The following is a 72,089-nucleotide window of genomic DNA, read 5'->3' as shown; positions in this document are numbered from 1 at the left end:
AAAGTTAGGATCTCAGCTCTCTATAGTTTTGCTTTTGCTCTGTTGTTTGGGGTCTCATTCCAGGCAGTGGAGAAGCCATCTTCTGCCACCAAAAATTTAGTTCACTCTGCTCATGCTTCCAAGCCAGCTTCAGAATTTACAAGGAGGATGGAGATGTCCCCTTTTGTTTTACTGGGATACTGAACCCAAAGTACCAGGAGCTGTGGTCCCAGTCCAGCACCTTGGATGTCAAAAAGGATAGGGAATTATATTAAATCAAATCCTTCTGACTTCAGGTAGGGCAGGACTTTGTCACTACCTGAGGGGTTCAGTGTGGGTGTTAAATACATAGACATTTGAGCAGGATTCCTCCTCTCTCCTGTCCTTGCAGCAAGCTTGCCCCAGGCCAGCCCTCTGTAGGATGCTGGAACACTCTGTGCCTCAGACAGGCTGGAAACAAGGCCATTGGTGCCTCTCTGCTGCTGTAGACACGTTGTGAAGATAAGTTAATTAATGTTTGTGAAGGAGACACATGATGAGGTGATGAATGCTACAGGAAAAAAAGTACTAGGGAATTAGCTCTTGAGAACAGGGCTTGGCTGGGATGCAGTAAATAAGGCCTGGAGCCACACGTTCAACAGCAAGGAAAAGCAAAATACTGAGCAGAGTGGTCCCAAAGCAGGGCTGGTGCTTCCTCAGCTCAGAACCAGGCAGCAGCCCAGTGGGAAAACCAAGCAGGAGCACTGAGGACCTGGCACAGGCAGCAGCACTGCCCCAGAGGGACCACTGCATCTCCTTGGAGTGCTTTTAATGCAGTTCTGCCTGCTCATGGCTCTGTGTGAGTGTGTGTGTGATGGAATTACCCAAGGAGAAGTAAAGCAAAGCGTGCTGAGATGAAGCTGCAACCTCCCACTCCCCATGAGCCAGGGGAGAGTGCCAGATGGTGCTGGAGGTCTGCAGCAAGATCTGGCACTGCGATTCTCTGTATTCCCATTCACATCAGGGCTGTCACACGGCCCTAAGCACTGTTGGAAACTTATACAAGAGAGGGTAATTTCAGCCTTCATCCTATAAGTAGTGTTTTGTTTGCTGAAGGGGCCGACTGGAGAAATGAATTCCAGCATAGGAATGTATTTCTGTGATGACAAGAGCTCACGGTGAATTAATCATGCCAGCAGCATGCTTTGCACTATTACCCAGCAGCCTTTGTCTAATTACCACAGCATTTTATTAGACTTGGAGTTCTCCCTTGGAAATACTGTTTGTATGAAGAAGGGGTGGGGTGGAGGGAAAGAAAATGTAGCTGATGCAGAGAGCCAGATGTCCAGATTTACCTCTCATAGAAATTTGGGAATCTATAATGGTCAAGGAAATATCATACAGGTGCCTCCGAGACTTATTTAGAAGATTAATGTGAAAACCACATTTCAAATCAGAGAGGGAAAGAAGTGAGAAATACTCTAATTTAAGTAATGAAAGAACACTGATTTGTTTCTATGTGAATCTCACATGCAGGGGGACACAGCTTCCCACTAGCACCTCAATGCCAGCTTGGAGTGGATGTTAAAGACACATAAATACCTTCTCTGCACAAGTGCTGGCTGGATTTAAATCCAATAAAGCCAGCTTTCAGTAGGAGCACTGAGAGGGCAATAACAAATGATTCTATTAACATTAATGCAGTCAGCTTGTGCTATTTATAATGTAAATATCATCTGAGTATAAAAATTGCCTCATTGGCAGAACAGAGGTAAAATTCCCATTCATCATGTTCTAAAATAGCCTAATCACACAATATGTACTCAGTAACTGTAAATGAACGATGTTCTTAACATAAAGATGATTAATATCGGGCAGATATCTGGGATGTGTTTTTCTGCCAATGGAAAACATAAATATTTTGGCCCAAACATAAAAACTCTGAGTGTATAAAGAAATGTTTACATTAATCCACCAAACAACTTCTTTTATTTCTTCAGGGACTAGGGTCTTTAAAATCTCAAAAAGGAAATATGATTGCATACTATTTATTTGACATTTGAAACATACTACAAAAGCCACACATACACTTATGTTTTCACACTGTTGTGGCAAACAACTCCAGGGACTTGAACTACACACCAGTGCCAGCATAAAGCCTGACCACTATCTCCAGTCCATATTGATGTTGTTTCGATAGGGGATACTCAGATGCTTTTATTATTCAGATGATGCTCTTACAATGTAGTCAGCAGAAGAGCAGCCAGAAGGTGAAGGAAAGACCTCTTCCTGGAGCAATTATGTGAAATAATTAAATATCTCCTTCCCAAAGGCTGCTTGAATGTAGGACTGTGCAGCAGAAGTAACCCCCAAAGCAGAGGTGCCCAACCTCTTGTCCCCACCACATTTTGCACAGGCAGTCTCCCAGTCACCACTATCCCACCTTTCCCATGGTGAATGTGTTTCCTCTGGGGACTTCATGCGCAGCCAGAAAGAGCCTGGTGCCCCTGTGCTGCTCAGAGTTTTAAGTCTCATCTCATTAACGGGAGGATTTTCAAACCAGCTATTTCCCCACCTGCCTTGTCTTCAAGATCCTACAAACCTAAGAAACTGTCTCAGAACCCCTCTGCTGAGCCAAACAGAAGACACAGGTGTTCACCCAACATACAGAAGTATGGTTTTAAAACCCTGGCTTCCCCAGTTCAACCTAAAACACTCATCCTTAAAAAATGCCTTATTCCATGGTCATTGGTGAGGGTGAACCTCCCCACCAGAGTACATGCTGCTCTGCTTTAGGGATCCCTGACACAGAACTTGTCCACCAGGAAATTGTGTGAGGTGTTCTTTACATCATGACTCAGACTACTGCATGAAAAACCAATTCCAACACATGTCATTGCAAGTAGGGCAGCTGATGTACCTACTTACCTTATCTCATCCCACCCCTGAATTTTTAAAATTCCTCTTTGAAAGCAGATGGCTTTCTTCATTCACCTGGAATTTATGCCAGAATTTATATCACACCTGGTTAGAAAGCAGTTTAAGTTTAATCATGACCAGTTTGCCATCACTTATTCTTGTGCCCATGCAGTCTGTGGTTGAATAACTCCATTCAGGAAGTCCCAGGAGAGATGAGAGCCCCATCAGGGATTCTTTATCTTCTGTTCTAACTCATTATTCTCTCAAGTAGGGAATAAAGTTTGACAGACACCATGACCATCACACATAACCAGATTGCTCACGCAAATCTCTTGGAGTTATTTAGATTTCAAATAATGCTCAGGAACAGTGGACAATTGTTCTGAAATTTATGCCAGAATAAAACAGCCCGTAATACCAATATACTGCTCTAGAGAGTGACACTTAATGGTGCTTGCTCTACAAACTACCATGCCTTGTAATTTTTCCTTCTGTGCCACTGAGTCTCCCACTAATTCAAAGGACTCAGCACACCTCAACAGGATAAGCAAGGCAGGCTGGTAATGATGTAAGTAAAAACAGCAGTGAGTGATGCCTCCTCTCCATTTTGAGCACACCCCTGCTCCCCTGCTCAGTTCTCAGAGGAGTTGAAAACCATTCACTACCAGGCACCATACCTGGTTTTCAAAAATGCAGGATGTCACATTCCCCTTGAACCAAGGGGGTTGTGCAGAGCCCAGACCCACTGCCCCCTTCAGACAGTACACTGATGTGCCTGGTGATGTTGCCACATACCTGAAGAGAGGACAGGACCCTGGAAGCATCTGAGCCTCCCTTTTCTGCATCAGCCCTCCAGAGATCTTCCAGGGAATGAATCATTGCCGATACTGAAGGGGAGTTTGTCATGGATCTGCTGCAATTTCCAACCCAGAGATTTTCAAAATCCACTTTATCATGAGGCTCACCATTATGGAAACAAAAAGTAGTTTCAGACTAGCTGTTTTTTTCATGCAATCATGACATCCAACACTTCAGATTGTGTACAGGAAGGTTGGCTGTGTTTTCTTTGTTTTCATTCTCAGTTTACATTACATTTTTTGTAACAAAAACATTCATAATTAAGAGCTTTATATATAATGTCCATATGCAAAGGACTCTACCTCACTATGTTTGACAAAGCTGCTGACAGTAGGCAATAAAAGGAGATTACAGTGTTACAAAGGACAGAACTGTCACTGCCAGCACTTTTCAGGAGTGTGCGAGTGCATAGCCAAAGCCTTACTCTTCAATAATCTCTCTGAAACAGATTGTTCCCTCTAACTTATTATGTAGCCTAGAAAAAATTAACTGTGTTGTTGATGTGACTTGTGGAGATACTAGAAGGATCCTCCTCTGCTGCCCAGGGATTCCTCCACACTTCATAGACATTTGTGCCAGTAATGCTTACTGCAGGGATGGGGGAGGAAAAAGAAGGGTTTGGATATTAGGAGACTCAGATAAACATATTCCTGGGTAGGCTTTTCTTATCACTGTAGTCTGACAAAATACATTTTATAAATGAGAGACAGAAGGGAGGGAGAAAGTCAGACCATGACCCCTATCACCCAACCCCCACAATGACAGACACAAGGGATATAATTTTCAAGAGAGCATGAATAAGTTTGGTACAAAAAATATAACTTTCAGTTTGGCTGAGTTTGTTGTTTGTAAGGACTGTCATAAACACTGCCTAACTTCCAACAGAAACAGCTTTCCTGTTAATATTTTGCTCCTGAGACACTTTTGCGCATGCCTCTGCCTCCTGATTTGAGGCGCTCTGATGTCTGTACTTTTGTCTCTGCTAAAAACTCTTAGCAATACTTCAGGTGTGTTTGTGGCTGAGGCTGGAGAAGCTCCCAGACACCCACTGCCTTGGCAGATGGGAAATTCACTTGCTATTTCACCTGCTAGGCCTGGCCCAGAGGCATTCTGGAGAACACCAGATGCTTTGAGCCTCTGCACAGCCCCACTGCAGAAGAGTTGCAAAGGAAACCCCCTTTTCCCATGTTTGGTTCCCTTATGAATGAAAATTACCTGAAAACCCATAGGTATATTGACTCTTTAGTAAAACTCTGCTTGATCCAGAACATGTCCCAAATTATCTCTCTGGGTCAAAATTGCACGGCAGTACACATCTTACCTCCAGTTCTTATTTAAGGGGGAGGTGAAACACACATCCTCAGTGTCTCAGCTGCACATCTAAAGCATCATACCCTCTGTCTCCTCTTTAGCTAGATGGGTGGCAGTCACTTGGTTTGCTACTCCTCACATAAACAGTAAAGAACATTTATCATGCAAACAAAATTGTATGTGCCGCTGCCCTGCTTTCCAAAGATGATCTTGTATGCACTGTGATTTATTCCATTTATCTTTAATTTGAAAAATTAGAGCTCAGTTGTGAAATTCATCTAAAAGAAAGAGGGAAAACACTGGGCTCTGCACTGAGGATATTGTATAATTGTAACCAAAGATGAAAATACTTGCTTCGGTTGGGTTGGTAAGGACAGCCAGATTTAGCTACAAGTCTTTCATGAAAAAGAAGGCCAATGCTCCTGTAAAATTCTCAGATAATTCTTTTTCTTCTCTCACTAGATAAACAAAAGAAAACATGAGAATTCAAAAAGTGCATCTAAATTCACAGTAAAATGAAATTCAGAATTGTTTCATTTTATAGCTAATTGCTAGAAAATAAGCTGAAGCAACAGTATCTGGAATAAAAATAAGTACTGAAATAGGCACTATGGAGTAAAGGCTACCTTTTTTCTTACTGCCTCAGAAATAGGATACTTTACAAGTTGGTTGTTGCCCTTCAAGGAAAATCAGGTTCCAGCATTGCCATTTCTTTGTGACTAAGCAAAAAAAAAACCCTCACAAGAACACCTGGTTAAGCAATCTGACTGTTTTCCAGCAGAGATAACACATGCTAATAGGGCAGCGCTCTCAGTGAAATGCTGAGAGTAGGTTGTATCCCCAGCTTTTATGAAAGACACCTTTCAATCACACAGATTACTTTCATGCTGCTTTGGCCATGGCAGTCAACAGAAAATCATGCCAAATGGATTGGAAGAGTAGAGTGACATAAATCCAGCCTGAGAAGTTATTTTTTGAGCTATTTGACTAGAAATGGAAGGTAGGACTGTAAAGATAACTGAGTTTAATATTTCAAAGTTGTAATTATAAATGATGAGTGCACCTGGAAAATGAAAAACTTTTTGAAGGAATCATCTCTCAGAGAAGGAAGAGAAGAGTGACCCAGCAAGAGCACAGGTCTCAGTGAGTTACCCAAAAATGAAAATAAGTGTAAGAAGATACATATAACAAATATCTAAAAGACACTGACAAAGAGAAAGGGAATTATTCTTTCCTATTTGTCTTTGTTCCTCCCATCTAAATTGCCTTTTTACATTGGCTTGCTTGCTGGGCTGTCTCCTTTCCTGGCCAATATGCCCAGGTGGCCAAGAAGGCCAATGGCATCCTGGCCTGGATCAGCAATAGTGTGGCCAGCAGCAGCAGGGCAGGGATTGTGCCCTTGGCTCTGGTGAGGTCACACCTCAAATCCTGTGTCCACTTCTGGGCCCCTCAGCTCTGGAAAGACATTGAGGGGCTGGAGCGAGTCCAGAGAAAGGCAATGGAGCTATGAAGGGTCTGGAGCACAGATCCCTGACCTTGTCATGCCATGAGGAACTGCTGAGGGAGCTGGGGCTGCTCAGCCTGCAGAGAAGGAAGCCCAAGGGTGACCTTATCACTCCCTACACCTCCCTGCAAGGAGGCTGTAGCCAGCTAGGGGTCGGTCTCTTCTCCAAGTAACAAGGAATAGGGCAAGAGGAAATGGACTTCAGTTGTGCCAGTGGAGGTTTAGATAGAATATTAGGTAAAAAGTATTTGAAAGAGTTGTCAAGCATTGGAACAGGCTGCCTAGGGACCATCCCCATTTAGAAGCTGTGCATCTGTGGCAGCTGGGGACATGGTTTAATGGTGGACTTGGTAGTTCTGGATAAATGGTTGCACTGGATGATCATATAGGTCTTTTCCAACCAAAATGATTGTATGATTCTAACTGTCTGCTTTTTTTTCTTTTACTGTTGCTTTTCCTCCTGATGCTATAAAAGCAAAACAGAAATACAAGATACTAAAATCATGCCAGAAATACAAATCTAGTAAATATAATAAAATATATATTTACTAGATAGAATCTAATAGAATGATAAAATCTAGAAGAGAAGTAGAAATACAAACATATAAATAATGTTGTATATAATATATATAACATTATGTAAATAATACAAAATATATACAGTCAGTATAAAAATAGATATATATGTGTAGTTTTGGTCATTAAATTCTAGATTAGAAATAATAAATTATTGAAATTAAGATATTATCAGAATCCAAATGAACCAGACTCACAGATATATAAAGCTACCCTTCCAATGGATATTTAAGAAGAATATCACTAAATAAATCAGAACTGTGAGGTGCCTGCAAGCAAAGGCCCATTTATCATGGCAGGACTTAGAAACCAGAATATCAGTGGCTGGCCCCCAACAGTTCAAAATAAATGAATATATAGAACTAATCCATATGCTTTCGTACAAATGTGAATCATTTGTACCTGAACAAATCAAGGCATTCCTGGGTTCCAACACAGGGAAATTTGTCCTTGTTCTCCACTACCCACACACACCAGTTTCTCATTTTAGTGTAAAATGAGAAATAGAGTATGATTCCATTTCACAAGAGCATTATTTTTCTTAGAATAAACTGAGACACACCAGAAAAAAACAAATAGCATAAAAACCAACAATCCTTCAAAACATATGTGATTTGTGGCAACTTCTCCACTCTCTGAAGAAGTAGTTGACATCCAGTATCAGAATTGCATAATAAACAGGCTTCATGCAAAGCTGGATCAGTTAGTCCTGCTCCAATCAGGAGCTACTACTCTGTTCCATTATTCCCTTTCTCCAGTTCATTTTCTGACTTTCATTCTGCCATTGTTCACTGACACCACAAATGGAACTGGGGAGGTGAGGAGCAGCAACACTCCTGCAGTGTCAACAAAGTGCAGTACCTGGGGATGGAAAAACCATGGAAGGGAACAAGTGGTCTCTACCAAAGGCGTTTGTATGGGGAGCATTTGTTGAGCTAGCATCACAGTGCAGATGCAATGCTTCTGGTAGGAAACTCTATGAGATGGCCAAAAACTCCAGAAGGTCCTTCAAGACACAGAAGTGTGGTGGTCATCCATACCTGGTCACTGCAACACAAACATAGCTGATGGTCTCATTCTCCTGATCTCCTGCAAGTGTGAAATTCACTACTCTGTAATAATGGGTGTTCCATGCAGAAAATGATGGGAAATAAAAATGCTAGAATGTTTAGTTTTATTTTACTTTTTACTTTGTAGGGACAATACCACTTTAAAACCAGGGGGGGAAGTCACAGCACAGGAGGAAAGACGTGGACAGTTAAAACTCTCCAAAACTGAATCCAGTGAGGGACATAATGCAATGGGCTTCTTCAACTGTATCACCAGAAAAAGAAAAGCAGGAGATATATGGGCCTGCTGAGGAATTGTACAGGAGACCTGGTGACAGAGGAAATGGGAAAAAACAAGCTTGATGCATTCTTTCCTTGGTCTTTATGGGTAAAACCAGCCTTCAGGAATCCCAGGTTCCCAGGGCCAGTGGGAAAATCCAGAGCAAGGAAGACCAGGTTAGGCATCATTTCAATCATTTCGGATACACTAGTCCATGGGACCTGGTGATGCACCCATCAGCGCTGAGGGCACCGGCAGTGTCATTGTAAGGTCAATCCTGATCATCTTTGGAAGGTCATGGCAATTGAGAAAGGATCCTGAGGACTAGAAGAAGACAAATGTGAGTACTGTCTTCAAGCAGGTTAAGAAGGAGGATTCAGAGAATTACAGGCTGGTCAGACACACCTTCATCTCTGGAAGGTGAAGAAACAAGCCAGTGTCCTTAATACCTTCTTTGCCTTGATCTTTTCCAGTAAAACCAGACCTCAGAAATATCTGGGACTGGATGTGGCTTTCTCCTTGAAGGGAAAAGGAACTATAAAAGACCTAATATTACACCACATAAATGGTCACTATTAGTATTCTTGTCTGAAGTAGAGATAAATATTTAAATCGAGGAAACAAAATGTTGTATATTGAATATTTCTAAAGATAACTTGAAAAAATATGAAAATGCATCATATCATACTGAATTTTCAAGATAGAGACAGAGTTCTACTCCACTCTACCCAGTCCCTTAGAATTTACACTGAGAGATATAGATAGATCTAGATCTAGATCTAGATCTAGATCTAGATATAGATATATTTAAAGGTAATACAATGTACATTGTGCACAAAAAAGCACAAAATTTGTGCTTTAGGGCATTCAATGAGCACTATGAAAAAGAAGTCCCTGGCCTTTACCTGAATTTAGTGTTACTAGTTCTGCTGAAAAATGGACACTTGATTTTTCCTGCAACCATTTTTTGTATTCTGTCAATTTTTGTTAAACTCTCCAAATTACAGCAGATTATCATCACTATCACACCCGTATTTCTTCTAAATGCTCATGCAGAAAAGGCAACCACATGTCTCTGATGCAGTAACAGCAATCCTGAGCAGGGCCAGCACGCTGCCTTTGCAGTCTGAGACCCTTTGTGTGGACTGAGATGACCCCCTGGGCAAGGTCAGCAGAATTTCAGCCACTTGCTTCCCAACCAGCTTAGCCAGTAAGAAGATTATGGATGCACTTGGAGAGTTTCTGAGTGCTTAACCCAATGAGAACCCTTCCGTGTTTTGCACTCCCAGGCCCATGAAGATGTGCAAGGCTGCAGAGTCTGTTCCATTCTTGATATGACCGTGCTTGGTGCTGAACTATTATCTGACAGAACAGCTGGTTAATAGGGAACAGTCCAGAATTTTTTGTGTATAAATCAACTCATAAATGATGAGCACTACTCTGTCACTTTCTAAATCCTTACATATTTCATCATCATTAATTGTAAAGAGGAAAAGCCAACTTAACGATGTATCAGTCAGCAAATATTTCACCTTAACTGCCCCTGCATTAAGAAACAACTATTGAATGCAAAGATGCTTTTTGACATACAAAAACAATGTTCAAAGCCTCATGCAATACTTATTTTCTTTATCTTTAGAGTAGGCAATATGAATTTTATTATATTTGGATGGGTGATAACACTGTGATCATTTCCATTGGATGACTGCAGTTTTATCTACCTGTTTATGAGGCTGACAGATGTAATGGAAAACTCTAACAGATTGACAAATCACACCTGCGTAATTTCCAAGGTGTTCCAGCTCTGCCACTCCTCCCTGTGCCCTTCCACTCCATGTGTCACTGTAGCACACTTCCACCCTGCTCTAACCTCCCACACAAATCCTTTGGACTGATGAGGAGTCCAGTGGAGCATCCAAGGTGTTTCCTTCAGCATCCTCGTGGGCTTCAGATGTGCCCATCAGCTTCAGCACTGCCTGTAAATGTCCATGCTTCTGCCAGTGAATATCCCACCTCCTGATGTTCACAGAATGATTTATTGCCACCTTCTCCTTTTTTTTTTTTTCCCTCAATTTCTTCTCTTCTTTTCACCACCCCCACCTACCTTTCTCAACCCAGTCGTTGCCCAAACAAACACCCGGTTATCCTGGTTTTGCTATGTTTATTTCTAAATGCCTGACATCACTACATGTGCAATCTCAGCATTAGATGTCATTAATGATATGGTTTCCTAGGCACAGCTACTCTTGCAAGGGCCCTCAATTCCCCAAAAGATCTTGAATTCCCCTTGAATTATCTGGTTCATACTAGTTTCAGCTGTCTTGTATGCTTTCTGAGACAAGCTTGTCTCACCTATGTCTTGGTTCCCCTATTCAGCTTCAAGTAAGCTCAAGCGCTGTCTTGTCCCATATAAAGCTCCTCCTGTTACAAGTTTTTCTCTGTTTTTGGTGTTTTTTTTTTTTTTTTTGGGTTCACAGCACATCCTGATCTCCCTTCCCAGTCACAAGTCATTAGCCTGAACATGTCCTTGGGACACTATCCTGCTTCCTGCAAAGGCACCATCCCAACAACATCCTTATCCTCTGCAACCCACAAGGCTTTCCTGGTGTTGGAGGGACACACAGCCTGAGCACACCACCAGTCTGGGCACAACAGCAGGGGCAGGACAAGGGACAGATACAATCCCCTATTGACTGGAGGCTGCACAAATTGTCTCTGGGACTTAGGTCTGCATGGATCTGTCACTGCTGGAGGTGGCTTTATCTATGTCAAGTTTTGTGCTTGAACAGATGTGCACACTGATGCTTTGTTTCAGGGAGGAAAAAAAATTTCTGGGTGACACAGCTTTGCTGAGAATTGACCAAACCTGGGTTTGGCTAAAAAGAGGAGTAAGAAAACCAAAGCATTTTGTCGCATTACTTGACAACTGATGGGGGAAATGCAATTTTCCTTTCTAAGTATCTATTTTCTATTGGCAGATATTTTGCTCAGAGGTGATAAACCATTTATTGTTAAAATTTTAGTAGAAATACAAGTTTTGGGAGACTTATCCAAAAGACTTATCTCTCTTATAAGAGACTTGAGACTCTTATCCCTGCAGCTGGTTAGTTCCTCTCTCAGGCACTGGCTGCATAGTCAAGGCAAGTAATTTTGTGAACACAAAAATAGGATGTTATAATCAGGACACCTGATGAAAGGGTAAAGGAAAACACAGAAGAAAACTGGGCTTCCTTTGAAAACGAACAATTAAAAATAGGGCATGATATTTTACTGCAAAAGCACAGAAGAACAGGACTTTATTTTTATTCCCATAATTTATAAAACATTTTATGAAGACAGCTGGCCAGTGTGAAAGGAGTCATTTGCTCCATTGATTGATCTTCCTTCCCAGCACCTAAACTAGATGAAATGCCAGTTGAGCAGAAAAGCCTGAGTAAGCATTTTCTGTGTAACAGGGTTTTTGTATTATCTGCTATCAATAAAGACCTGATTATGTTCTTACGTGATATCAGTAAAGATCTGATTATATTCTTTCCTGATCTGTACTTCATAGGAAACATTTTTAAAGGTTATCATTGCTCGTGTCAGTGACATTTCTGCTAAGCTCTAAACTCCTGCTCCTTCCTTTGCTGCCACGGCTGCATTCCCTGTAATCTTATCTAAAAGATCCTTCTCTGCTGTTTCTAGCTCAGCAATCTACTGTAGTAACAAACCATAGACAATGGTAGTATTTACAGAGGTAGTTGGAAGAAAGAGATTAATTAAAGGCCATTTTGAAAGGAAGATGGTCCCATTGCTTTAAAAAAAAAGATATCAAGACCATGCAGCTGTAACTGATTTGGAAGATTTACTTCCACTTTTAAAGCAGATGTCTCTACTGTGATTTAATTATGGATATATTGGAATAGCTGGATGCTATGGGAAATCTGCTCCAAAAGCAGATGTCAGCCAAACTGTTTTAGTTCATACAAAGCACTTGTAAACTCCAGAGGGTTATGGACTCTTTTAGTTAAACCACAGAGCCTGCAACATACAGTGCTTATTGTTTATTTAACCCAGTTTGTGAAAAGCAGCTTATTAAGAAATGTTGAGATTGTCCCATTGCCTGACTTTTCTTGTCCTTCCCTGAAGAACAGTTCAAGGATGTTCTGCTCTTTTCTGATATGTAAAATCAGGCACAACTAGGTTAGTACCTTATTAGCACTAAGTGCATTTTCAGTCAAAAAGAAACATAATGCAAAGATACAGGTTTGGAGAAAATCTTAAGCACAGCTGAGACCTTCAAAGTTCTTGTAAGACCAAATTGCTTTGACTGGCCTTTCATTTATTCTGAAATGAGGGGATTTTTCACTAAAAGATGGAACTTCTAAAATTACTCTAAGCAGACTTTTTCTAATTTCCCTCCATCCCCAAAATCTTGCATCACAGTGACTACAGCAAAGTTTTGGGCAATTGTAGTAGACCAAGCAGGAAGAAAGTGTGTCCCTGGAGGTCTGGGAGCTGTGACACTGGTGCACTGGAGACAGATATGGGATAAAATATGGGGATCTCCTATGTTTTCCACAGAAGACAAGATTTGGGTCCAGGATTAGATAGCCAAATTTCTGCATTCAAGTAGCTTTCTGTAGATGTCCATTTGCAGTAATGAGAACTTTGATGCCTTGTTCACATATGAGCATTCATTTACTTATCTTAAATTGAGCTAAGCTACATCCCACCATTAGTATGTTTTCTAAACTGAATAAAAGGCTAAAGGATGAATTTTATTTTTGGACTGCAGTTAAAGCCCACAGAATGATGACACATTTATCCAGTGGTAACACCAACAAATGAGGTGGGGGCATCTATAGAGTTGCTACGATCATGATGGAAACCTTAACGTTGAAGGGCTGTAACCAATATTTAAACAATTGAGGACACTGCTGTTTATGTCTTGCAGCTGCTCTGGCCATGGTTTGCTTTAAAAGAGCTTGTGCTTCAAGTGGTTTGGGTGCTGAGAAAGGACATTGCTGTTTTCAAGGTGTACCTGTCCATCTGTTGGTCCTTCTGCCTATGCAGCTAAGCAAGCATGCAGGAGCACCTTTGATGGCAAAATTCTGCTTCCTGCAAATGCATCCTTGAACCCAGCAATGAGGAGGGCTAACTTTACTCCAGGAATTTTGATGAACTTGTGTCTTTCTACATAATTTCAGTCTGGCTGCTCAGTAATGTGTGTAGGAGAAGCAACAGAGATTTACTGGGGCCTGTCTAATTGCAGTCCAATTTTCTGACTTGACAGCAGCAGCACTGAAATTCTCTGAGGGGTTTTTCCCATTTCTATGTGCCTGTGCAAGGAAAGGTATTTCACTCTGCCTCTTCCTCAGCAGCACAGAGCTCCTGTCAGCCTCAGCAAAACAGCTGCTTCCCTAGAGAAGCTGCTCCTAGGCAAGCACATACTACTGTGGAGCAATAAGGCAATTGGCTTAAAATTGCAATTTTTTACTTGAAAAATGTATGTGGTTAATATTTCGCTCTGTATCTAATTACTAATCTGTATTTCAGCTTTTCTTTAATCTATTTCCAGGTAAAGTAGGCATGAAAACCACTTTATATAACCCTGATGAAAGCATCTGTCAAGTAACAGGAAAGAAAGAAGTACAAGAGATTTGTTAATAAAACAGTAAAACTATCTGGAGACAGCATTACAAGGAGGGAACTTAGTGCTCTAATTAAACCACCTGCTTTTAAAATTGATTTCCTTTAGCAACTGGCTTGTTTGCTGGGGTGTCCCTTCGTGGCACTGAGCTGAGCCCCCAGACTTGCCTCAGTCAGTCTTGCCTGGCTGTGGAGGCAGTGTCCTCCACACCAGCTGTCTCAGATGGTGCCCCCAAAGCCACCATTCTCATGCAGCAGTGCTCCAAAGAGGTGGCTCCTCTCCCGGGGGGTGATGTTACCTAAGCTAGGGCCATCCATATACCATATCCTCACCCATACACCTCCTTCAGTAGGGTCTCTGCTGAAACAGTAAATGACAGCCCCACTCTTTGGGGGAACAGGCAGGAGGAATAAAGTAACCTTTCTCCATCCACTGAAGACATTTCCTTATTTTAAGTATAGTGACTACTGAGTGGTCTATAACATGAAACAATCAATATTTGGAAGTTTTGATCCAGGGCATAACTGGAACAATTTTGCAATTTTAAAGCTTTGTGAAGAAGTCAGTCCCCACGTCATTCAGCTCTAATGAAGCACCATCAGGTGTCCACTGCCCAATTCCTTTTCTACACATAACATGCTTTCACTGCAGATGAGCAGGTTTTCCTACTTTCTTCTTGTTGTGTTTATGTGCTTTTCCTGACATGGTGTGCAGGAGAAGCAGAAATGTAATTTCTATCACCACAGGCCTAAGGACCATGCTCACTGTTGACTTCTTTTTACTGAAGATCTTTCATCAATCTAATGAAATAAAATAAGTACCTGCAAATGTTAACCACTGGGATCTAAGGCTTGCAAAAGCAAATGTGCAGGAGCCTCCACAGCAGGAAAGTAGGCAGCAATGGGGTTGGGTGACCAGAGCCAATGTGCAGAGCTGCTGGGAAGCAGTGGCACAGGTTGGACAGACTGCCTTACCTGCCCTCACCCAACTCAGCCTTGTAAATCCAGAGAGCAAAGCTGAAAGCCTGGGAAAAGCTAATTAAATGCAGCACTCAATTAAAATCGCTCTAAAAATTTTTATTAGTTTGTGCTAAACATCCCTTTTAAACATTTACTCATCCCTTTACTATTCTTCTCAGTTTCTTAATGAGGACAGACTGTTCAGGGGAGCTGAAAAACCAAGGTGTAGGGTAATCCATGAGCCTGGGAAATTAACCCTTTTTTTGCCAGTTTGATGTGGTCTATGTGGTGCTGAGCTGCTGCCTGCATGTTCAGCTACCCTGAGAGGAATCATAGAACCACAGAATTTCAGGTTGGAAGGGGCCTCATGGGTAATCTGCTTCAACCTTTCTTAACAAAAAACTTGGTCTAGGCAACACTGTCCAGTCAAATCTTTAAACTGTCTAGTGCTGGGCAATCCACCATTACCCTGGGGAGATTATTCCAATGGCTGATCATTCTCACTGTGAAAAATTTTCCCCGTGTCTCTGGTCAGAATCTCCCCAGGAGTAATTTTTGCTCCTTATCCCTGTTTTCAATGTGACTCCTTGTAAAAAGTGAGTCTCCATCTTCTTTATAGTCACCCTACAAATACTGGAACATGGTAATATAGGGTGTCCCTTCTCAAGGTTTAACAAACCCTTTCCCCCATGTGGAATCTTTCTAGTCCTTCAATTATCTTTGAGGCCTTTCTCCAGACCTTCTCCAGCCTGTCCACATCTCTCTTTGCCCGGTAGGGGATCAAAACTGAGCACAACATTCCGAGCATAGCCTCACAAGTGGGATAATGACTCCTTTATCATTGTTGATGCTGCCCTTGTTGATGCAGAAGCAGCTCCTTGGTTTGAAGTGTTTACTGACCACCTCCTGGGGTGCAAGAATCGAGCCTACCCAAAGAGCAGCAAACAGTTAAAAATAATCCCTCTAAAGCTTCCTGGAAATGGTAGGGATTGCTGTTTGAGTTGAGCCTTTTCTGTTGTTTTCTACAGCTGCAGAAGCTTGGTGTTGGCAGAAAGACACAGAGAAGGTGGTCTGTCTGTAATAACTTTTATTTTCTTCCTCTTCAGTTGTGCCAAAAAGAGGAACCTACTGTGAAAATGTGTCTCTAAAATTAAAGCTAGTTTATCAGGAGCACCCCTACTTATTTCCTTTAATTTTAAAAGCTGCCTGATCTTGCATTAACAGAGGCTTGAACAACATGTTCTTTATAGGCAGGCATAAGGTGCTCATAATGCAAATGGATGACAACTGGATCACACAATGCTCCGGGATGCTCCTCCAAGCAGACTCCAGCCAGAGTCCAGTGGGGCAGGAAACACACCTTGTGGTAGGGCTTGTACCCTACAGCACCCAGCAGCACCCCATAGCCCCCTGCTGACACCTGCAGCCAGCACAGGGGGCCAAGCAGGTGCCCATGGACCCTGGAATTAGAGACAGAGGGCTCTGCCACCCCCTGACCTCCCTCACCTGGCTGAGTGAAGCCACGGTGGGTGATGGCTCTTCCAGCGCGTTCCCCATGATGAAACTTCTCTTGCTGTGAGTTGGTTTGGTCAGTCTCAAAATTTTGCCTTTGCTGGGAAGAGGAAGAAGGTGGTTCCCACAGAAGACAGCTGGTGCCTCACAGACAACAAAAGATGCCATGTCAGTGTTCAAACTGGGTAAAATTCTCAAAGGTGGCATGAGTATGGAAAGCCAGTGAGTTTCAGCTGCAAGTATCTGTGCCTGTGAGTGGTGCCGGGCCCGGGAAGGCTCTCCATGCTCAGGGTTTGAGTACCTCAGGTTTCACAATGCACAGACTGTCTGTGCTGTCCTCTAGGTGTCAGTGACAGACAGCACATCCCAGCTCCTGCTTCCATCCACACCCCGTCATGGCCAGGCCAGGCTCTTCCCTCCTTCCCTTTCCCTGGCTCCATCTCTGATACAGGACTGACACTTCGTGGCAGCACCAAAGGAATTCATCCTCCAAAGCGAGCCAAGATGCAAATCCATGACTCCTGTTTCCTGAAAAGGCCGGTTTCCAGTTTTCCCATGGGTTCCTGCTCCTTGGTGACACGGTGTCTCCCTGTGAGCTGGTGGACCATCCCTGATAACGTGGCTGTGCTTTCCCAAAGCAGGTGGGGTCTCCTCAGAGGTGATCAGGTGATCCCTGATGGAGATGGGGAGCACCACACCAGGGTGTGCTGGTGGTGTTACATCAGGACCTTCCAACAACAGATAGCTATGGAGGTGCAGGAGAAAGAGAAGACTATCAACAGCTTCCTGTGCCAATTTATATGAAGTGAACTTATTATTAATGGAACTGCTGGTAAAATAATTTTGCATCAAAGCCTTTCTTGATGAAAAATAAGGTGATTGAAAGTGCACATTAAAAAAAAAAGTCCATGTACCTGCTTTCTTTGGGGCTTTTATCTTTCAACAAAAATGCAAAAATAATTACTGCATTGGCTTGTTTTCCATCTTTTTATTCTACAAGGAAAGTGGCCTTTTTCTAAACATCCCTAATGTAAATATCTTCAATCAGCACATGAAGACCACATTCACCAGAGATCTCATTCTCAAACTTCACCTTTTTTCAGCCTTCCGCCCCCCTTTTTATCCTCCAGGATGTGAAAAAGGTCCTCAGAAAGGCACAACAATCAACGATTATATAGTTTGCTTTTATCGATCCCCTCTAGTACTAAGTCTCTCAGAGTACCTTTTACAAGCACTGCTGCTGATCAATAGATATTGCTAAGATGCTGTAATGTAGTTGGTGGGATAGAGGAAGCTAAGAAAACCTGAAATGTTTTTCTAGTTTCAACTATTACCATCTCTAAAGACAGCTTAATATAAATGTTAGGTCATGCTAACCCTGAGAGGATGCTGAGTAGGTCTTCATTGTAAAGAAGGTCCTGTAAAATTACAGTGTTCAAAACTCTCCCCAGTTTGCAGTTAGGTAAAGCTGCTGAAGCAGTCATCCTTTTATTCTTCATTCTCCATGGTTTTAGGACATATGCAACAGTGTTTTTTTTCTTATTATCGTTATTAAATAAAATAGCATATCTCCCATTGGGGTTTGGAGAGCGTGAACTCCACAGCACCATCTTGATGCATCTACTCTGGGGGCTTTTGGCTGCCACAGTGAGAGGTGTTTTCTGGTGAATGGTACATTGCAATGGCAATTGATTACCCTGGGAAGAGGATAATCAGTACGTTTGTTACATTTCACCTTATAAAATATCCCAAAACTTCTCATTCACCTTAACCTCTCAGCTGGTGACACAAGGCAGGGAGGCTGATGTGAAGGTGGTGGTGCAGGAAAAGAGAAGACACAACAGCACGGAGACTGCATTTGAAGGTGCAAAAAGGTGTAAAGAAAGGAGAGAAGACTGGAAATTACTCTGATGAACATGTTGGAAGTCTAGATAGAATGGGGTGGGGGTTTCAGATGTAGGAGTCTGCTGAGAGATGCAGGAACAGGTTGGAGCAAACACGACAAGAGAGATTTTGTTGGGACAAACAAAGTGATTTTGCTTTGACATTAGGAAATCCAGGCAGCAGCACTGTGCTGGGGGTGAATGAGAAGCAGCAGCAAGAGCTGACAGAGAAGGGGAAAGGGAGAGAACCTGAGCCCTGTGCAGAAAAAGCAGGCAGCATTGAGCGGCTGAAAGGAGGGAAACAGATTGTGTACGTGCTTGGGGGAAAGTGGCCATTGCCCTTCTCTTGCTCACCACAGCCCACAAACAGAGCCATGACCACAACAAATCTCAGGCCACTCACACACAGGATCTTATGCTGAAATTGCTGCTGTCTGCCAAGGATAGTTATGTTCCTTGTTAGAATTAATGGGGAACTGGGATCTGCCTTTACAAATGTTTTTAATATAGATCTATCTATTAAACTAATAAAAATAAATTTAAAACATAAAATTAAATAAATAAATAAATAAATAAAGCTTTAAAAGATGGCTGGCTACCCATGGTCTTTTCCAGATCTGTATTTCACTCCTGCAGCTGTTGTAAGGTCAAGGAGCGCATCCTGGCTATTGAATTTTCTGACACCTTTGCATTAACTGAAGGTTAAAGTCTGTCAAGAGAATGTTTAATTCATGTATTTAGCAAGCACAGTTCTTTCATCTGCCCACACAATATGCCACGAAATATGCAAAATTGGAGCAATAGCTCAATCAGGGCTAAAATGAGAAGCTGTTAAACAGCAACACTTCTGCCAAGACACTGAGAACAAGTATCAGGATCATCTCTAATTATGAATTCTGCTAGCTGAAGTAATTAAAGAGCTCATTCTGGACTTGCTTCATGAACCTACTCCATGCTATTGACTAGTGGGAATCTCCTCATCCTGGGGATCTCAACTGGCCCTGGATGTCAGTGGTGCCATCAGGAGAACTGAACTCTGCACTGGCTCATTCTACCTGACACTTCTACCTGACAGAAGCATAGCTAAGGATTAAGAAACCAAATCACATGACAGGTAATTCCTACAAGGGAGACTTATTCAAAGGAAACAACAATCAGGACAACAAAGACAACTTGGCCATGAATAAAGTTCAGCTGGAATTTGGAAGAAAGTTCTTCTTTTACTGCAAGAGAAACAGGATTTTGAGACAATCTTAAAACTAGCACAGCAGAGCCAAAAAAAAAACCACAGGAAAAAATATCAACCCAGACCCAATGTTGTGCTTTTAGCTGGAGTTGTGTGGTTTTATGAAATAGACTCTGTGGCAACAGAAACAGCAGAGGACTTGTCTCTGTAACCTAAGAATCTCCTCTAGGCTGATTATTTAATGCACACCATGAAATTTGTTGCGTTGAAATGCCATCCCCTCTGCAGGTTTTAGTAGGTATAAGTGGGTTTGATGGATACTCACATTTTGCTCAGAGCAAGAATGTTTCAAAGGACATGAAATGGCCACTTAGGGCTAAAGTATTACAGTCCAGCTGGAGCAGCACTGATGCTACAGCAATTTACCTTAATGACTCAAGAGCATATTTCACAGCAATGCTGTATAGCTATTCTGACCTGAAAGCCCTTTCATGGCTTAAACTCAAATTTATGCCGCTCACGGAATACATCAAAAAGAAAAAAGGAAAAAAAAAAAAAGGATATCCACCAAAACCAGGAAGAAAAACAGGATTTGAAGCTATGAAAACCCAAATATTAAAATGTGCTGGAGGAAAATTATGCAAGAATACAGATGATTATAAAAGTCTCATAGTAGGAAGACGATTGCCTTGGGGGGTCAGCAGTGAAACCCATTAAACAGACATTAATTACCAGGTGCAGCATGGTAGGGCAGCACCAGTCAGAGGGAGTTCTTGTGGGACCACAGCTATCTGAGCAAGCAGCATTCCTGTCTTTTGGAGATGGCATATAGCTGTGTCACTGCCCCCGGCAGGTGATATCACCAAAGGACTCTGCATGGGCTATTCCCAGCAGACAGGCATTAGGCAATAGCTCAAAGAGGACAATATGGATGTGTGGGCAAAAGAAGCTGAAGCAGAAAAGCTGGAGCCCTGTCCAGATGCAGCTTTAATTAGAAAATCCACAATTAAATGATAAATGTTATGTATCTGAACACATTAGTGTGCTGCTCGTATCATGCTGTGAGTGATTCAGCTTTCTTAATTCTCACACCTGAAAGCTGACCTCTCCACACCCACATTCTCCCCTTCTCCCTCCATTAAGCATACAAAACTGTGAAATTCAGAGAATCTAAAGGAAAAAAAAGAAGGGAAGAGCTGTTAGCCTTAACATCAGGCTCCATGGGATGGATTTTGCAAATGCAGGATGGATGAGTGTTTATGTGGTGCAGACTGGAGCCCCAGAGCAGCAGCATCCACACCATATCCAGCACTTGTGTGTGCTCTCCTTACAGCTTTGCCCTGTCAAAGAGACCTTGACACACAAATTGGCAGGAAAGAAAAAAAATTGACTGAGGCTGTCTTGGAAATGCAGGCAGAGACCATCAGAATTGACAACTGCCCCTTTCCTATTGGGAAGATGTGAACTGGAAGTATTTAATGGAGTCATGGGGTAGCAGCAGCTGAAGAAGCAGAATGGGACAAACCTGAGCTGTTTTCTTCAGCAAACCTCACCCACTACAGCTCCATATTATTTGCCTGGCCTTGTCCCAGGGCTCCTGATCACCTTCTGCAGGTTTGTCTCCATGCCAACACTGATCTACTCCTCACTCCAGTCACACACCAGTGAAACAAATCTCTCATGCCTAGATGCAGTGGTGGTCTGGTCTCTTTGGGAGTCAGAAAAGCTTTTGCTTGGCATCTGGAGTTAGAAGTCCTCCACACCCTCAACTCTGGCACTTCACAGTGACATGTTTGCAGAATCTTGCTGATACCAGAAGTGCCTCACCCAAAGAAACAAGGCAGAAAAATGAGCTACTATTTTTTTTTCTTTGGGTTCCCAGCAGAGTAACTCAATCTGCCTAATTTATTTGTGGAAGGTGCTGTAATGCAAAGAGATGTTGGTTCACCTCTTATTTTCCACCTCTTGATATTCATTGGTTGCAGTGGAATTGATCTTCATCTCCAAAGAGGTGCAAAGGAAAGATAAGCACAGGTTGCTGGGTGGCATGGTTGAAGGGGATAGAACCCCTGGACCTGGAAGTGTGTGCTTTTTCTGGAGGGTGAGGTTCTTCCCCTGAACTAGATGTATGTACTGTGGGCAGCTAGACTGGATGGGGCAACCAAGCAGCTAGAGATTGGCACACATTTCTCAAGATCTCTGCTTCTCAACTCCGTGTTTCCAAATCAGGATGCAAAAATTTCTTTCTTGTCTTCTGAACACAATTTTTCAAGGCTCCAGCTGACCCTTTCTTTAGAGTGCTAATTCCTTAAATCCATAATTTTCTGTTTCCCAGATTTACCAGGGGATTGAATCACAAGCAGTGGTCGCCTTTAAGGAAATCATATAGAGGACTTGCACCCGAAATGTTTGCTTGTGCTGTACCATGCAGCCTAAGAAGGCTACTTCAGATGAGACTATCAAGGCACCTTCAGTGACAGCTTGGCTGAAGTCTAGGGAATGAACTAGGCAAGTCATTCTGGCACCTAAAAAGCAAATCCAGCGAATGAGAGTTCAGTAGGACCTTGTCACAGCCTGAACTGCTTGCCCTGGGGTAGCAACAAAGTGCAGACAGACTGGCACACAGATGCTCGCATGTGTGCAAACACAGTGATGACTTTCAAGCACTTTTTTTGTGCTGATGCTGCCCTGGCACAGGGAGCAGATGCAGAGCGGGGATACACAGAAGGATGACAGCCAGTGGCAAGGCATGCCACACTCTGTGACCTTTGCCTGCTTTCTGCTCTCAGCATGGTCTCCTGCAGCCAGGAAGGAGGAATGGCAGTGCCACTGGTTTTCACACAGAGTGCAGGCTGTGATGCTACATGAGCAAAGTGACACAGAACATCACTTCCTCTGCAAATCGAGAAGATCCTGCCCCACCGTGCAGCAAAATCTGTCCACTCCTACCCACCATGACATAAGAGCTAAGCTACTACAGCTTCTCTCACTTCAGAGCAGAGCTACTGATCCTACAGGAGGATCCTACAGCTGAGGATCCCCCTGCAGGCATTTCAGGCTTGCCTATTCCATCTGTACCTCCTTTATGCATCCTGCCTAAAGCACATGGCACAGAACCTTACTCCAGGGTGCAGCAAAAGTCACAAATGGAGCTTTCATGGCAGCAACCACAATAGACAGTGGGCAAGTATTAGAAATATTAAGGTATTAAAAACTATTTACTAGAATGAGAATCAAGGGAACACTGTAATTATGCAACCTGTACCTTTGGTCAGCCACTTAACTAGTAAAATGTATTTCATTACCTTCTATGGACTGGCAAAGTGGATAGGCAAACCAGGAACTTACATTCCTTTCAGACATAAAAAGCAGTGAAGGTTTCAGCCCTAGAAACAAAACTTCATTGAGTGAAAACTTCCTGTCCCATGTTTCAAGCCACCCCAAAGGATCTGCCTTTATTTCCAAGTAACCCAAGTAAAAAAGATTGAAGACAATACATCACCCCTCTTTTCTTTTTTTTTTTTTTTCCTTCACTACTATTTACCTGGAGAGACCCCAAACCAGCAGATATTCTGGACACATTGCAAATCCCATGCAGCCACTGGGGTTCAAAGCCAATTGACATCTTACAGAATCAGGCTGACCCATCCCAGGTGAAAAGTTCTGCAGCATTTCTACTTGCAGAGACTGCCCAAACCAAAGCACCGGGCTGCCACCAGAACAAGCCACAGCAAGAATAAACTTGTATTTTTTAATTGTTTCTTTTAGCACATAGAACACAGAACAAATTCCTTTTTTGAATTACAAGTTTTTATTAGATGAACACAGTTTAATATATAATGTGTATACAACCTAAGATGCAACATGCTCCCTCCCCTACCAAGTTACAGAAGACTGATGCCGTGAAGTGGAACACCAGCTCTGTGTTTGTGACCCCACAGGGATGTTACAGATGACTGGGAGTGGAAGCTTTGCACGCAGGTAGGTCTACACAGGACAGGATGACACACATGAGGAAGAGGTAAAGATGAAGAAGAAGAGAGTAAGCTGGATCTGCCCTGGCTGAACGACACCTCTCAAGATGATGTTCTCTGTTTTCCCTTCCAAATTCCTTAGGGAGCAGGAGGGTGAAGCATAGGCCATGATGCAGCTGGAGTCCTGTGGGAAGCAGTGGTGTGTGCTGTCACACATGGCACTGCCAGCCATGGGTCCCTGTGAGAACCACTGCTCAGGGTGCCAAAGCAAGCTGTGGGCCATTCTGCACTGGGTCTGCACTCAGGCTCTCTGTGAGGGGTGAACAGATGGGGGCTCCATCCTCCTCCCAGTGTTCATGCCAAGGTGTAGTGAAATCAGTGAATAAGTAGCTGAAAACTAATGAAATTTGGCATTTTCCTGGTGATCACCCCACTCTTGCACTCCCATGAAGGGCCACAAGGCAATTTCAGGGTCCTATTTCATGGTATTGCCTGAATAGGACACCTCAAATAAATGGCCAGATGGTGGAAAAGGACAGGGAAGGACAACCGAGAAATCCACTGAGAGCTTGGCAGCTACTCTTCATTTCATGATAGCACTTGGGCTGCTCAACATTAGAATCGGACATTATTTTAAACAAAGTGTAAACGTGAATTTATGGGCTTTACTCCAGGTTCGCTTCCCTTGGAAGGTTTGATTCTAGACAGTCAACAAAAAGGAAAAGAAAATTAAAAAAACAAAGTCACCTATGAAAGATGAAGAATTCAGAAGACTCATCAAAAACTGTTTCAGTCTTACAAAGCACGTGCCTTTTGACTCAGGCCTCAAAATAAATCTACTGTATTATTAAAAAAATAGCAATATAGAAACTACACCTTTCTCAGTTCAAAGTTTAAGCACATCTAAGAAGACCCCACAGAAACAGCCCTCCTTCTGGCAAGGCACTATCCAGTAGTGTGTGGCACAAACAAAAACACCTCTATCAAAGCCACTGATACAGTGAATGTGCACGTGCATGTCAGCCCACACAGCAACCTTAGTTAGGTACAAAGATTAAGTTTCACTCACACTGCTCTCCATTTTAAAAAGCGGGGTAGTTGTATTACCTAGAAATTGGGATCATTTGGTTCTTAAGCATAACTTTATACACCAAAATTTTAAACAGAATTAGGAATTTCCTATTTCTTTCTATAAATGTCTCTAATTTCCCCAGACCTTTTCAGTTACCCGTGAGCTACATTTCATTACTACAAAACTGATTTAAAAAATTCCAGATCACTTTGTGTAACAAACTAGAAGTCTACTTGCTTTAATTACAAAAATAAGGCTGTCATACAACAGACAAAATTCACATCCAAACATATACACTTTTTTTTTTTAACTAGCTATTTATAATTCAAAAGCACACATTCTAAGGGACTTACACTGCCAATCCATGCAAGCAAGCAGGATATTTTTGGAGCTAGTGTTGTCCTCCATATAACTGACTATGCCCACACACATGCTCTGAAATAAACCAGGTTCTCTTAACAGCTGAAACAAGACTAACTCTCCACTAAATGAGAGCTTTCTATTCTACAATTATCCAAATTCAAAAGGAGATCTGTGAAACTAATTTCACCCCTGGAGAAATCAGTGTGGTTTTTCCTTTCACATCAGTAAGCCTGGGATTGCAACCAGGGATTACTCTTGTGTATATGTGTACACACTTAGGTAAATTTTTTAAACCTGGGACTTCAGGCAGTTCTCAAAGTTTATGACGTATCAAGTACATGATAAATCCAGGATGGCTTCTCTGTAATCAACTGCAAAATTACTTAAATTTATATCTCTATTAATTTACAAAGTTAAGTATTTAACTTATTTTTAGGAATAGTTATATTGAATGTGGTGAAGTTAACAATGTACAGTTCCACCTCATGTCATATTCCCTTCCTACAATGAGGTTCAAGTCTCATGAATTTATGGGACTGGTTACAAGAATGTCACAGTACCTTAATACAGACAATGTAATTCTTAAAAATGCACGTACATACATCAATGCCCGTTCAGCATTCCTCTCAAGAAGGTGCTCTGGAAAAGATTTCGACCAGTAAATACAACCACGGACTTCAAACCTGTGTGTGCTCTTGCTCCATCTTGCTCTTTAGCTCAGCTGAGCAGCCAGGTTTATTCAGTCTGGTAAGATGAAGGCTAAGAGGTGACCAAATGGTAGCCTACAACTATCTTGAGGGTTGTTAAAAAAAGAATGGTGCCAATCTCTTCTTGTGAGTGCAACAAAAACACAGCAAAGGTAGCAGCCTCAAATTAAAGCCTAGGAGTCAATGCTGGACTTTAAAAGATAAAGTTTTCACCAGGAAAGCACTGCAGCAATGTCATAGGTAACAGGAGGAGAGTTATGAGATCTTTATCTCTGGATATTCTTAATGCTCTGCTAGACAAACCCATATCTGATCCAAGCTAGTGTGGTTCTTCAGCCTGATTTTGACAGTGCTGGACCAGAAGACCTTCAGTTGTCCCTTCCAGCTGACATGTCTGGTATGCCATGATTACTGATAACAACAGAACATGTGACTTGTTTCACAGTGTGGCTTTTGTTGGGATAGTGTTGCTTTCTGACACTTTTCACAAGTCTGGCTTCCTTCAAACCACACAGTCTGAGTGATGCTGTGATTGCAGAGTAGCTTTTCCACATAGTGGCTGTCTTTCATTTACCCAAAGACATAGGGATGTCTACCCTGATGGTACTACCTTGCCAGTAAGACATCACTTGAGTAAAAACTACATTACAGCATATCTGTTATTTCTATAGCCAGACTTGATTCAAAAATGCATGATGCAATTTTACTTGTGTCTGGAACGCATTTTGTAATGGTTATTGGCAAGTCATGGGCAATAAGTTCTGCTGTGTGCATCAATGCAGTCCCACTGGAATGATCTCCACTTTATTTACTTGGCTCCTGTTCCAACGTGAGCTGAGCAACCTCTCTAGCCTCATTTGGCAAAGCACACACTCAGCTTTCTCACTATCTTTGAGGCACCTCCACCACCACAACCACATCTGGGGATATAACCAGCACAACAGCCAGGCAAGTTAGGCATGTTCTTGGACCATGGGGGAGTGTTTAACCATCATGGAACTGAAACGTGGCTCTCAAAGTATGCCCCTGACTCTTGTGTGGCTTATGGTAGAGCTGTGTGTTACCGAAGGTAAACTGAAATTTTGGCAAAATCTCATTTTAAGACAGTCCAACTATAGAGCTCCAACCTTGGGTGTTAAGACTTTCTCAGTAAAGAGATAACTTCATATTATCATTAGCTGTGAGACTCCCCTTTAGCTCTTCTGAACTCCCCAGTATTTCCACCAAGTGTTTTACTGAACATTTCACCTGCATTTGGAAACATGTCAAAATATTTCACTTTGGCACCTCCTTCATGATAGGAACTTGTTTTAAACAGTCAGTTGCAGTGTGCTTCATTAGACAAATCAAGTCTTCATTAACAAGATTAGCAGCCCATGTCTCTTAAAATAACCATAAACATCACAATAAATAAATGTAGAGCAAAAATATGCCAGTTATTGGCTTAGACTGAGATCTCAAGACTGATGCTTTTTACCTTCTGGATCATAGCCAGCACAAACATCATAATAACCACCAGCACTTTAACTATCATGATGAGCTAATTTGAACTACAGTAGTGGGAAGAATTAAAAAAGGTAAGGAATATGACTACCTAAGTATACCCATGGATGATACAAGCCCTACGCTTCCACTCCTTACTCTCTAACACACATGCCTGTTAGAATATCAGGACCAAACAAAATTGTTGCAAAAACAATCCAAAGACAAAAGTGAAACATCAACAGTGAGCATTTTAACAACGGTAGATGAGTAGCCCAGCCTTAATTCTATTTCCTATGGATGTTATTAGCTCCACATTTTTGGAGAGCACCATCTCATGGCAAGCAAACTACTACTAATGACATATTTGCTCTATCACAGTGATCCATTAGGGAAGTTGTTATGTGCTGAAGAATAGAGTCACTCATTCAGGAATGTGCTTGTTGATACTTCACATGGGCCTTCTAGGGTTCTGACTCCTATTGAAAAGAGAAAAAGATAAAGAGTATTATTAATTATTATTAATATAATAATAATGTTATGAATACATTTTCACCTCCCGTACATGTGACCACTGCATATAAGGTGATCCTAACCCTGGACCACTTAGGAGCTGAGGATGCATCTCTGAAGAACCACCAGACTGAAGCAGGAAGTTTACAGAGACACAGCTCCAGGCCTCCAACACCATATTTTCTAGGAATATAATCTGCTATTTCAGATTGCACCAGAACATCATCTTTTTCCTAGGACAAGTTATCCAAGCTACAAAGTGAGGCAGGCTGCCAAAATAACCTGCTTCTGTGGTTCTCTGCTGAAGTTCCTTCCTACTCCTGTCCCTCAAGGAGTCCAGAAATAAATGAATTCCTGGCAGAAAAAGAACTCTATAGATACCCAAGAGCTATATCTATATCTACAGTATCCAAGGAAAGAAAAATCCTCCCTTCTGTGTAGTCTGCTGCCAAAAGGTGCACCACACAGTCTGTTTGAACAAGTGTCCAGACTTGCATATGGCAATAAAATTTCCTCTGTTATACTGCCCTCAACAGAAAGATGTTACCTGGCTTTGGGTTTTAATCTGTGTATGCTAAAACTGAGTTCAAAAAAGTTAATACAAGTTCTGACTGTCCCAGCCTTTCAGCAATAAAAAAAAAAAATAATGCCCAATGAATAAATGCTGAACTGTTATGCTGGGCTTCAGAAATTCCAGTGATTAAGATCCTATCTCTGTCTCCAATTATAATTAAGCCAGTTGCTTACAATTTAGATTGATAATATGAAGGAGAATGTAATCTTTAAACTTAATTTATCTACTGTCCCAAATTACTCCAAGGTATATACTTGTTTTCATTTAAAATGCTTTTCTTTTCCTTACAACCATTTTGATTACTTCATTAGCATTAAGGTGATATGAACAAGGTATGGATCATGGCAGGGATGCATCCAAACACACATGGTTCCATCCTCCACAGGGATCAAAGAAAGCTCAATCTCAACATCTCAAGAATTCCATGAAAAGTCTGCCATACTACACTGACCTTTGATGCCAAAGTAGGCTTCAGTCCAAGAAAGGAGAATACAGTGTTGCTCTCCTTTGATTCAAAAAAGCCATCATAATCCTAAAGAATTAAAAGAAGAAAAGATGAGTCAACATTTGTATTCATGTCTTCCTGATTGATATTACCACACCTTGTATTAGATTGAAGAATAACATGTAATAATGCTCAGAAAAATATTGATACTTACCCCTATTCTCCTACCCAAATCTAAAACCTAAACTGAAATGATGTCACAAACTGCAAACTACAATGGCAAAGAAAACCACATAAATTCTCTAACTTCAACATCTCTCACTACTTTAATAGAAAAGTACAAGCATGTACTTGCATCAAAAGAAACTCTATTATGGGTATATCTTAAAGGTATTTAAGTACAGAATTTCTCCTAGAACCTTTACGGTGCACTAGATGGAGATGCTTTACCAGCACGTCACTAATGATATACTGCTTTATCAGTGTGAACTGGGATACTTTGCAGTTGCATAATTATTTAAACAGCCTCAGCCTCCCCAAAAGCACAACCACAGCTGCACAAGGGCAGTTTCTCAGCCTGACTTCCTATACTAAAAGCACCTGTGATGGTCCTCAGGCCTCAGATATATTAGCTGACATAAGCAGAAAGAGTAAACCTTCTTGAGATTACTTTTTGTTGTTTTCTTCTTAAAACGTGGCATATGCTAACTTAGGAATTAAGAAAAATTTACAATTAATTGCCAGAAAGTAAATCCAAGTAAAACAGGCAAATCAACTAAGCCATGATTTAAGCTGAAAGATTACTGAAAGGATTCCCAACAGTACCATGGATTAAAAAGGGACAACGTAATCACTGTATACCTAGAGGAGTAATAAGTAATACTGAAGGTCTGCAGAAGGATGTTTGATTAAGCCCTTGACCTCTAAGAATGAGACTTGAAAAGCTGCATGCACACTATTAAACCTTAAAAAGCTCTGTTCTGACTCTCTAAAGCAGATGAAAACCCATGAGGGACACAGGCTATATAAGCAACACATGAGAAGACAGCCTGTGATCTACCTGAGAAATAACCTTCATTTGTTCCACGGTGAGCCACACTGTATCTGGAGCTGAAGGTAGGGCAGCAATGGACAAGTACAGCCCACAGTGAGGACCCTTTCTTTAACATCAGGGCAGATCTGAATTGCCTGAAGATGTCCATTACAGCACTGCAAACTACCTGCAGCCATCCTGCCAGCAGGCAGTTGTTGTGGCAGGCACCTTTCTTGGTCCCTGCCAGGAATACTCTCCCTCCTGAGCACCACGGGCAGCCTTCACTAACCCCCAGACACTTCTTTGTCTCAACAATTTGTCCAAGGAAGGTTCTGTGTTTGTCTGGGTGAGTCATCATCTCTCAGCATCGTTTTCAAATTCTGGCATTCTCCTGAAGATTCTTAATCCCAGTACTTCGCTTAGCTCTAGAAGTATCACTAAGACCATGGTTTTGTCACCCTTTGTTAATAAACTGGTAAGAAAAGAAGGCAGGGAAGGACTAAACGTAATCTCATAAGAAAAAAAAGGCTGCAGTCCTGGCTCTCACAATGACTGACACTCAGCTAATCTACCAACATCCGTGAACATCTGTTTAACCCAACCTCTGTAAAATAATTTAATACTTAATAATAAAAAGCTGTCTTCAACTATTAACTATCATTTTATTTTCATGATTATCAAGTCCTGACTTAGTATGCTTTTTTCCACATTTTCACTTATTAACAAACCTGGATTTACTTACTGAAAAAATTGTGAAGGTTAAAGGGCGAGTTAAACTAAGTCTGTTTGAAAGAGCACGAAACCCAGCGGATTGATTCATTTTAAAAGGACCTGAAAATTTAAGAACCACAAGAGATTACCCACCAGAAGCAATCTCCCTGATGTTTTGAAATATCTACATTGCAAAACATATTTAAATCCTACTCATACTTACTTTCATGGGCGGTGGGGGGAGAAAAAGCATCATGCTTTTAGATAAAGTAGAAGTAAATTTTAAATAGGAGAATTTTCCTAGTGATGTCTTCAATTACAATCTATGATCTCAAAATATTCAAATGTGAAAAAAAAAGTTACAAAAATGTATAATAGTCCTGTAAAAAATTTAAGAAATCATTTTAGCACAATAGTTTCTTAAGAAATTATTGAGAAGAATGATCCCAATGGCTCAATGGCTGTGTATTGAGTGGTAGCAGCTCAAAGTGGGCACCCCTAGCTATTCCTGTAACACAAACAAGATAAAAGCTTCTCCAAAAACACCCTGCCTTTGATCTTACCATTAGAAGGAGAGGCAGTCTGTGCAGAATTGGGTCACATGTAAAGACACTAAATCCATGGGTGACGACATGAAAATTTTTATCTCAATAAAGAACATCACACTGCTACCAGCAGTAGATGCAGAGGCTGAAGAAGGAAAACAGCACAAGCTCAGTGAAAATGAGAATTTCGTACCCAGGCAGGAGCCCAACTCACTGGTGACCCAATGGGCTCCATTTGGAAAAACTCAGTGGGACATTCTGCCTCCCACAGAGGAAGGACATCACCATTCACTGGTTTTGGCAAGGCATTGGCTCCATCTTTCTGCACCAGCAGCAAGTTACTACAACCCTCTTGTCACTGTCCCAAGCAGCTCTATCCAGGGAGCCCTGTGGCTTTGCTGGGATCTGTGGAGCACGGCTGTCCTGCCCTGTGCAAGGAAGTGGCTCCCATTGCCCATGGGAGGCACTCAGAGAGCAGCTGTTAACATAAGAATATACAAGTATGGCAAACTGCTACCCACGGCCCCACTTCAAAAGGCAACTATGTGTACAAATACAATTTTGACTGTAGCATTTTAAATTATGAAACTTGGTGCTTTACAGACTGCTAATCACACTTCATTAATGTATAGAATTCTGACAACATCAGTAGCTGATTAAAACTGACTAAAAACTGACTACTAAAACTACTAGGACATGGAGACAGTGGACATGAACCATCAGCAATGCAGAGAAATGCTCATGCCTCTGGAGAAATTGAAAAGCCAAAAATACAGATGATGAATCCCATGACTGAGGGTATGAAATGTTACCAAGAAAGACAAATGCCAGTTAGGAGGGAAAAATATATCTCAAGATGGTTTAGAGATAAAGAAGGAACAGGAGGATAAAGAAGGTAAGTAAAAAGCTATTTCAAGGCAGAAAGAGCTTTTTAACAGGGTAACAACTAGCTGATTGCTTCAGGCATGGTTCCTTGCCCTTAAAGTTGGTGGCAGGTCTATCATCCACCATGTAACCTGAGCAGGATACAGCCTCTCTGTTTTAACACCATAATTACAGCATTCAATATGCTCAGTGAGCTGCTAGGGAGTGGATTAGCTGACCTAATAAGCTCTTGCTGTGTTGAAAATAAACTAAAGGCACTGTAGGTGAGCTACTTGCCTGTAGCTCACCCATAAACAAGCAAAATCTTGTTGGCCTTGTGTGGCCTAAGGCTCTGCTTTGCTTTCCCAGCTCCTGCTGGGTGACTCTGAACTGGGATAGAGAGACAAGCTGTGGCTGCAAAGGTCTTCAGGACCAAAGTTGCCCCAGAGGGTAATGGGAGGAAGGCTAGGAAGGCTATGAAGTTCACTGTGGTGGCAGGATGCTTGGTACTAAATGTGTTAGTGGACACATGGAATGCATTTCCAGAGCATACTGAAGATGCTAAAGGTTTCCACCAGAAGGTTCAAGTTCATGAAAGAAAAATGTAAGAATTACTTAATATGGTAAAGTGATGTCTGTTTCAGAAAAATAACTACAGACAAGGGAAATACTCAACTACTTTCTATCTTGACTTTTTTGTGGTCTTCTGCAGGCTTATGGCCACTGCTGGGACAAAACTGGGCTTAATGGACCTTCAGTCTCACAAATATAAGTTCTTTTATGCTAATCTTAAAGCGTATCATACTAATTTTAATCATACTAAATTTTAAAATTATCATAGAATCAAGACTTGGGCTGGAGGGGACCTCCAAGATCATCTAGTTCCAACCCCCGATAATCAGCAAAGCCATGTGATGATGTCCATTTAGTATGATGGTAAAGAGAAAAAATAAGAAATCAAAACACTAAACAACCCAAGCCTCACAATTCCAAGGCTTTGTTTTTAAAATTTGAATCTTTGCAGCTTACCCTGGAAATAAAAGGTGCTGTGGCTGCTTTGCACATCTTTAAAACCAAATTAATCAAAAACAGGAGAACTATGTCAATGTCTACATTATGCAGTAATTCCAAAGACCATCCACTACCCAAAACCTACAGAAAACTAACATCAGCTTAGTTGTTGAGGCACTGGACAAATCAGGAAATCTGACATAAATGTCATAAGTTCTTCTGGCCTTCATGTGGGTTTTATGCCAATTTACTCCAGCAGGAAAACCATTGGTCCTTGGGAATTCCCTCCTCTTTAGAAATCCCACTTCCAGGGTAGGTTCTTCTCTCAACAGCAATGGCCAAGTTCACAAAGCTCAAGCTGGCTACAGCATTAGCTGTATCCCAGTTGTGATGGTCACTAGATATATTCCTGGTGCTGGGAAACCAGATCACTGCAGTGATGTGATTACAGACACTGCCATAATTAATTTGGCTCAGGATTTTGTTAAGCAGGTATACTCAGGATTGTTTAAATAAACACTGTCACTGCTGAGAGAAACTATTTACTGCACACTAATATTAAAATTGGCAGTACTGCAGATCAGCATAAATAATTATTTACAGCTGTGGAACTATTTGTGGAATTATTTATGAGCTCCAAGGAATATAACAGAAGCATGAAGGCATTGGGTCAAAGTAAAACATTAACACAAAATAGATTTACAATTAGCATTTTACCTTCACTACAGTACTCAGATTAGGAGAACCTTACATCTAATGAACTTTCAAAGACAGCAACTGTGAATAAAATTCATTCCAGTAACTTTCTTTAAACAAGCAAGTTTGGTTTTGTTGCTGTTTTTAGTTGGCAACAAGAGCGAGCTTGTTAAACATCTCAGACAAATCTTTATTTCTTACCACAACAAGAAGCAGAGAAACCCACCCAAATACAGCTTGCATAGCTTCTCCTAAAGATTTTTAAAATGCAGTGATTACTGGACAACACCTATAGATTACTCCATTGGCATGCTGTTCAAATTTATTTGTCTTTGTCAATATTTTTATTATAATAAGATTATGATCTCTCAGTTCTTATAAAAGGGGCAATGTAATTGTTCCTTCAAGTAATAATGAGGAACTCATAATTTAAACACATTGAATCAGCACTTTGCCACTGAGTTAATACTGTATACCACTGAGAATGAGCAGTTAACATCCTCCCTGAAAAGGGCAGTTCAGTTCTCCAGAACAGATGACATTCATTTACTGATCTGATTAGGATTACAATGGAAAACTCTAACACAGCACTGCTCTCCTTGGAGAATGTGTGTGCATGTGTGAACCTCTTCTAATATTATATAAATATACAAATAAAAGATCTTGTCTGTACAACACAGAACAAGCTAAACATGACAGTTTTCATTACCTAACTTTCTGATAAGATCTCTGCACAGGATTTTTAAAGAGCTTATAGAATTGACTCTACAAAGCAACTTGTTACTCCTCTACTACAGGCCAGATGTTTATTTTGGTAATCTGTTTAGCTGTAGCCTTCTAGAAACAAAGGCTTTAATAAAAGGGAGCAGATGTCAGCCACAGCTCTATTGTTTGCACAGTACAGGACAAACTCAGGCTGATGTGATGTTCGCCATTCATGCAGCAACAGTGCCAGGGTAAACAGACTATCTAAGAACTGATATCCCTCACCTCCAAGGCAGGGAGTCCAAGTGCAGCAGGATTTCCCTTAGACAAGCACTGAAGACCTCAAACCTAGTGCCCACCTGGGGTAGGGGAATATTCAGTGGAGTTAGTGGCAGAATCTGTAAGTACAACGGATGGTAAGAGTTGTCACCTCCACCTTTTGTGCACCTTCCACCTCATTGTGTCACTTTACAAATTGTTTGGATAAGAGTATTATCAAATCAGGCCACAGCAAGAATTTGAGAAAGGGAGAGATGGAAATATCCATGAGTTAACTGTGGTAGTCAGCCTGTTACATGAGGTAATGACCAAAAGACACAAAAATGACCATGCTGCACAGCAGCTGTGCATGCACATATTTTAACCTGAACACAAGTGGAACTGTAGTGGACTGAATTACTTATTTCATCCTGGCTGTTGTGTGACAACAGCCATGGCCTTTTCTAGATATTGTTCCAAAATACTGCTGCATCAGTATTCTGTGCAATACTATGTGACTTCCAAGTACTGCTGCCACTTATTACGATTTGCTAGCCTTTCCTCATGTATCGTTTATCCTCTATTTTAGAACTGGCTTTTTAAATAGACTTCAGCTTAAGTAGTCCAACATCTTGAATAACAAAACCTGTTTTTTCAAGAAAGCATGGCACAACAGGAATGTTCTGTTCCATGGAAAGGAGAATTAGGATCCCAAACAAAATTTTTATTATGTCATACTTGCTGATGAGTTTTGCAGAATATCAGTCTAATAAATATAAAAATGAAAAAGCATTGCGTAGTATTTTCTACTACATCCTGTAAATGTAACAATTCTAATTTTACACCAGTCCCTTTTAAGTGTTCTAAAATACATGAACATCCCACATGATTATATTTAGGAAATAAAAATTCTGCAAACAGACTAAAGTATCTCCAGAGATGTCTTTGATAGCTATCATCTTTATGTGACGGGATAGTTTACAAAATACCTGCTACTTCACTTTGAAACAGCTATTAATAATGTTTATTTAGTCCAAATAAAAAACTGTTGTGCTCAACAGGATTGTGCTCTCTCCACTACAGGGCAAACAGCAGCACTCTAATACACTACTGAAATGAGTCCTGACTTCTCTGAGGAAGATAAAATTCTGGATTATTTTATTTTTACTTAGTTGTTGAGGTTCTATTTTTTAAGCCTTGACACTGGGCAAGCTGGCTACTCTACACTTTGCCTCTTGTACCACATTTCCCTTTATAAAGTACATATTACTCAGAACTAAAGCTCTTGTCCTCAGAACACAGAAAAGAAATGGAGAAGTGGATGGCAAAAGCATAGGCACAGTCTGAAAGTTGTACCTAGCCCTTGTGAATGATGTGAACAGAATCCTCCCAACACAGAGAAGACTCTTGGGCAGGGGTTACTTTCACCAGCTCTGCCTTCTATATTCCTCACTTGAGACAAGGCCTTAATCAGGAAGATTAACAGTGCATGTCACTGGCCTCAAGTCACATTCTGCCAAGGGTTTGAGGATGCCTGTGAGCCAAAAACTCCTCCAATATAACTGCAAAAGGTAATTAAGAATAATTTCACACAGAGCTTAACTTTGCCATAGAGGAAACTCTACTTCTGATGGCAAAAATAATTAGTCAAGAAAGTTTTAGCATCACTAACCATTAACAATTGTTACATGATATCTGAGCAATTCACATTAACTTTTATCTAGCAAAATTATCCTTCTTCTAAAAGCTTACTGGGACCAAAAAAATGCTAAGTGAACCAGATAAGCTATCTCCAAGGATGCAGAGAATCAAATGTAGACTTGCTGGATACCAAATTAGCCTCACAACTCCTCTAGCTCCTAAAGTGAACACACTAAGCAGGCATGCTAAGGTGAATTCTGCCACTTTATTTGAGGATTCAGAGACAGAGTTCAAGTTCTCTGTACCTGAAGGCATAAGAATAATAACAAACTCCTCAGTGATGGGCCAGGGCAGAAAATCTGACATGGCCTCCAGCCAGTTTTGTTAAATTTTCTTCTTTCTTTTATCAGTGATCAGTTACTTATTTGTAATGTGTCACCCATAAAAAAGGAAGAAAAAGAAACATGTATGCATCTTTTCATGATCTTAGAAAAACCCAGAACAGAATGATACATAACAGTGCAAAGAAATCAGGGCTACAATAATTGTCTGTGCACTGAATAGTTTCCCAACACTGCACCTCTTTCAGCAGTGTACTTCGTTTCTTTCTTGTCTATATGCCTTTGCTGTCTTGTTGGAGTTGACACCATACACTACATTTCAGGGGAGGACAATAAATACCACATATCTCTGTCTCTGCTGGTGTCCACCAGGCACTCTATCAGGACTTACCATAACATTCTAAACCATATGAACAGCTTCAAAGGAAAAAATTAAAGAGTCAGCTTGCTATGTAAATATTTTCCCTTTGGATCAAATTCCCACCTGGAGACAGATTTCCTTTTAGTTATGGTTGGCCTAAATTTCAGGCAATCTCCCTTCACTTGCAGATTTCTGCATATAAAACTGTCACTGTTCAAAGTGCTAACTTGCAGCTTCACAAGAGTGCAGTTGCACTGGGAAGTGGGTAATTCCAGTCTTCTAAAAGATCCAGGAATCACTTCTAGTCTACGAAGAGCTGTATACTCAGCTGTGCAGAATTCAAGAAGAGGGAGGTGTAAAGCACATGCCTAATTTCAGACATTCAGTTTTCCAGCATTTCTGGCTTTCTGCTTAAATATCTGGACTGCTGCAGGGCACTACTGCCTGGGTAGAGAACCTTGTAAAAGGATGTCATGTAGGATGTCATACTCACATACTTCAGAGCCATGTCACTGACGAACATGGAAACAAGGAACAGGCAGACCAGGCTGCCAGAACTGAAATGGCTGCAGTGGACCCGGATTGGGAATGTAAGGGCAAGCTGACCATAGCTCAGTGGGCCTCTGACACATCAGGACACCTAGGAGGAGATGAGAGGTAGAGACAGGCTCGTGATCAAGGGGTGAACCTGTCCACTGAAGTCACTGAACAGGTCAACCATGAATGTGAAACACGTACCACGATCAGACAAGCCAGGAAGGTAAAGCCCCTCTGCTGTGGAGAACAGTGGCTGGGAAAGAGAGTACAGGACTCTTTTCTTGGGGGAACATAATCCCCAATTTGAGTTGCACTTCATAGCTGTAGGTCAAAGTACTATAGCAGGACCCACTAATTCTAACTGAAAATGAGCTCTGTAAGGAACTGAGCAAGACAAAACTGATTCCAGTGTCCAGCAATGCAAAGCAACCTACCAGATCCTATTAAGGCTCTACTCCAATTAACTCCACTTAACTATTCTTTATGCAAAGTGCATGAGTTTTCTCCAGAAACATGCACTAGACACTAACGTCACCTCACCATTACACAGCACTAACTAGAGCAAGATAACTATACTGATTTCAGATCTACACCACTGCAAATTTGAAAAGCAGGATCATGTGTCTGATTTGTCTGAAAGGTAGACTCTGTTCTCACATACAATTCTATAAGGATGTCACTAAGATGAAACAACAGACTATGAAGTCATGAAAATATGTAAATTATCATATTGTTGGTGCTGTAACACAGCACTTGATTATCAGTAAAATTATTTGTGTTCTCATGTGCTTGCAGCATTTATCTTGTTCACAGGAAATAGAAATTGCTCTTGCCAAGTCCTGTATTTCAAAATCTCTCACCATAACTTGTTACTCAAAAATGGGGAGTGCATCTCAGAAGACTGAGAAAAGAAGATAGATTAATGATTGTATCTGCAATTGCTTCAATTCAGAAAAACCACAAGGTCTTGCTCACACTTCAAAACATGGAGATTGTCTCTTGGTACCAGAAGAATGCCTCCCTCTGTGGTACAATACACTCTGTGAACCAGTAAACATTGACCATCTTTTTGTACCTTTCTCCCCTCCTACATGAGTTGCCAGATGTTCAAATGGTTGACACAAATTCATTTGGGATACTTACTGAAACCACGCATGACAAACTTACTCTGGCCTGCAGTTACATCCTGAAAAGTGATTATTTCAAATGGTGATATCCTAGCCAGGAAAATCTAGTCTTAGATAAACCCTTTGTGCACATTGCTGAGGCTTTTTACTAAGGAGAAAATAGTGAGAAAAGACATCCCAAAACTATTAATGCCAATACTAACACAGAAAAAAACAGTATAGCTACAAAGATAACATTAAGTCATGGATATTATATTCTTGAGAACTTCTATTGAAATAACATGACCAAAACAAAAAGTGTACCTGTTTATTTTGCTTTGCACTGTCTAGCCCTCATACCTTTAGAGGAACAGGAATGGATCTGACCAGTTTGTATCACAAGGAAGTGTGAATTGTCAGCAACAATGTGTAAGCCAGAATAAATACACAGAAAGTCTCCTGATTCTGAATCAGTCTGAGACTGATTTAGAATTGGTCTCCTGATTCTGTAGAATGCAAAAAAAAAAAAAAAAAAAAAAAAAGACAGTTTTTTAATAGAGAAAACTGGATGAAAAATTGCCTGGACACAAATCAAAAATGATAAGCTACAAATTTCACTAACTCAACTAACAGAAAACTCAGTATTTTTTCAGTTTAAGCTACTTAATAGAGATTATGCTTCAGTTATTTATGTCAAGATAAACACATAAAAACACTCACTGTGGAAATGAGAAAGAGAGACAAGATGTGCAAGGTTTGCTGACTTTTATCTAATTGTAATATTTTACCCCCCCTTCCAACACTGACCTTTGTCCTCTGTATAATGTTTCACCTCTGTTCTATTACCTAAGAACTTTGTTAACTAATGCAGCAGGATAACTCATGAATGATGGAGATTCTGTACACACTTTCTCCTTCATCCTAGAAAATATAGTTTCTTTCAAAGCATGTTTGCTCTTTAAAGATGTTCATGCAGACAGCGAAGTCTAATAATAGGATTAAGTCTGCTCAACCAAAATGGCTATCAGATCATCAGACAGATTAATGAGATCATCTCACATGCTGCATGACATCTTCTGCCTTGCTAATTCCAAACAGCAACTTCTAAGACTAGGTTAAAACACTATAAAGGCAGTCTGAAAGGATAAGAAACAACAGCTTAAAATGTTGTATTTCCCATGCAAACTAGATTCTTACAGAACAATGTAAAGGTTGTTATTTGTGAGGGGCTGATCCATAAGTGAGGGTAATAATCCCTTCCACGTCCCAGATACATTTCTTGGATTGACTTACCTTACCTGGAAGTAAGAAGATAAGAGTTATACTGCTGAGGTAAACAAGTAATGCCAATACAAAGTACGTGGGAAGGATGTTAAATACTTCGCTTTGAGAAACCAGTTAGCTGCTGCATCATACCCAATCTCTTTGTTTCAGAGGATCCTAAATCCCTTTTTATATGCCTCCTGCATTAAGCTAACAATTGCATTGCAGTCAACAGGCTCTCATCAGGTCTGAGCAGCACAGTTGAATCTGGTAGGGACTAAGTCAGAACCACTTTGGATGTACGTATCAAAGGCTACTCCTCCAGCTTGCACTGGTGGATAGAAAAGCTTACATCAAAAAAAACACCCCATCCATCAAACTGTTGTCAGATTTACAGCAAATAGTGTTCATTTATCCTAAACACTCTGATCGCATAAAGACACTCTGAGCATAAATGAATTTTACACCATGACAGCAGCAGAGAAGGAGCTTAATTACAATAACAATAAAACTCAATCTAGCCAGTGTTATCATTTACAGGGCCAAAGACAGGCTTCCTGCTGAATTTTTGTGTTTGAACTAGACCCAAGCAGCAAGAATACACAAATTCCCAGCTTACAGTAGTTTCATCAGACACTTTACGATCAACTTTGTACATGAAGCATGTGACATTTCTGATTTTTACATTCCTGGAGGGAATCCCCTAGACAGCCCTAGGATTTACAGAAGAATGACCTGGATTTTTCCTCTATGATCATGACCTGATCATATTGCAGATTAATTAATTCAGATTCTTTATTATTTATATTATATATATTTATAATATATATTTATAATATATATTTATAATATATATTTGTATATTATTTATATATTTATAATATATATTTATATTATTTATATTATATATATATTCATTAATTCAGATTCTTCTAGAGAATGGTCAATAGCAAGTCCCCATGTTTGAATGGCCAGCTGAGAAATTGTCCACTGAGAGCCATAACAACTACTTACCCCACAGTACCGATCATCACTGAATATCTGTGGTGGCAGTGGATTGCCTTGTGCAGGCTGCCTGTCCTCAGGAATATTTTTATACATCCATTGTCTCTTCTCCTCTGACATGGTGATATCCACTTCTTCAAACTCTATGCGATTGGCTTCTAGAAACCTCACCACATCCTGCTGCCTCTTCTTTATCTAGATGGAAGAAGGAAAATTTAAAAACCTAGAGTCAGAGAACATATAGCACAGAGCCAGAGCTCCATAACACAGGCATGCTTACAAATCTGAGAACATTCCTCCTCTCCCATCCCACTTTCATAGGATGGGAAGTCACAAACTCAGAAAGACAAAGGAGAAAACTTTTTTTCAGTTTTAAGTTCATGAAAGTTAAGCACTGCTATCTCTTTACATTTTGGCAAAGCTTATACTTCTTCCTCTCACTTGTATAAGGCTGTCTGTTTAATTCAGCTTTGGTAATCTGAGCCTTTACCTTCTAAAGATATTTTTAAAAAGAAAACTGCAAGGTTCTCTTCAGAAGCAGAAGTTGAAAGAGGCAGTCAGTTTTCAAAGATACTAAGGGATACATTTTTAAAGTACACAGGCACCTAAAAATGCAAAGTAAATAACCTGGCACATCCCAGAAGAATTCACTCCTGAAAGTGTTCATTAAGATGAACATGTCAGTACACCTGAAAAAACCCATCCCAGCTACACACATTTTTGTTTTTCTAGACACCTACACATTTTTTTAAAATGCAACTCAACAGTTTCCTGAGCAAGGTTTGTTGAATATTTAGCTAAGAGTGTCTGTCAGCATAATACATATGCCTGTAAGTAAGCATGATGTCATCTCTTGAAAATGAATTTTTTGCAAAAAGAAAGAAAAAAGCATGAGGTTTGTATTAAATGAATGGGGTTTCTGCACCTCAAAGAGATTATCATTTTTATACAAAGAGGCAGAACACTGGCAGTTATCTCACTGTAAAGATTGGTTGGATTCAATGGTCTTCAAGGTCTTTTCCAGCCTTAACAATTCTAGGATACTAAGATCAGCCCTTAAGAGCTAGCTGGGCTTCAAGAAGATACACTAAGGTAAAGATAACCTCTGCCTCAAACAGGACTGTTTATCAAGACAGCTACCTTTGAAATGAAAGTCTTAGTATCTTTTGCATCAACCCAATGAAATTAATACTTTCAGAAATGAACTATTAATTATGTGCCATATTCTTTACAGCAATCATCACAGTGATATTTGAAAAAAAAAATCAGCTTTAATAATTTTAACAGTATTCCTGGAGTGTCATATCCATGCAGTTGCTGGCTGGCATAAAGCCCAGGTGGATGCCTGTGGGTATCATATGACCTAGATACTATTTGGAAATAACAGGATTTTCAAAATGCATGTGCTAGTTGCTCCAGTCACACAACCGAGTCTATCTATCTAAATGCATCACAAAAATACATAATTTTGGAAGCAACACTGATGGACTTCTTATTTCCTTGAAATAAGGCAGCTGTCCCAAGAAACTACAAATACAAAGCTTTGAAATTTGTGTAACAGCGTTCTATTCTTTTTCCTTCATTTGCAAACACTGGTACAGATTTTCAGGCATATGTGAAAGAACCACTTTTTCATAGAGAGGTTGGCCCCAAAACTTGCATGCAAGTAATGCATATCAACAACATCGAAATTACTGCATCATCATCACCAGTGGTACCAAAGGCAACAAGCCTATGTCCCTAAAAATTCAAAGTGCAGAAGTGAAAGACGAAAATATTTTCCTCTGTCTTTCAACAAGAAGCTGCAAAAGAACACAAAAGAGACAGAGAGATTCTTAACACAAATATTAAATATCTGGTTAAACAGAAAAGAGATGTCTAAAATTAAATGTCGGAGAGGTAATTTCCTTATAGTGAAGTGCTACCAAAACTCACATGGAATCCCTCCTGCACCGGTCAGAGCAATCAGCAAACTCCAGAGTGGCTGGGCCAGCCCTCTGGCCCCAAGGGCAATTGGCATCCTCTGGCCAAAGCTATTACACCTGCAGCCTCTCAGAGCTGCTGCTTGCAAACTGCACACTGGGAATGATCCCTGGCACGCTGTAACATCTAAATCGTGGCCACGGGCTGCTTGTGAGATTCTAAGTTAGCCTTGATCAAAGCAGACTGTACCAGCAACCATTCTTAAACCAGTTCCAGAGCGCTCCATTGTCAGGGTTAGGACACGTACCAGTACAGGTGTATCTGGGTGGACCCATTTTCATCTGCTGTTTCCCAGCAGCCTGTAAACTGAGCAACTTAGATTTAGTCATATCCCTATTATTTTACAGTTCACACCATTAGAATTCACAAGCACAAATTTTCTAATGCCTCATTTTATTTTTATAAAACTAATTAAGATGTTGAAGTGAAGTAAATTGGGGTTTTCGGGTTTTTTTAGCCATAAGCCTTACAATTCTCCACACAACATCTGCAGGAGTTACCAGCTGTGCATGTAGCAGCTGCATAAACCTAAACAAAATAGCCTGAAAATTTCAAGCCAAAAAACTAGCATTTTCTCCTCCCCAATTTATTTGATTCAGGCCTATAAACTGAAACGAGAGCATTAGTTGTATTTTAAATCCTATTAAATTACGCCTTGTTGTTTAAGATGGGTGCTCAGAGCATCTGTCACAACAGAAGCCAGCTGATTATTCCCCAAGAAAACCACAGGACCTTTGTCTGTGTCTACAACTGGATCTGTGCTGCAGAAGTGCGTCAGCCTCACAATCCTGCCTGCAACTCTCATCTGTGCTTACCCAGAGCCCCAAAAGCTCGCAGCGTTTGGCCACAGGAAACACGGAGCAAAGGCAACATGGCACAAAGAGCAGAGTCAGTCCTCTCTTCCTCACTAGTCCTGTCAAGAGCCCAGTGGAGAAAAATACATCCTCACTTGACAAACTACAGAGGTGGATAATGCTCTCTGTACACTATTTTGCTGCTACCAAGGTTTCTTGTGCCTGATGCAACCGAAAGGAACCTGAAAAAAATAATCCCACTGTCAGAGGTAGCACGTTCATAAAAAATTGGTTTGTTGTTATTCATACACCACTTTAGGAAAGCGTTTGCAGTCTTACATGCCAGGCTGCTTCAGCACCAAAATATCTGGGGTCTAATACTCTTCAGCACACCAGAAGAAAATGTAAAATACACCTTCAAAACACATATCCACTGTGAAGTTTCAGAGAAAAGTCTTTATGTAGTATGATCCTAATCTATCTTTAAATGCAGTGAGAAAACACTGATGGAGTTTATGGTCTGCTATTATAGTCCAACACTTGCCTCTCCTATTTTAAGCACGGTAATTCTTTTCTGAACATCATTTTTCTGGGTTTGGTTTTATTGTTAATCTATATTTCTATTCACAAAACTAAGACGGGAAAAACATCCCCAGAGACAACTCAATTTTATCCTTGCATTCAAAGCAGGTATAAAAAACAGCAAAAAAAGGATGACCATTGTGACACATAAAACTGTAAAAAGGAGCTAATCACTTAATCAGTAGCCAATTTATAAAGGAAGTCTATTGTAGCTAAAGTATGCTGTCTTTCTGTCCTAGTTTTCATTTCTTTATACTGATTTGCAACAGGTAACAGGAGGACACATTTTCAGACTGCTTTGGAAAAATATTTCAAAGACATACTGAGGCCAGTCCAGGTGGGACCACTGGGATTATCTGTTCTGACTTTCAGCATCCCTGAGTTAATTCCTCTTAGGAATAAAGGGTTTCTTCAGACTTCTTTTCTCCTCTAAGCTCCTCTCCTGAACTGAAAATGACAGAGAGGGGCTTTGCAAATTGTTCCCACAATTAACTGACAGCCTTTACTTGAAATATTTGCTTGCTTTTTTTTTCAGAATCCACTTCACTGCAGCCACCTCACTTTTCACATCTTTTCCCGGAGTAAAAACTGTTCAGTTCTAAGATTTCTGATTCCCACACAACTAATATCAGATATCCAGCTAAGCTGAACAGTGAATCATACTGCTCATTTAGTAGCAGAATGAGAAAATGAAGATGGTACCATTATAAATCATGTCCATGTTGGAGCAGAAGTTTAGAAAAATCTGATTATATCCTCTATCCAAAGTTCCCTGGAAGCTTCTCATCACTTCCAACAAGAGACAGTTTCCTTCTCTTTTTGCCTTGTCTATGGTTCCTGAACCTGTTTTCAGAGGTTCTCCTGTCCTAGAAAGGCTTCCCTACTGACAGCTGCTGAACCAGAGGAGCACAGCACGTGGTCTCTTCATTACTAACAGTCAGCTGCATTTCATCATTCTATTTTAACCAAGATATTCAATACCTTGTAAAAAATCTTAGTAGTCCAGGATTTATCTAACTTGGGATAAACAAATATTGCTTCTTCTCTACTATATGCAAGATGACTCAAGTAGCAATATTAATAGGAACTGTGCCATGATTAAAGAGAACTTCCCTGCCTTTTTTCATTAGCCCAGTTAATATAAATAGGACAAAGGAGACACATTCTCAGTTTCAAATTCCTTCACAGTGTCAACAGCAGGAATGTTGCTGAGTGTCTGGTACTCACAAAGTGGATATGGAAGGTTGGTCTTCTGCTGTAGACTCTACTCCCCACCTTCTGGAGATAAGGCACTCCCTGGGTTTCTGTCCTCCTGCCTACAAGGGGAGGGAATAACAGCAGGTACCACTCCATGCATTGCCTGGTGACTGAGACGTGCAGTACTGACTGTTATTACAGTGTCACCCTCTTGGAATTGAAGGAAATGAAAGACTAGTCTGAACTGTCCACTCACTCCAGACAGATCCCAAGAGCAAATACCATCTTTCCTACACAAAATCCCACCCCAAAAAAATATTCAGACCACAGATGGTGAGAACAAAGCCTTATAAGGTTATCTTCTGATCTGGCTTGTCAGACCATGAGTACATTTTAGAAGCCTGACATTTTAAAAAAAAATAAATTTAATGCATGCCTAAGATCACCTCAAATGCTTGTTTCACAACCTGGCACGCCTGTGCCTCTAAACATGGAAATGGTCCTGCTAATTTTCTTCCTTCTTTTTCAATTTGGTTACTCATTCCACACACCTGCCCTCACTCCAGAACTGCATCAGCCACCATATCCATCGACTGACTCAGCCAAAACCTGAATGTATTGCCTTTGGCAGAGGTACCTTTATGGTGCAGTTTGATGATACAACTCAGCAGATCTCACTGCTGGCTGTCACCGAGATGACACAATGTTCCTCCCTCCTGCCAAGTAGCTCCTGCAGCTTTCCTCACACAAGCATAACGCAGGAACCGGGGGGAACAAGGGATTGAGCATCAATAACGTCAGCACCACAATCTCATCACTTTATATCAGGAACAAAACTGCATCCTAAGAAAATGGCTCAGCAGTGGCTAAAGCATGACCAGCCACAGGTATTTGAAATATGAACTGCATAAGCAGCATTTGTGTTCCATAAACACAAGCTCAACTCACTCCCATGACTGAAAATATTTATATGTGAGCCTCTGCCTTCACAAGTCATGCAAACATAACCAAAAGGACTGCTGCAGTGTAAAATGCAGATGTAGTATAGCTACTGCAGAAGATTACTTATCTTCACTTCTCATATAGATGTGGCTTAACACATACTCCCAGATAATAAGGAATACAGCTCTAACAAACAGATACAAGCCCTAAACACATGAAACGAACAGAATTTTAAACTGTGTTAACACATTCTCTTCTTATGTTTCCACCATGTTTCTGCTCTCGTAAATAAGAAATGAAAAACTATCTCATGCGTTCACAAGCTTGAAATGCAAATCCTCATGGTCCTGTTACATTTGAGACCTGTAGTGACAGAGATTTTCTGCCAAATTTCTCTTTTCTTTGCCTGACTTCAGAAAGAAGAGGGCAACTGACCCCTGGCAATTTTTATTGCTGTGAAATGGCAGCACTGTGACAGAACTTTACAAAGGTTTGTATGATTAATTCATTGTTCTTGGCACAGGAAAATACAACTCAGGTATGTACATACAAAAAAAAAAAAGGATGAGAAGCTGTGATGAAGAGAAGAAAGTTAATAGAGAAGAAAATTTTAAAATAAAATTAAATAAAAATCAGCACTGCATAACTATTACTGAAAGTGAGTGGCTCTCCACTGTAGCAAATACTGCATTGCATCCGACAGAAGGAAAATGCTGTCTTCTCATAACAGGCCTCCAAATAGGTAAAAGCATCTGCATACTTCATCCTCAAAAAAAGAAATGGTTCAATATTCTAAAAACTAACCACACAACTCTTCAACTTGAAGAGAAACAGACCAGTGTGTGAACAGTGGCCACATGAAGCCAGCACTGCCCTGGTCTCCTGCTAGCAGCAACCTTCTGCTTTGCACACAGAGACATAATTAAGGACACACAATATGAAACACTATTAAACTGGGAGGGCAATCTGTTCAGCTTTATGCAAAATCACACTGCAGGTCTCTGGGAGCTGCTGAGATACTGCTTACCCAAGGACTCTGCACACCTTTACCTCTGTGCAATGTTTGTACAGTTAACTTTGAAAAGAATCCAGTATTTAAGAAATGCAATTAAAATTTGAGACAGGTTTGGATTTTAAGAGATTCTTAATCACAAGCAGTCAGCAAAGGAAAACATTTTCTATAAAGCTACAAAGACAGTTAAACTGCTCCATGCCCAATGCCTGCTAGCCTTATATTTTCCTAGCCAGATGCTGCAATCTGATAAATGCATTTAAATCTATTTCTGTGTGTGCACATGTGTCTATCACAAGGTGAGGGGAAAAGTTTATTATTTAAGGCAGTTTGTCTGAAATCATTACTTTCTGTGCAAGTAACAGACCCACATTCTGAAACACAAAGGAGTCTGCTAAAAACAAGAGATGGTGGGAGTTTGCTCAGTGGTTTACCAGGTATTGTTTCAATAAGCACAAAGGGAAAAGGAGAGACAAAAATGGAAGAAACAGAAAAAGGGGAAAGACCAAAAGACAACATTCTACAGAAAAATCACCTAGAGACAGTGCCACACAGGGTGCCTTTGAGATGTATGCAGCTGAAAAAGCCTCTGAAGTCATACTCAAGTCTATTTCTTTTGAATTATTCTGTATTTTGGGAAACAAGACCTGCCACTGATGTACACAAATAAAGCAAGTGATTCTATAATTTTCCAACTGCAGTAGGAACAATATGTTCTTAGAGTGCTGAAAATCCATTTACACAGGAGTCTCTGATGGACTGTAGGAAAACAGATGCTATGAACCCCCAATACTGTATCATTGCTTCCTCATCAAAAGAATAAGAATGCCATTGATGCTGGATCTACTTCCAATTAAAGGTGTGAATTTTTTTCTATTGCATCAATGTAAAACTAAAAAATACAGCATTGCTGTGGAAATAAAAAATAGTCAAACAAAGTGAATCTTGAAGACTGCACAGCAGGAAATTGTACCAGAACCTGGAAGCTGCACTGAGGGTACAGGCAGCTCCAAATCAGTGAGACAGACCAAGAGCCAAAGGACTCCATGCATACTGGGTAACAGAGCCAGAAGATTCCCTGCCCAGGCTGGCAAGCAGCAGGTGACTGCCAGTTTAAAGGTCAGGATGCAAATCTAGTTGTTCTAGTAGGGGAGCTTGCAAGCCTGCTGCCAGTTCAGATTATAACCAACAGGAAGAATCTGTGGAATTGCTCTATCCTGAAAACATTTCTATTTGGCAAAATGTATGAAATGGTATTTTTGCTACAGGATCTTTCCTAGTCATAAGTATTTTCTTGTGAGGACACTGGGAAAGCATATTGGTTCTTCAATGGTTCTTCTCCTCTAACTAAAACAGGGGGAAGATTACCAGAGCTTGCCCATAAATTAATCTGATTTTAAAAATGTGTCAGCCAAAAATTATCAGAATTATGTGTTAGGGTGCTTTTTTTTCCTTTTAAACAAAGTTGAGGACATTAGTGGTTAGCATGAGAGACAGGAGAAACTTTCAGGGATTTGTAACATATCCTCAGCTATCAATAACTTTTCCTGATGGAACCATCCTGGAGGGCTAGACTACTGCTTTAAAGGGCTAACAATTCAAGTCTTAGCTGGCAGCTAACTTATTTCAATAGATAGATGTTTTTGTTTGCAATTTACCATATGTTTGAGTAGTTCAAGAGAGCAGTTAAAAAGAAAGTGTTATTTTCATGCATTTTTCAAGCAGAAACTGTTCAAAGATGCCAGAGAACAATTTAAATCTCCTGTTTGGCATTCTGCATTTAACTCCTCCTCATACCATTCCCTTTTGTCAAAGTGGCATATTTATAGCAAGTATTTTGCATCATGAAAGAAATCCTTTCAACAAGTAACATCTATCTTCCTTTTAAAAATACATACACATAAATACAAGCATAATAACTGCAACCCTGATTATTTCAACTACTTTTCAGTACCTACTAACTAAATGCAAGTTGTTCACTGATCTCCATGCTATATTACATTTTATTCATGTTTATTTCTTCTGATTTTTCTAAGTTATTTGATTCTGAGGAATATTCCTTTGCTCCCCAGCAAAGGTCCAGTTCGGCAAGGTAGATGAGAACTGTCAAACTATTGGAAACTTATTCCTGCTTAGATGAACAGAAAGCTGATCTTACAGTCTGCAATTGTGCAGAGTAAGCAGAGCAGGGGATAGTTTGCACATGGGAGTCCAAAATTTCTAGGTAAAAATCCACAGGGATTTAGAGATGTGGTTTTGTTGCATGCGTCAACTTGCTTGGTAGAATTATGGTTTTGGTAATTAAAACATGATTGATCCATTTTGTTTCTTTATTTTCCTGAAACATTAAATATTTGGTAATTGATTAAAGTTCACTGAAATAGAGAGCAGCTTTATAAGCGGGTTTTGGAAAGTGAGCAAATGCTCTAATTCTCAGCAGTGTGCCCTGGCAGCCAAGAAGGCAACCCACACCCTTGGGCTCACCAAGCACAGCATCACCAGGTGATCCCAGAGGGGTGATTATCCCACTGCATTCAGCCTTGTGCTGCCTCACCTCCAGTACCCTGAGCAGTTCTGGGCCCTACAGTTTAGGAAGAATGTGAAGGTCCTTGAATGCATCCAGAGGAAGGCAGCAAAGCTGGTGGTGGGGGTGGAAGGAATGTCCTGTAAGGAGCACCTGAGAGCCCTGGGCTTGCCAAGTCTGGAGAAAAGGAGGCTGAGGGGCGACTTCATGACTCACTACAGTTTCCTGAGGAGGTGAAGTGCAATGGGAGGTGCTGACCTCTTCTCCCTGGTATCCAGTGTTGTGATGTGTAATACCTTTCGTGGGGGAGGTTCAGACTTGTCATAAGGAAGCCTCTATTCACAGATAGTCAAACACTGGAACAGGCTTCCTAGCTTGTCATTGTTTAAGGCACATTTAGACAATGCCATTAATAACATGCTTTAACTAACTTCTGGTGAGCCCTGATGTGGTCAAGCCATGAGATTAGATGATCACAGTATATTGCTTCCAAATGAAATATTCTGTTATACTCTAAATTCTGCAAAGAAAAATGAAAGTTTTAAACAAAAAATCCCCCTAAGAAGAGATTCACATACATTTCCTATTATGTAACATGTTTACCACCTGAACTTCTAAGATGAGAACACAGAATTGACTTTTTTTGTGATGAAGTGAGTCAGCAGTACACAGTGTTTGAACTAGTTCTCTGTATTTATCAGTCATTGTTTTGTCACAATGAATAAAGCATTCCCAGCTGTATTTTCTGTATTTATTGCAAGTGAGATATAAAAGAATATTTTCAGCACTAAAAATGTAGGTCATGTTTCTTCCTTCTCATTAGCTTTTAGCAGCAAAATCCAGTGGCATAGGAATATTTATCTATCAGAATGGAAAAAAAAAAAACAACCTAGCAGTCCAGGAGAAGTAAACAAGCAATTAGCCTTGTTTCGTCTGGGTGGGGTCTTAGCTATGTCAGCTCAAGATACAAGTTCTTCTGGCCATCTCCTGCCATAAACAGGAGCTGCACCCTCTGTATTTTGTCACTCAGGGCCCACAGCCCAACACCCAGGTACACCCAACTGTGGCAAGAGACAGTGGGTGCAGAATGTGGATCCCTAAGATGCCACGTGCAGCAGTCTCCTGACAGCAAGCAGAGGGTTTAAGGCACATTAAGGCAAGCCTGAGGACTGCAGCACTGTCTAGCCTAGCTGTGGCATGCTGGGGTTAATGCAGAATACTATTCTGGATAATATTCCACAGCCATGTTATTCCCACACAGGTACTAATCCTCCTCCATGTATTTGGGGGAATGGTAAGTCCCCTTGACCACTGGAAAAAAAATCTAGCCTTTCCTTAAGAAGGAGCAGAGATACTATGATTCCAACATGCTCCCAAGAATTTCAAAACAAAGTTTGTGAAATAAAGCTGTCAATGCTGTTTTCTCCTGACAATTACTATCCACACAGCACAGATGTGTCATTCTGCCAACTACAGATATACACACCCCTGACAATGCACTTTAAAATAACAGCAGTAACAGCAGTGCGAGTCACCCAGAATTCGTTGTGCTAAGTTTTTGCAGATATTTACAGGTTTTCTCAGCATATGAAACTGCAACAGAAGAATGTACTTATGGCTTGAGACAAATGTCATATTTCAAATACAACTGGACTATATTACTGCAACATTTTCATGGTTTTTGTAAGGCTAGGAGGTTGGATTTTCTAAACCAGAGCTGAGTGCCACTGATATTATTCAGATCAGTAACAAAATTATCTTTGACTCAACTGAGCAGAACAAGGTTTCTAACCTTATTAATAATTGTCAACATTATTTCTCTTTCAACAAATACAACTATATCTGCGTAGCTTGCATGTTTTTTCAGCTCTGTATCTGTAAATTCTCTTTTTGTTTATGCTTCTGCAAACCCATTTCTTAGCAACAAGGTGCATCCCCAAACACAGCAGCCATCTGATTATTATCCCATAAACTGCAGACACTTCTCCTGTAAGGTCAACAGGAGTCACCCCCACACAGCCAAAGGTTTTGCTGAATACCACGCTGCACAAATTCACCGACTTTCAGACTTCCCTGGGGTCTGATGTTGGGAACCTTTACTAGAAAACAAACCTTGCTGCAGGCAAGCCAGTTTGACTGAGCAGGAAGGGACTGCTTGCACATCAGGGCCTTCATAGAAGTTGATTTCTTTGATCAAAGACTAGTTTTGTATCTCTTTTCTAACTCATTTTAGCTTCCTGGCTGATTCAACTGAAGAATGTGATGCTATCTACATCCTTAAAATGCCACTCCTGTCTCTGTTTCTACACAAACCTATCAGATCACTCAATTAGAGACGTTTCAGAAAGACTATCTAACCTTAGGAGATGCAGATCCAGATCAAAGGTTTAATACATACTTGAATTGCATTTCTTTAGATTGGACAGGGATGATAATTTCATTAACCCTGCAGCAATTTAAGGACAGTTGCTGATACTCTATTGTTCATCAGATCAAAGGAAGTTTCCTTTCAAATGAAAGGACACAAAAATTCACTTGATTTTCTCTGAAAAACACAGATTAAGAAACCAGTCTTTAATTGATTTGTAATGTTACTATTCAATTGTTCACTCAAAGGTCTTAATAGCCCTGACAATACCCAATATCATCCTCTGCAGCATATGAAAATGCCAGAAAACAAAAACTTGTGAAAGTCTTAATAGAATTTCCACTGTTAAATTCTGATTAATTTTTTTCTTGCTTCAAGTGGGACCTATCCAGTGAATTCAGAGTACCTGTGCTACATGAACTGGTAATAAGAATCATAACAGGCTGTATCTCCCAAGCTATGAAGGTAAACAGTATTCTGCCCCTTTGTAATGGGCATAAAAATCCAAAAGCCAATGGGAAAGCACATTAGCATGTGTGGATGGAACATATTCATGTTTTGATTTGCATTTAATATGAAGCACAAGTTCATGGTTTCAGGCCTCTTCTCACAAACAAAAGCTCTGAGTTTGCAACAGAACAATCCCATGAAATGGGACATTCAGAAAGCCAGAAACTGTGGTTGTTCAGGGCTTTGCCACAGGCTGAAGCTTGCCATAATTTATCATTGCTCCTGTGACAGGGCACAGCTAGACCTGGCTGGTGCTGCAGGTGCTCCGTGCCATGGGCCAATGTATCACTCGCCCACCTCAGCACCCATGAAGGCAAATGCTCACAGCTGTGATGGGCGAGGCCAGAATACAGCCAGATGTTCAGTCCTGGAGCACTGCAAGAGACAGAAGAGCAACTTTGAAGTTATCAGCACTAAGGTCTCCAAATGCCCCATCATCCCTGTCAGATAAAAATCTTTGTAACACTGTTTACACCAATGCTACCTTCCAGGTAGGAAGGGAACTGTTTTATTCCAGTGTATGTACTCATTAGCCAGCACAGTCATATTGGTGGGTACCTTGTGTTGGTATTCTGATATTTTGCAATTAGCTGAAGGTACATAAATAAAGTTTTTAAATACAGGCCCAGACATGTGGAATAACACAGAATAATAGAGATAGGTGAGCAAGCACTACAATTTCAGCACTCTAGCTCACACTGAAGATAGACGTCCACAGCTGCAATAAAGGAACAGGCATTTTTGACATGGCCCCAACAGGTGCAGACATATCTTGAGTATCCTAAAGCCACCAGGTCTTTATTTCTCCTCTGGGAATGCTAAAATCTGTGGCTTATTTTTACTGAGTGATAATTAGTATCTATTAGTGATTCAAAGGTTCAAGTATGTACACATAAATATATAGATATCCATATCCACATATCTATATAGATATCTGCATCTCTCCATATAAATGTGTGTATGCAAAAGTACATATCTACATATGCATACTCAAACAAAATGCAAGTTGATACATATGCAAACGTCACTCCCAGGCATTAACCTCTGCAAGTTTATTCCTTGCAGTAAAATGACAAACACCTTGAATTTTCCCATTCCGTCTTAGCAGGAGTGATGGATATTAGTTATCCAGGCAAAGAACAGTAAAACCAACAATAACAAATCCTGGAACACTTAACTGTGAAGACAAGGTCTGTCCTACCCAAGGCAGATGGGCAGCAACAAAAGGGTATACTGTCACTGATTCACTTGACTCCCTGGACAACTTGCATCTCCTAAGAACTTGTCTTCAGAAATCAGCTAGCTAGACAGTGACCCCCTTTTCCTTGTACCAAATTAAATTACAGTGAAGTACAATATTAAATTTAGAATAAATAAGCTTGTTTACTGATGCAAATCAAATTGATTTTCCCTTCCCCCCATTAAAGAAATAGAAATAACTTGTTTTGAATAAGTTCCTTATCGCTGTAGTTCTTACGACCACCAAAGGAGGATACCCACGTGCTTTAGACTCAGCCCTATCAGTAGGGTGATAAATATCTTACATTAAAGTAGCACACCTGAGTGGAAGGACTGCCACAGCTTTGAACTGAAGAATTAAAATATTTCACCCCAAAATACTTCACAGATGGAGGTCTACAGCCCACATAAGACAAGAAAGGAAATTTTGTGTCTCTACTCTCTTTCAGTAAGACAAGCTATGCCAAATGAATTGCCTGTACAACATTTGTATCTTGGTCACTGCTTCTGCTCAGTCACCAACAACTTTGAGTCATTTCTTGAAAGATCAGGTTACCCTTTGCTCATCTACATGAGACACACTGAAATCTGATGTTTTCAGAAATGGCAGGCAACAGTGACCCTAGGTCTCTGAATTGAGTCCATCTATACCTCCAGCCACTGTCAACCAAACAGCATACCAACCCCAGGAAAGAAGATTATGGAAGCAATTTCTTGGCTACTGAGGAATTCAGAAGCTCTTCTGAGCTTTGGCAGATCATTCACTGACAGTCACAGGTAAGAAACATCACCACCACTACTATATTTACCCTCACCTCACCAAGGAAGAAACTTACCAACTTAAGGGACTTGCTAAACTATTAAACCGTCTTCTAAACTATTAAACCGTCTTCTAAAAACTTACTAAAAAATTAAGCTGTTAAAAAACACTGACATACAAGAACATGACCATGTTTTTTTTGGATACAGTAGATTTCAACTAGGAATAGATTCCATAGACTAGGGGTGTTTCTGTGGTCATTACTCTTCTTATCAAGCTTCCACACTGTAAGATAAACAAGACTGCAGCATTTCCTTTTGGACAGACTCCCTAAGGGGGCCAACACTTGAGGCTGCAGGTGAGGAATCTGTTGCCCTTAGAGTACTTGCTAGCAAAGAAATACACTATGGGTTACCAGCTCAGTGACAATTTTCTATCTTCAAGCTGTACCCAGATTGATAAACATAAAAGTGATAGTCATATTATATAATGAAGAACTTCCTTAAATGCTACTTTCCCACAACTCCAAATTTCTGAATTCCTAAGAAATTTGTACTAATAAATTGCAAGTTAGCTTTTACTTCAATATTCTTTTTCATTTATTATAGTCAAATTCAGTTATATGCAATATCCAGCAATCCAGATGACTGCTGAATCACTATGAGCAGAGTTAGGAAAAAGAATTTTTAGACTTTAACAATATAGGTGGAAGATTAAGGAGAACAGGTCACCATCAGTGACACATGTCCATTTGGGGACTTGCATGTTGATAGTGCTGTACTCTATAGAAAAATAAAGGGGAAAAGTGTTCATAACCTCGGTCAGAACAATACCTCCTTTGAAGTTTTATCACAGCTAATTGTAATCAAAGGTCAGTAACTAACCTTCTGCACATGACACTGTGTAGTCCAAAGCATGTTCTTTAAAGTAGCATTATTTCTGACATGGTCTATCTGCCAAGAAGAAATGTAAATATTTGAAAAGCACTAGAGCATACAAGAATGGTGCAACAGTTAGGTACTAAATACCATACACAAATTCAGCCTGTATCCTTTTGACTAGGGTTCACATTCAGCTCCCTCCTGAACACATTCCTTAAGCAATCTGAACTGCTTTCACAGGCTCACAGTTCTCTCCATCACAAGGCAGGAGAGTGGAACTAAAGCTTAGACTTACTTGGAATAGAGACCTGAAACCTAGATGCACAGATATCAAGTCCTTAAGGTGAAAACCAGCCAAAACCTTCAACACTGACCTCCCTGCCCCACAGAATTCAGACATGAGTGAGGTTCTCAGGCTCTCTCTGCCACAAAATATGAAAATCTCTCCGTCCTGCAAAATAGGACTGACAGAAGCCAGCAAAGATGAATGAGTCACCTGACCTGATAATAAGAAACTTGAGAAAGAATGAACTAATTTCGTTTGCCAAAGGGACTAGATCCAGAAAGTCCCCAGATCTCTCCTGTGCACCTAATATAATTGCTAACGTCCAAGATGTGGATATACACAATGTGTCCAGTGACTGAGCAAGGATCCAGCTTTTTTCTTCCAGTATCACTGCTGTGGTTACAGCAGTGCTCTGCAGGTGCACAAAAGCACCACCACCTTGAACAGGTGAAGTGACACAGGATGATGCTCATGTGGGGTTCATAAATCAGTCTTTGAGGATCCAATCCAACAGGTGTATCCTCAGCACACTGACAGATGTAGACAGCGCTCAAAATACTGTTAGTTCTCTTGTAAATATTGCAGAATCCCTTCCTACTGTAAAGATTATTGTCTCATTTCTGAAAAGCTAGCTTACCTGTTGCTCTGATCTGATTTTATGAAATTCAAATATTAAAAAATCGTGAAAATATTTATTATTTACAAAGCTAATTATTTTCTTTAGTCGAACTTGCATAAATCACATACAAGTTGTAAATCCCTCCAAATGACCACCGTAACTGTTTTCTCAAAAGGCATTTGTATCACTCCACCAAATCACATTCAGTTTTGACTGTTGTGTTTTTGGGGTGCAGAGAGGCAAACAAAAAAAAAAGTTAAGATGGTGGATATTCTAGAAGTGACATATTCTAAGTTAACCTGCGCAATCTTTCTGAGAAATGCTATGGAAAATGTTGAGTTGCAATGATTTTTTACAAACAAGGGTGGAGTTGAAATTCATCATCTATCGGAAACCAGCTTAGCCTTAAGAATGCTGGCACTGTACTTGTCTCCATTACATTACCCAACAACAAGTGAACCAAACAAACATGACTATAATTATTCTGACGCTTCAGTGTTTTATAATGTGATTTAAAGTCATTCCAGGAAACAAAAAATCCAACTCATTTGACCTCCATAATACGCTTATTCAAAAGGAGAGCTTTAGTCTCATAAAACCAATATTTGCTATCGAAACAATTTAACTACAACTGCACCTATCTTATCAAGCTTCCTAGTAAAATATCCAAAATCCTCTTCAGTTCCAAGAGTCAAAGTCCAAGTTCTAGTCATTTTAAAAAGTCTATTCTTTTCAGGTTGTTGCTGTTCCTCCCCAAACTCTCCTGTCCTCCCAAATATGTTCTCCTGAAAAATGCGGCTGAGTAGCACTTATCTTTGTGCACTAAAAGGAATTCATTTCAGTGACGTGTTTTTCTCATCTTGTGAACACACAGAAATTCCAAAGGGAAGTTTTCCTCACATCTCACTAGTCAGAGTAGATTGTACCTAATATACCATTATTTTCCTAATTCCCCTATATTATCTGTTCAGCTCAACAGATGAAGCTTCAATAAATTAATATCACAAGGGAGAAAGTACAACTGAGGCAGCTGTTTGAAGGTTCTCCATTATTTAACAGCACTTCAATTATATGCCCCTTACCTGATCTTCAGCCTTCCAGCTGCAAGACTGAAGTCTTCTCTGGTTTGGCATTTCTAGACAACTGTAGGAATTCCAAACTTAAAGTTACTTAGTTCATACTACCAGCTTCCTGACAAAGGTAAATCTGCTTTAAAACACTTTAAAACACATAACCTTTAAACTACAAGTCTGTATGTAGTACAGTAGCACAAGTGTAAATTTTTATTGATAGACTGGAGACAGTGAAACAGATAAAAATACAGTCACTTTGGTGACTTGGTGATTTGGTGAAAAACATGGGCATAAACTATTTCCTGAAAACGGCAAGCATTGCTGAAGGAGAAAAGTAAAGGCTACTTTTAAAGTAACCTTTCTCTTAGGAACAAAAGAACATTGATTGTCCTTATCAGGGAGGAGTAGCAAAGCCTGCCTCCCCAGCCCCACAAAGAAGTGCTTGGAATTTGAGACTCAGCTTACCAACACAAGTAGAAATTCAGGTCAGAAAGAGCAGGAGACAGTAAAGCTTGTAGAAACATGCCTGTCTGCCTATTCAGAGGCTTCGCGTTGCAATTCAATTGAATCTAATGCCTGCTTAAAACAACACGAGGCGATTTAGAAATGTACCCGCACGGACAATGCCAACCTCCTTCCTTACCACAAGGTCTCAGGAACTTCTCTACAGCGTCCCCACAGGCTAAACCCACTGTCCAGCTTCCCTAAACACTGAGAAGATCAATGTTTCCACTCAAGCAACAACTACAGTTTGGGATCAGTGAGTTATTTTAAGCTCATGAAGCATTTATAGTCACAAGTTTTATGAAACAAACAAAAAGCAGTTACAACAATTAACCTCTCGAGGGTCTAAGAACGTTCAGATGTTTGGAAGATCCTGCAGGGAGAACTCCAAAACCAAATGAAGGGAAAATTCACTTTATTCTTGGTTCCTTCTCATTCACTTCAATGACTTCCTTTTCTTGTTCTTTGGAATGACCCTCAAAATATTTTATGCACTAGAATCTTAGAATTATGTGTGACAATTACATCATTTTATCTTCTTTAGCACAAAACAAATTACACCAAGTACTGAGATCAAGAAATACTTTACTAGTTTCTAGATAAAGTTATATTTACGCAAACTAAAGCCTTTTTTGAGTATACAATCAGTGTATTTCTCAGGATTGTTTCAGAAAAATGCCTATCATTTGACCTGGGTATTCTGAAGACTTCAAAAGGAATCATATACAAAGAGCTTAGCTCATTATATTTGCCAAAACAAAAGCTTACTCTAGAGACTACATGACTTTCTATTTTAAAATAAAGAGTAATTTAACAAAATATGTCTAGAGAGATTGGAAAAATAATTATGCCACAATGACACTGGGGTTTTTTTTTGTCAGTCAGTATTACATAGAGAAGTTTCTGGTCAATTACAGCAGGTCAGATACTAATCTGAGAAACACCCACTCTTCCAAGCAGCTAGCCTACAATTTGACTCAAGTTGACTTAGAGGCAGAAATTGAACCATGGATTCTGACACCGTTTTTAGCAGGAGACGGAGTAGGATCTATATGGGGTACTCATTTTTCTCAATGGGGAAATAATTCTGTCTCGTGAATTGCACAGGATCCCAAAAAATAGCTGATGTAGTGCTGAAGGCTGAAGGAGATGACAATTGCATGACTCAAACACTTCTTTCCTTTCACTAATGTTTAGTTCTAGAAGGATGATAATAAGTTTAAAACTTCCCTTAAAACTGTTTAGAGACATGAAATACAGTAACCACCTTCTTCTCCAGAAGCAGATTCCCACATAACTAGCTAATAATAGTGTTCCCCTCATCATTTTCCTCCATCCTTAGCCTGGATCTAAGGACACCCCCTGCAAAGCCTACAGAAAAAAAAAAAAAAAAAAGAAAAGCCTCTGTGATGCAAAGCTGAGAACAGCAGGAACCTACCCCATAATTAAAGTTCTTAAATAAGGTGATAAAGCAGATAAAAAAAAAAACTGACAGAAAAGCAATGTCACAGCTCCGGCCCTTTATAACAGTACCTTCAGTCACTGAATCATCTGTTCTGCTCTAGTTAGGCTGCACTCAAATGTACTGCTGACTAGAGAAAGAAAGTTGACTACCACCAGCATGCAAACTGCTACCCATATTCTGTCATCTTCTTCTTGTCCAGCTCAGGAAAAAAGTCAGCAAGAGAACTGATGTGCAATTCAAATTGCTTGTCAAACTCAGATTTGGTATGCTGGGTCAACAGACAGTTATGAGGATTATATTGCTCTGCTAACTGCATATGTACTTTGCAGGCAGCCGGGGTAAGAAGAGAGCAGAATAAAAAACTATCAATAACCTTCTTGCAGACTGAAGATGGGGGTAAGTTAACTATGTAGCCCTTTTCTACCCCTCCAACAAAAATTAAATACAAAACTAGGTATGTTGTTCAGCCCGTGGGGCACGAAACAGAAACTAAAACCAGCAATGCTACACTACCACAGCATGGACCAACTGCCCATGAAGGGAAGATGATGTTTCTCTTATGGATGGACATGGATTAGAGAGTTTTGAAGATGCTGTGTTTACTCAGTTGGCTACTGAAATGGATAATTAGTTTTTATTAGCTGTAATGCAGCCACTAAGCGTTTTGAACATTTCATGCCAAAACAGAACACATACCTGTCATCATGTCACTGAACTGAAAACTAGATCCATGCAGTAAAAGGCTGAATGAACTGAACACACAATAAACCTTCAGACAGGAATGTGCTACATCCTTCTGCAACACAAAGTGCTTGCTGCCCTCACTGCTGAAGCATAATGAATATAAATTATATATAAATGCTTTTCTTATTAAAAGAACAAATTCAGTAGGATGCTTACGCCCAGATTTCCTTAACAGAAAGCTGTCACTTTATATGAAAATATGGAAATGCATAGGTCATATGCATAATTAATTTAACAAGAGATTGATGTACAAGCCCTTCAAAATCGAGTCTGAGACGAGCTGTACCTATTCCAGAGTATTTCTTAATGCAGAGAGGTGCTGGTGGCCTGAAGTCTGTCCCCAGGCTCTCCCTGTATTTATCTGTCCACCGTGCCGCGGGTGGAAGGCACCGAGGCACCGCCACCTGCCCGGGCTCGGCTCCCCTCGCTCGGGATGGTCTCCCCTGCACCGCGGCGCTCATCGCCTCCCAACAGGGAAAGTTTAGCCCCACTGAACGACCTCCAAGACCCTTTAAACACACCCAAGGTTCGTCCCCTACAACGGTTTCGGGGTGCTTGTTTTGCCAAAGGCAATTTACGAGCTAGTTAAGCTTCGGCAGCCTTGCGGAGGAGAGTTGTCTTTTCCGCCCCCACCGCACACGCAGCCGCGGCAAATTGATCGCCGCGTCCCAGGGCAGCCCACGGGCAGGCTCAGGTCCGTGCCGGCGTGCGGGGACAAGGCTCGGAGTCGAGGGCAGGCTGGGCAGCGCGGGGAGGACGAGCTGCCAGCCCCGGCAGTCGCCGGCCCCGCAGGCTGAGCCCTGCCCGCGGCGGCGGCCGCGCTCCTCTCCCTGCTCCCCGCCGCTCGCCCCCACTCACCGCCACCGAGCCCGACGAGGAGGCGACGAAGACGCGGATCACCATCTTCACCTCATGAGCCGCGGCGACAGGAGCGGTCGGGACCGGGCAGCGAGGCTGCGAGGAGCCGCTCCCCCGCACGGGACGGGGACGGGGCCGCACAGCTCCAGCTCCACCCCGCTGCCTCCCCCGAGCGTGGCCACCGCCCGCAGCACCCCCTGCCCTGCCCTGCCCTGCCCTGCCCGGAGAGCGCAGCCCCTCTTGGGCGAGCCAGGTCCGGCTCCCGGCTGGGAGGAGGCAGCGATAGCGAGGAGAGGCGGGGGTGTGCGGGCGCTGCGCAGGGACCGACGGGCGCTGTAGTCCTCCCCGGGCGGGGACAGCCGTAGCACGGAGCCGGGAAGGAGCCTGCCCGCCCCCAGCTGCCGGGGAAACGGGGGCATGCGGCAGCCTGCCCGCCCCAGCTGCCGTGCCCCAGCGCCCGGGGCTGCCCGCTGCCACCGTGCGCCTGGGAGAGGCTGAGAGAGGCTTGTGCCGCCCTCCAGGTGTGCTGCCCGCAGGCCGAGGTGAACAACGCCAGAAATTGCTCCCCCCGCCACGAGGGCTGCTCCTCGTTCCGCCTCAGGCTGCTCCTGGTCCTCCTACCCCGTGCGGAGCCGCCAGATCTGATACGCTGTGTCCGTGTCTGGCCCCTCGGTCGCGGCAAAGGGGTGGAAAATGAGCTGTTCTGGACGGGCATTCCTGTCAAGGCAAGTAACAGGAGCAACGCGGGAGAGGCAGGACACTGGGTGAGAGGGCTCGTACGCCATATATCCCAAAAGAGTTAAACAGCGCTGCCCATTTTCACTCCCTGGTATGGATGTACGGTTCCCACTATTGTCAGCTGTGGAACAGATGTTATTCATCATCAGGATAAGCAGATAACCTCAAATAACCCTTTATCAATCCGCTCATCTGCAAGTGACCAAAGGGAACTCGGTCCTCATCTTTTGGGTCTGTGAGGATGCAGCCCGGCTTTAAATAAAGTCAATAACCTCACAGCTGACAACCTTCTACATGTTGCTACAGTCGTAACCCTCATCCTCTTACTTCCCTGCGTGCAGCCAGGTGGTTGCTCATTCCCTCTGACTAAATTTCCCCTTCACACCGTTTCACCCCAATGATGAAGTGTGCTGTGTCATCCTCCTTGACACCTTTGCAATGCCACTGCCCTCAATGAATTTCCACTGTTCAGACTAAGCACAGACCTCGACTTGCTGCTAAATATATCCTTAAAGCTTGTTGTACATTTTAACATCGGTTATTTATTTTGAAATCCTGAATTTCTTGAGGAAGGTACCTAGCAAGAGCCATAAAACTATCAGTGCTTTCTTAGAGCTTGATTTTTCTTCTGGGAGTAATTGGAAAGCTTTCTACTGATTTCACTGTCCTCTGGACTGGATCTTAATATCAGGAATTATAAAATCCGAAAATGGGAATTCAAGTACCAATCTTGCAGAGATGTGTGTATTACTTTGCTTTAGTGAGAGTGCTTGTTGAAAGAAAAAAAAAAGAGTAAGCCTAACTGGAGTGCACTTAGGTACAAAGGTTAAGATTTTCTGGCTTCAGTGCTCCCATCTTCACTTGAGCATAGCTTTTACAATGGGAACCACAAACCGGTGAACGACAAGTGTTTGTTGTTTAATTGCTGCTGAGTGACCAGGGAAAGCAGCAAAGGAGACAAACGTTGATTTGTAAGGCAATACCAAGCAACTTGTTAAAATTCTGTGATAGGTGAGTAATTATAGGAATTTGCTGGAAAATTCCCATTACCTTACTCAGTGAATTTCCTTCCCACTGCAGGATTGTTTCTGGCAACAAATTTTCCTGTGTTTCTCAGTGTTTTCTTTAAAGATGGAAGTGCTTACTCCCTACTTATTTCTCACTTTACTCACTACTAGAAAATATTTGGTTTAATATTCTGTTTTTACCATACTCTCATTTTATGAAACAAAATCAGGGCAACTTCCTGCAGCTGGTTTTACATGATTCAGTCGCAGCACTAATACATAGCTTTAAACTATAATCTTAATAACTTTTGCTTGCTAATATATTTCATAAATACTACAAAAAAAAATAGCAAGAAAAAATATAGCAAGACTGATTCTGAAGGGTTCTAGACATCTTCATCTCTCACTAAATAGACAAAAAGTACGCTCCTACATCTCAGAGACAGTCTTGACACATAACCAATAACCCAGAGAAAGCATGTGGCAGTGGCGTTATATGGAAAAACCATGAGCTGCAAATAAGAAAAGTAAGAATTCTAATGGGTCTGTAAAAACTGTAACTAAGGCATTTTTTAAGATTGTTTCCTCTTCCTATAAGAATCCTCTATTTTGTTAGCTCCAAAAGCCACAGATAGTCTCCTTTCCCATGTGGAAAAGACAACTTTCAGTTCATTTGGAATTGTTTATAAGATGTATAAATTCTCAGAAGCTCTGGGGGGGGGGAAATGACAGACAAGACACTGCATAATTTTCTTTTTTATTGTTTTTAGAGTCTCTCTTTTGTTCCTGCAGCCCTTGGGTTGGTAGGTTCCTACAGTTTGAACTTCAAAACAGGGTCTTGAGCAGCTAAACTCATGGCCAGAGCTGATAGACTCAAATTGAGCTAAACTACCAGAGCTCATGAAGATCTCTCTATCACACTTGGCACAGCTTTAGCCAAAGCTTCAGCATCTTTTTTTCCACATATATTTAGGAAAACCATCAAAGAGTAGGGGACTTGCTGCCCACATTAAACTTGATAACGAATCCAACAACTTAATTAAAGCATCCTTTCAAACACTCTTTGGAACTGATTTTGAAAAATTTCAGCTTGTATTTCAATGAATTTTCTTGTAATTCTCCAATTTTAAAGTATATTTATAATATTTTGGGCTAAAAATTTTGTATCTAGGACTTTTTGGCATCAACTTTGATGCAGCATGGGAATTGAAAATCCAGACAGCTTTCTCACATCTCTCTTTAGCCAGTCTTTCCATGAAGATAATGAAGCCAGTTCGTTGTGGAAGTAATCCAGAAAATTAGGAAAAATAAACATTACACTGAGAAAATGAAGATTTTAAAGCTCGTAGAGCAGCACCTTACTTTATGTGGCTCCTAAGCAGAGAATTGTTCCTCTGTGGAGTGTAAAACCTATTGGACATCACCCTGTGATGTTTTGCATTTTCAAGTGGTGTACAGGTTAAGACTGGACATCACCCTTTTCCTGCAGCTGCTGCTGGTAGATATCCTGAGGCCATGCCTTTAACCCCATTTCTATTGTACAGTTCTGGACGCTCGAAGACAAAATGTTACGAACTTTTAGTTAAGTGGAAGAAATGTAATAAATTTAAAAAATTGCTAAAATGATTTATGAGCCATTTCCCATGTTTACAGGAGGTACGGAAAGACTGGAATAGACAATGTGAATTTATGGGGGGCAGGGGCAGTTTCTAAAGATTTCGTGGTAAGAATGATTCATTGTTGTGCCAGATCTTCATGGAAGATTAAACAGAACTTTACTGCTGCTGAGGTAACAAAGTACACACAAACTCAAGGCACATGAGTATGTGGAAACAGTAAGTATAAAAGTACAACTTTGAACAGAAAACATTCTAGGTATTATAAAAGATGATTCTATAGTAAGATTCAACAAGCATAGGATAAAAATAAGGGAGAAACACAATATTATGTTCAGGACTGAAAAAATTGTTAAGGTGGCTTTATTTCCACCTGAAACAAGCAGACTGTCTGAGGCATTTTAAAAGTTTTCTGGTCTGTGGGTTGTTGGTACCAACCAATTATTTCTCTGGGTTCTGTGAAACATTGCTAAGAAAGAATGAAGTGTCATCGACTCTGCAACAGTCCACATACTGTAAATTTCTAAAGAGGTCTTTATCACTTTTTTAAAATTCCAAGCATCAAAACATGTTGAAAATTACAGATTTAGAATGCCATTAAAAGCTCTGGCAGTTCAGATCAATCGTTTTTGGTAGAAATGTGACTTTCATGGTAGGGAGCCGAAAACTAAGTTAAAGGGTGGAGAAGACACAGTGCTCCCGCTTCAATAGGGCTACAGAGTATCATTGCAGAGCACCAGAGAAAGAAAACTTAAAGGCTCTAAACCATACAGAATGGCCAAGATAATGTCATGTAAGTACAGGGCTGTTTCACTTGTTGAGTAATGGCTATCAGTGTGGTGACCAAGAGCAGACACAGCTTGAAAGCACATGAGATAATGCTGCTTGGAGCCCAACTCTCTACATACATCCTAGAAGCCACTGTGTTTTTAAGGAATCATTTTATTCACAGAAGGAACCTCCAGGGCATATTTTGTCCATTGTGCTTAAAAGCATGCAGCTGTGTGCTGTGTGTACTCTTACGAATCCTCCTCTACATGCACAACAGGTCAAGCAGCTCCTAATCAAGATCACGCTATCCTTTGCAAAAGGATAAAATTCTTGATGTTCTATTAATCGTTGATGTTTCTCAATAACAAGCTCAGATTCATCCAAGACTCTGTTCTTTCCAGAACTCCAGAGGTTTCTATTCAGAGCATTTCTCAGTTTTCCCCAGTCAGGTTTTAGAGATGACATCCCAAGATAGAGCTCTTTCTCTTTTGACTTTAATTACTCTGAAGCTATGACAAAGCCCATGTGTTAAGCAGGCTTTTGAGAAGAGACAGAGCTGGAACAATTTTGAGAAGCTTTTGATTATTGGTTTTACAAATTTGTGGCATGTCAAGGAGAGCAGAGAGGTATAGCTGTCCATTTCAGAATTCTTTCTGTACCATCTCTTTATAACTGACAGAAGAAAATAAACACAAACAAAAATCATTTTAAAAAATTCCAGAGATCTTAAGTAAACCTTCCTTTATGCCATTTAAATCTAAACGTAGTTAAATAATTACAAAGCTGTATGAGTCCATTCTTCTCAGCAGCTGCTCTTTAGTTGAAGTCACAATCTGCTGCTCTTTAGTTAAATCATGACTAGTTTTAGTATCTGTGGCTGCTTTGATTTCCTCCATTAATTCCTAATTCTAAGGACCTTTGAAAAGAAAAACATTTTCCTCTGAAATTCCACATCTGATATAGGAGACTCATCTGACTTGCTGAGCCAACTGAACCTGGAGATTAAAACATTTTTCATGTTCTGTATAAATCAGTCATCATTCCTTAAACTTCCAGCTACACTGTGTAAGAGGTTCTAGAGTTCATTTTCTACTTGTGTCTTTAACAATCCACTGTTTCTGAAGGTGCTGGCTCAGACTGAGGAGCAGGAATTTAGGCAGGTTTCAGTCAGTGTCAAACCTTCTGCCCTGTCTACACTTTCAGCACAAGATGCTGCAAGCAAATCAGGCCCAACATGTCAAGTCCAGTAGGTTTGCATCCATATTCCTGCTGATTTGAGCAACCTTTAGTAATCTACATTATTGCAGAGGGATGAGGGATGAAAGCCCCCACAAATCTCATTACCCCATCTGCAGTTCCAATGAAACCTTCATTAGCAAGCACTCAAGATATGAAGTGCACTCAAAGAGCAGCCATGGAGCCTGACATTCCTGCCAGCCCTTTCCGAGAGTAACCTTCTGCCAAGCCCTTGGAAAAACAATCTACCACCATATTAATTTTGGCTTTTTTTCAGCTGTTTCCCCATATCTGTTCAGTTCCATTCTGACAAGGCACTTTAGAAGACTAATTTCTTGCAGGATGCAGAAGTGGGTCGGCAATAATATTTCCATATGCAAGGACAAAAAGAGAGCAATCTTACAGAGAATAAGAAGTAGTTGAGTACATGGATTTTGGCAACTTTCCTAAAGCATATGCACTAAATGAACAAAGAATAGTTATTATTTTTATCGTATTTAGGAATTTTTTAGATGTTTTACAGAACAGAGATGTGGGGAAACATCTCAAATGTGGAAAGCTGATGTAAATTTGAGGATAAGGACTATGTGTGCTGTGCGTTTCAAGCATGGGTTCAAGCCCACAGATGGAGGCCACTCTCCCACTGAGGGAACACAAGACTTTACTCAGTCACAAGTTTGAGATGATCTTTAGGAACCATCAGAAAAAATCTTTGGCCCACCCTTAATCCTCATCTTAGAGGCCAAAGGTGTCCCCACGTGCAGCATGGGTGGCCCAGTAGTGGTCTGCTGGCCCCTACCCTGTCTCGGGTGTAGCCCATCTCTGCAGAAGATGACACAGAGCTGACAGAGCCCTTCCCCACAGACAGGAGGTACAAGCAGCAGGAATTTAACTCCACAGAAGCAGGGCAGACACCTGCAGCCAACATGCTGGCGTTCTTCTGGACCAGGGGAGCAATGCAGTGACATTGGGCATTGTTGGCTTCTTGGGCAGGGGCCAAGGAGAATGAAAGAGTGGAGAAATCACATGGGTCCCATTTCCCAAACTGGAGATGGGACTAGCAAGTGGGATCTGAAGCTGGTAGAGGGAGAAGGCAGAAAAGGAAAGAGTGGCAGCAGTAATTAGGCCTGTGCTGCAGACAGGCTGTATTGACCTACATGGGAAGTGATTGAATGTCATAGGCTCTTTGAACCAAGATGACCCTTTACTGCCTGGACAGAAGCTGAAGAGATGTGGATTCAGAGCAGGAGCACACAGAATAGAAACAAGGTGCCTGGTCTGGCACTATCAGGTGGGCATAGATACAACCTGTGCAACCAATACACTGAACGAGGGAACATGTAAGAGGCAATGTAAGCCAAACAAAAAGACAGCCAAACAAATGAGAAACCATAGTGTGTCAGGTGATGGGTAGAGAAATCATTCATGTCCTTCTATGCATCACCTTATAAGTCTCAACCCAAACTGTTCTGAACTAAACACAGACCTGCCTGTCAAAGTAGATATACATTTTGTATTCTTTGGTAGTGTAACCCTGCAAACTTTGCTAATATGTGTTTATTCCTTTTAGAATTGTAGAATAAAGTTTGTTACATTTTGCATTTCCATGTCCAGTGTTCTGCACAATGTTTTCCCTGATCAGATCTTTGGTGCAGCTGCTACTATGTCTCAGAGCTTCCTGAGATTTATTTTCCCCTGCTATAAAGGTACTGGGGAAGTAGCAGTTAGAAAGCAGTATTTTCCATAGAGGGCTAATTAACCTGCAACTGTTGTTCAGTTGTAAAATGTAAAGTGGTGAAAATGCTGAGGAATTTTTAGCACTTCCCAAAAGACAGCTACAAAACTCAGTACTGTTACCCCTGGCCACATTTGATCTTACTGTCTCTTCTTTGCAGGAAAAGAATGACATTCTTTGCATCCATGCTTTTCCACTGGGAGAACTGCTGGTTGACACAATAAGTATGTATAACTTTTGTCAGTGAAGGCTTGGCTCAGGCCAGCTTCCAGACTAGTCAGAGCATGAATTGGATGGTAAGAACAAAAAGCTAATACAGCCCCATTTGTTTAGGTTTTTTTAATTAACTAGGAAAGGGTGATGAAAGACACACAACTGGTCTTCATAGGAAATCTGTAAAACAAGCATGGCTTGATCAAAATGAGAAGCTATGAGAGATTAGCAAAATTAATCTTGCTGCAATAAATATTATTTTTTCAATTCATCAAAACCATCTTCTCGAGATATATACTTTCTCTTTCACTAAGCAACAGACATCATGCAGCCAGCAGGGTCAAGTCTGCTGCTCTGCTAATGGCAGGGGTAAGCATGTCAAAGCTGCCATTGATTTTTTCTAAATGCAGCTTGACTGAACTAAAATTACTTTCAGAATAGCAGGTATGAAATAACTAATGAAGGTATGGCCAAGCAGCTCTGCTGCTAAACCTATTTTAACCTGTCTCAGTCATAATCTATTTTAGTTATGGTCAGCATAGGCTGCTCTTAGATAACTCCTGAAAAAGAAGCTACAGTATTTTAAAAACCTTACTTGTCTAAAATTCCTTATTTGTATACAGGAAGTTGTCTTTTGACCACAATTTGTCCACAAATGGACAAATATGGTATAATAGATCTATCAGACCCTAAGTGAGTGAATATTTGTGATGTCTACTTTCAGCATGTAAGCCCCCTCCATGCCCCAAGAAGCCCTATTTAAAACAACAGGAGATAACTTTGACTCAATACTAGCTTTTTATTGATGATAACTAAAGTTTAGGAAAGTCTGAGGAATACTAACTCAACACAGTAGTGTCATAATTGGATGCAATATTTTTCAAGGGAATCTAGATAATAGGACATACAACAGACCCATTCACAGAGTTTTTGGACTACATAAAAGGCTGCACTGGAGGCCAGTGTGAGGGCTTTCTGTCACATCATCAGCAGTTCAAAGACTAGCAAGGCTTCAGCAAAGACCTCATGGGAGACTTGACAGAAGGGAAAAATATTGTTTCTTATACCCACAGAGCCAGTTGAAATCTTTCATTTCAAATCTCCATTGAATCACTAAAGCCTGCAGCTGCAGGCTGCAGGTTATTCCCATTGAATAGACCTCACTCAAACAAGTAGCATTCAGTGAAATAAATGGAACTATCTGAATGAAAGACAGATACTCCACAAGATAGGTGACAGATTCAGCCTGAGAACAACTGTAAATCATCATGAAACTAAGAGAAGACTTCTTTTTAGAATATGACTGGCAAGGACCTTACAAACCTTCTATTGCATGACCTAGTGGTGAGACAAGGCCTAGAGAAATCTGGTTTGGTTCTGATTTTGGCAGCCAGCCTAGCTGCAGTAGGCAGAAGATCAGAGAACCATATGCATCTTGCATATCTTCTTGAAAGCAACTTCTGAGAGACAGTCTCTCTTGCAATATTTGTTTTGGGATCTTTCAATTTTGTCACTTTCTGTGATGTAGCCATTAAGAATGACAAGTAACAAATAAATGTTAAACATGGTCTTAATACCTACAGACATCTCCATCTTACTCAGATTCAGCTTTATCTGTGATATCTTCACTTTGTCTCCATGTTGCTACCACTTCCAAGGCTGGGCTGCATCACCTCTTAATCTGGAATTGCATCTGGTTCAACACAGATGTTGAACCAATGAGAATTATTTTATGGGACTAGGATATAATGAAGATCATGGCTGATGATACAGTTTCCCTCACAGGCTGGAATTCATGTATTAAGAATAAACCCTTTCAGTATTCAGAGAAAATTTCTCATGAGACTGATCAAAAACAGTGCTGGGAGCTTCCCCAAGAACTAAGGGCAATTTATATTTCTCGGTACATCTTACACTAACAAATAAAACAAGTAAAACTGGTTTATAATATTTCTCCTGTCTGGAACTTGCTGAATTCCAACAGAGATAGGAATTTTTGTCCATGAAGCAAATATTTTTTGTCTGTCACATGGAAACTCATGTCTTGCTTTAATATGGGAAATGAAAGACTGTTTCTAAATGGGTTTAGTGCCATAGACCTGGTTCTTTCACAGAAGCATGTCTCTTATTAGTATGGACTTACTAAATTCAAGTTACATCTGCCTACATAATATATTTTATGATATTTATATCCTTCAGGAATTCAGGAGACCAGAGTAAAAAACAACCACAAAAAAACAACAACCCTGCACACAGTCTTAATCTCAGCTCCCCATTCTCTGTTTGCTTCTATGACCTTGGAAATTTTTTGTGGTATTGATTTGTAGCATTTCCTAAAAATATTAGCTCTTTTCTAAAGGTTTTGCTGTCCCTTTGCTATTTTTTGAAAGAAAAATAAAAGTTTGTTTTAGTAATAATGAATAATTCATAGCTCCTGCAGATCATTCAGGGACACCATTCATAGTTAATTTTTAAAATGCAGTAATAAAACATGAAATGTTTGAAAGCCAACAGTGATGTCTCGGAAGGTAGATCTTTGATAGAGATTGCTGACAGCATCAGAAAATCTCCCTCTGTAAATATATATCCAAACATAATAAATTTACTCTTTATTTTTTTTTCTCCTTTTGCCTTCTTTTCCTTGCAGACACCTTTTGTATGCGCAGTTTCAGGTCAATATTTTAGCAGAATGGCAGTTTGTCCATAATTAAATTTAGTATTTTTCTCTCTTCATTTAAATTTTTACTCATTTTTAGTATGCAGTGATTATTTGCATGGAAAGAAATTGTCTTCGAAGTCTATATTTAGCCTGATATATCGGATTAGAAATGTAAGCCAATCATCCAATGAGGTTAATTTTAAATCCTGTGGAAATTGTACCACTCTATTCAGTTTTCTCAGCACTGGCACCCATCTTGTGTGAGGTCATATGACCTTTAACTCCAATGTCAAATGTAATTTCCCACCAAAAGGAGTACATGCAATACCCTTAAGACAGTAGTTTTAGAATCTGTAAGGAGGAGAAGCCTGAGAAGCAGCCTTTCTTTATAAGCTGATGAACTGGGGACTGTGATTGTGTTTTTAAATAGGCAAAGAATTAACAGAAATATCAAGATAAAAAAGCAGAAACTTTTGCTTATCCTACTTTTCCTACAAGCAGTATTCACCAATTCTTAGTTCAGGGTCACCCACCAATATTGGTAGACCTACATTTTAGCCACTGCTGTATTTATTATATTTAGTCAACATTAATATCAGTTAACACTACTTTTAGGTTCTACATCTGCCTTAACTGCTTCTTTTCCAGCCTGGTTTGTCCCCATTCTGCTCCTCAGAAAAAACCCAAACATTTTGGATTTTTTTTTTAATAATACTTCAGTTTTCATGGCAGTGATTGTCTGGGAGTGACTATCACATTCATCATCTCCATCAAATCTATTTATATGTATTGGTTAAAATCCAGCTTGTGATCACTGAGCTGCAGATGGAGCTCCATGAACAGCCAAGGAGTCCATGCATACATGCCAGGAACACTTGGAGTCAGTGTGAAGAAGGGGCTGAAAGGATCTGTCATTACACAGTCTTTATCCCATCA

The 72,089-nt window shown here is 40.7% G+C and overlaps 1 protein-coding gene across 3 annotated transcripts; it reads right to left on the bottom strand.

Annotated features, from left to right (window-relative positions):
• Positions 1 to 27,459: 27,459 nt before the first annotated feature.
• Positions 27,460 to 61,361, bottom strand: SH3BGRL2 (SH3 domain binding glutamate rich protein like 2). 3 transcript variants are annotated; one of them, XM_062489831.1, is made up of 5 exons: positions 61,179 to 61,361; positions 57,617 to 57,677; positions 40,847 to 41,032; positions 28,767 to 28,847; positions 27,460 to 27,707 (listed from the first exon to the last, which is right to left on the bottom strand). In XM_062489831.1, exons 2-5 carry the CDS (start codon positions 57,665 to 57,667, stop codon positions 27,693 to 27,695), a joined length of 333 nt encoding a protein of 110 aa, XP_062345815.1. In that variant the 5' UTR covers positions 57,668 to 57,677; positions 61,179 to 61,361; the 3' UTR covers positions 27,460 to 27,692. The 3 variants fall into 3 exon arrangements, with proteins under 3 accessions (XP_062345815.1, XP_062345817.1, XP_062345818.1); XM_062489833.1 differs by lacking the exon at positions 57,617 to 57,677; XM_062489834.1 differs by lacking the exons at positions 27,460 to 27,707; positions 28,767 to 28,847 and adding an exon at positions 38,614 to 39,075.
• Between the last annotated feature and the right edge of the window lie 10,728 nt (positions 61,362 to 72,089).

This window comes from Cinclus cinclus, chromosome 3 (assembly GCF_963662255.1).
Source record: "Cinclus cinclus chromosome 3, bCinCin1.1, whole genome shotgun sequence".
Classification (NCBI taxonomy): Eukaryota; Metazoa; Chordata; class Aves; order Passeriformes; family Cinclidae; genus Cinclus; species Cinclus cinclus.
Note: the sequence above shows the minus strand (reverse complement) of the source record. Positions and strands in the feature narration are given on the sequence as shown.

What these genes read in the sequence shown, in the direction of transcription:
- SH3BGRL2 (XM_062489831.1), bottom strand. Translation starts at nt 57,667, where the DNA reads ATGCCAAACCAGAGAAGACTTCAGTCTTGCAGCTGGAAGGCTGAAGAT. An exon ending in GCTGGAAGGCTGAAGATCAG is followed by an intron (nt 41,033 to 57,616) that starts GTAAGGGGCATA and finishes TCTTCCATCTAG; the next exon opens with ATAAAGAAGAGGCAGCAGGA. An exon ending in GTGATGATCGGTACTGTGGG is followed by an intron (nt 28,848 to 40,846) that starts GTAAGTAGTTGT and finishes TTAATTCTTTAG; the next exon opens with GATTATGATGGCTTTTTTGA.